Source organism: Amblyomma maculatum, chromosome 5, assembly GCF_055883805.1.
Source record: "Amblyomma maculatum isolate TAMU_Amacu chromosome 5, ASM5588380v1, whole genome shotgun sequence".
Taxonomy (NCBI): domain Eukaryota; kingdom Metazoa; phylum Arthropoda; class Arachnida; order Ixodida; family Ixodidae; genus Amblyomma; species Amblyomma maculatum.
Genome location: NC_139348.1, coordinates 87,093,722 through 87,165,492, shown reverse-complemented (window position 1 = coordinate 87,165,492; position 71,771 = coordinate 87,093,722). Strand labels below are relative to the sequence as shown.

At 45.7% G+C, this 71,771-nt stretch overlaps 2 protein-coding genes and 1 long non-coding RNA gene across 6 annotated transcripts; 2 read left to right on the top strand and 1 right to left on the bottom strand.

Moving 5' to 3' along the window:
- The first annotated feature begins 35,781 nt into the window (after positions 1-35,781).
- On the top strand, positions 35,782-38,398 carry LOC146188645 (uncharacterized). Its single transcript, XM_084603160.1, has 3 exons — positions 35,782-36,254; positions 37,433-37,498; positions 37,704-38,398. Exons 1-3 carry the CDS (start codon positions 35,973-35,975, stop codon positions 37,800-37,802), a joined length of 447 nt encoding a protein of 148 aa, XP_084459286.1. The 5' UTR covers positions 35,782-35,972; the 3' UTR covers positions 37,803-38,398.
- Positions 38,399-39,342: 944 nt separating this feature from the next.
- LOC146188644 (uncharacterized) lies at positions 39,343-45,320 on the bottom strand. Of its 4 annotated transcripts, none has more exons than XR_014707570.1 (5): positions 44,817-45,320; positions 44,486-44,704; positions 44,231-44,393; positions 41,994-42,422; positions 39,343-39,783 (listed from the first exon to the last, which is right to left on the bottom strand). XR_014707570.1 is itself a non-coding variant. In XM_084603869.1 (4 exons), exons 1-3 carry the CDS (start codon positions 44,990-44,992, stop codon positions 44,237-44,239), a joined length of 552 nt encoding a protein of 183 aa, XP_084459995.1. In that variant the 5' UTR covers positions 44,993-45,320; the 3' UTR covers positions 39,343-39,783; positions 44,231-44,236. The 4 variants fall into 4 exon arrangements, 1 of the variants encoding a protein (XP_084459995.1); XR_014707572.1 differs by having other exon boundaries at positions 42,239-42,422; XR_014707571.1 differs by having other exon boundaries at positions 41,994-42,417.
- An 8,650-nt stretch (positions 45,321-53,970) lies between these two features.
- LOC146188643 (uncharacterized) lies at positions 53,971-59,076 on the top strand. The gene is made up of 3 exons (XR_014707249.1): positions 53,971-54,013; positions 54,124-54,217; positions 56,996-59,076. It is a non-coding gene; the product is annotated as an uncharacterized LOC146188643 (long non-coding RNA).
- Positions 59,077-71,771: the final 12,695 nt, after the last annotated feature.

Here is a 71,771-nt window from a genome sequence, read left to right as displayed (position 1 = left end):
TGTTCGAGGCGAACAGCAAGGCGTTCGTGGACTCTGCAATTTCAGCTCACGTAAAAGAACTTCAGGGGGTCGAAATTTGCGGAGACCTTCACTATGGAATCTCTGTAGCCTCAGTATATACGGGACGTTAAACCACAACATTTAAACAACCCTTCTACATTGTGATTGTAAAAGATGTCATGCCACTCTGAAGTTTTTCGCACAGCAACATTTTCTGGAAAAACGTGCAAGAGGGAAAACATGCACTCTGATGTCATTAAAAAGACTCATTCTGTAGTAGTTCTTCTGTGTAGGATAGAACTAAATAAAAACCGCAGCTGCTAACAACAGGCAGTGGTTCGCTCCGTGTGCATTCGCTGAACTCTCAACAGAACCAGGTTTTAATATTTAACAATGCCAAACAAGCCAAATGCATTGCAGTTCTTGCGCTTTCAGTTTTCTGTGATGGCTAGCTGTCTATTCAGGCCAGAATAAACGCCTCAACAACGAGCTACTTTCTGTCGTAGAGGAAGTATGTGTGCCGGTTACTGAAGACTGTAGGAGAAGTTGTATATCCATCAGCAGAATATGTACATAACGTTTCTTTTGTTTGTGAAAGTGTCCGTCGCCACATTCCCATGAGTGTGGACTAAGGCTGGTCTACCGTTTTTTTTTTTTTTTTTTTTTTTTTTGGTGCTCAGAGAACGTACATCGTGCTTCCATAGAAGAGGCTTCCAAAAGTTGTTGCCGACTAGAAGTCGACTGCATGAACCTGATCACGTGATGAACTTTGGATTTGAGCTTACAAACATCGTCATTGTGTGCACTTTTTCAAGCTCAGAAATAACCAGAACGGGAGAGTTTTCTTGAGTGCTAGCAAGGGTTCTTCGAAAAACTGTAATGCTCTTTTTTTTTTCTTAAGGTACATACACTTTAGGGGTGTGAATGTTTGCAGGCTAATCTTTTTAAACCGCGACGAAAGATGTGATACGGCTGAAAAATTATGAGAGGGCATGGCTGAATTCGGCCTCCATATTTCATTGTTCTTATTTTCCCCGCTTTCCTTCAGGCCCTGCGCTAGCGCTCTGGAAAAGGTCGCCCATATCCCAGCGTTGATCGAGAAGGTCGCCTCAGCGGTGTCAGTCAGCGAGGCCGAGGCCGGTGGCATGATTCGCCTGGCATCGGCCCGCTTGCAGAAAATAGACGAGTTCATGAGACTCTCAGAGGTTGTCCGCGATCAGGTGGTATGCCACCCGAGAGGAGACGGCCGCTTGCAGCTGGACGATTTGAACCACGACTGCTGGTCTTTCGTAAGGCGCTACCTGTCCTTGGATGACATCAAGGACTGCTCAAAACCCGAGGTCAAGCGCGTTGGTGTCAATATTTGTGATTGGCAGCTCCGAGTTAAATAAATATAATCGAGAAATTGTAGGGCGCAGTACGCGTCATTTTAGCGGACATTTAATCCTTATAATGATGGGAAGTGCGAAGAAAGGAGACTAAACAAGTAGGCTGAGAAAGAGTCGCTGAAAAGCTACGCAAGATCCAGTCTACTCTATCTCGACAACTGCTTAAAAACATTGGAAGTTACGAGGTCTACTCAGCCAACCACAAGAATCAGTTCAGTATGACCTATAAAGATATGACTGAAAAAGGGTATATACCACTCTTTCTGCTCATAAACAGACTCCGTCTATGTACCAAATCAGAAAAGAAGCTTCATAAGGTTTGGAATAGCATTTTCAGTGGCTTTATGCTGTTTGTAATATCCGCACGTTTAATTCAACCCTGTGCAAACGAAGACATAGTAGGAACAAGCCTATTGGTGGCATCTGGGTTTTCATGCTGAAACCAATGGTCCGCCACAAATTTCGTTCCTAAAGCCTCGGCAAAATAATCACTTTATTATAAACAATAAACGAAGTCAACACATAATGTTGTTGCTGTAGGTGGGCTGAGGTCAACCGTTTCCCCGGTGCACTCTTTGACTGCGAACGGTTTGATTACCCCATTTACAACGCGATTTTGAAGCGAGACGGACGATTTAAAAGAGCAGCGCCATGTTGGTTACATGATCTCAGCGCGCAAAGAGTCGCGAAAGCAAGACCGGAGAAATGGCGCATGCAACACGAGCACGTGTTAAACCTCTACCCTAATGAGCATTTTGCAAAAGAAATCTCTAAACTGTTATACCGCTGACGGGCTACCATTCTATACTAGCACTACATTCAGCAGCGTTAGAACGTCGTATCTGCATTCATCGCAGCTTTCATAATGCTGCGAGGAACTACGCTCTATCTCAATAGCTCATTGCAGCACTAACAATTTTACAATAAGTGCAGACGCAATGGTCTGTAGCTTCGGAATGTAGCGTCAGTAAAAGTGGTCGTAAAGCGATGGGAGATTATGCTTTAAAGCGCAAATTTGCGAGACGCAATTTCAAATTGAACATTAACGTATATTCGGCTTATATGCACTAGATACCAAGTTTAGCGTTCGCTGCAGTTGCGAATGCTGATATCACGCTTTTAACATGACGGCGCGCTTGCAAGCCTGACAACATTCGTTGATAGGAGACAGTTGGCCCCGCGGAGGCGTCTGCGGTGGTTAAGATGCCCGACTACTGTGCCGGAGTACCCGGGTTCGATCCCGACCGTCGGCGGCTGCCACATCTATACAGACTCCTTAGCCGCCATAAATCAGCTGAAGAAAGTAACAAAGACGCTATATGTAACCCACGAAATCCACACACTCAATAAAAAAACAGATATACGCATCCAGATACATTGGACACAAGACGATGCTGAGAACGCTGAGCCGAGAAAAGTTGACCACCTCACACAAGAACTTCCAAACACTAATACGCCCCCCACCAGGCTCCCTTTTGATGCCCACACCACTGTTCCCATCTTAGCATCCTCGTTAAGGAAAAGTACACGTGCCCTGATTCCGCCGTGTGCATTCTCACTCCCTCGTAACTAAACGAGATTAGAGGAGGTTTCCCTTAGAAAGATAAGAGCTGGGGCGGCCCTTACCCCGTCGGTAGCATGCCGATTGGAATCGCAAGCAGACATCGGACCAACCACATGCCCGAAGTGTTCCGCACCAGCTGAAGAAGTGGATGTTCGCCACCTGCTGTGGACTTGTGCAGGGACAAAGGCATCAAGGACAGAGATTGTACGGGAAGTGGGACTAATCACAAGAGAAGAGGACTTCCCTAAATGGCTCACCGACAACGACAACAGTGGGAGCCTGCTCCGGTTCCTTGCCGAAAATAATTTACACGAGTTTCTATAATATGCTTCATGGCAAGCTTGCGTAAAAAAAAAGACTGTAGTAAGAAGGGGGGAAAATCCAAGGGCCAGCTACTAGCACTGTAGCTGAGGCGCCTCCTCTCCCTCGTGCGGACAGAAGAGAAAATGGAAAAGGAATAAAACGAAGAGGGAGAGACAGACGCGGATCGCAACAACCGTCGCCTACCACCTAAATGGTAGCGGGTACAATGATGGCCTACAACAGATAAATAAATGGTGGCAGGCAAGCCCCCACCGCAAGCGGCGTAGTCCTACCAGTCGGGTGAGGAACAGCCACCGACCCCTCCTCACTGCTCGATGTAAGTGCACATTGGAGATTCCCATGTAGCCGAAAATACTCCTAGCCCTCCGCGGCAGCTTTTGTTTATTGCTTTCTACTTGCGCTCCTAACTTCCAGCCTTCCTTGCGCAGTTCAGATGTCTACGGAGGCAAGCGTGACACATAGTGCGCCTTTTCCTTGCTGTGAAATTACTGTTTAATATTAATAATATTATTATTATTATTAGTCGTAGTAGTAGTAGTAGTAGTAGTAGTAGTAGCAGCAGTAGTAGTAGTAGTAGCTGTTGTTGTAGTAGTAATAGCAGTTGTATTGTAGTTGTAGTAGTATTAGTAGTTGTAATAGTACTAGTAGTTGTAGTTGTAGCAGTTGTAGCTGTAGCAGTAGTAGTAGTTGTAGTAGTAGTAGTTGTTGTTGCAGTAGTATTTGTAGTAGTAGTTGTAGTAGTAGTAGTTATAATTGTAGTAGTAGTAGTTGTAGTAGTAGTATTAGTAGTGGTAGCAGTAGTTGTAGTAGTAGTAGTTGTTGTATTAGTAGTATTAGTAGTGGTAGCAGTAGTTGTAGTAGTAGTAGTTGTTGTATTAGTAGTAGTAGTAGTTGTATGCGAGGAGGAGGATAAGAAGTAAGCCTTTTCTTGCCTTCTGAAGTCGACGAAAACTAGAAAGCATGGAAATCATGGCGGGCAAAACCGCTCGTACTTGAGGAATTTGTGGTACCGGGACAATTACAGGCAAAACAGCGAGAGAAATACTCTTCCGCTCTTCTCGAGCGACAAAGGACCTGCGAGACAAACGTTCTTGAAGAAGCAAGAAGCAAGAAAGATGACGGCGAATTCGGTAGAACGTCAAATCATGCGGGTTCCTGACGGCACTTGCAAACGTTTTCTTAGGCCACGAGGCGGTTTGGTCAGGCTCACTTGACACAGAGCGGCCCACCTTACGGACGCAACAAATAATGGCTGATATCAACCCACGAGACGAGACAGCATCTCATCTTCCTCAACTTGAAACAATACTCAAGCGTTGTCGTAACAGTGTGTTCGGAGAGGAAATTGATGTACGCCACTCCTGAACACATCATGTTTTACGCAAACAGGTGGACACCCTTGGTTACGTGGCCACCCCAGAATACTGACAAAGAGGTGATCAACGGAGTGCCTATGGAATATTCCATCGAAGAATTTTTGCGTCGACTAGACCAGAGAGACAATCTCGAGATCAGACGACAAGGAGAAAAATTGCCTACGATACGTTACTTTCTAATACGAAATTTTATCGCAGCTCATCAACTGTTTCAGCTTTTCGATAGATTGCGGCAAAGAATTTGAGAAAGACAGGTATTTAGAATTACAGACCTCCTAATTTTCACAAATATTCCTTCTTCAAGAAACACTCCACTAACAGTTCTTGACTTTCATGAAGTATAAGTAGTAGTATAAAACTTTATTCCGCAAAATGAAGGAAGCTTTGCTTCTGTAGTAATAGACTGATATATGCTTGGCTTGCTGCATCAAAAACTCGTTCTTAAAACAAGGTCTGCAAGTATTTCACGTGTTTTTCAAAGCCTTGGCAAGCGTAACGAGCGAGAAGAACTGAATGTTCTCCCGCAGAACTGGTGAGAAGTTTCTGTTCGTCTTTATATTGTAGAGTAGTATTTGCACGAACATTTGTCCCTTTTTTTAGAACCAGCTGGCACGCAGTGCACGACGCTCCGAGCAGCAGTCAGCGATGATGATGATGTATCTATACAGATGAAAGGTGAATGTCACTGCGACGCTCCGAGCAGCAGTCAGCGATGATGATGATGATGATGATGATGATGATGGATCTATATAGATGAAAGAGGTGAATGTTCGCACACTGCTCTCACACAAATCCCCCTGCCTTCCCTGAATAAGTCGGTGAAGGCAGGGCGGGTGGTCGTGAAGCAATGTCGGTATAGGTTAGCGATGGAGGTTGGGAGGCGATGGGAGGTGGAGCAGGTGCCACAGTGCAGTTTAAATTGGTCAGTTCATCTTTGATGATGCTGCGCAAATTCACAGTTGCTGGCGGAAGAGTTGAAGATACAGCAGCGGGGTTGGTGAGGCCGTAGAGCTCCTCTCGAAACATGGTGCGTATTAGGGAACGCAAATTTTTATCTATGAGGGAGCCGCCATCACTGGGGTCTTGCATGAGGCGGCACGACTGTAGCTGGTCCAGATGTTGACAGGCAGATGTGATGTCAGACACGAACGATGGATTCTGAATCACGAAGGCGTTGAAAGCAACAGTGTTGATGCCCTTAATTAAGTGGCGAACACAATCAAGTTCAGGCATAGCACCGTTGACACAGCGACAAAGGGCCAGAACGTCCTCGATATACGAAGTATAGGACTCGCCGGACTGCTGAAGACGAGCTTCGAGTTCTTTCTTGGCCTGTTCTAAGCGACCAGTCGGAGTGCCGAACGTTTTCTTTAGCTGGTCTATGAATGTAGGCCAGTCAGCGATGTCATCCTCACGATTGAGGAACCAGATTTTGGCGACGTCGGCTAAGTAAAAGACGACGTTGAGCAGTTTGTGAATGTCATCCCAGCGGGTAAATGTACTGACCCTGTTGTAGTTGTCGAGCCAGTCGTCGACATCTTCACTGCGAAGGCCGGTGAAGATCTGGGAATCGCGCTGGCGGCTGGTTACTGTCCAGGCAGGGGCAGTCGCAGTAGGAGCAGGAGATGCCGAGGGTGAGAGAGCACCGTTGCCCCCTTCCATAGCACAGAGCCATTGACGCAAGCGAAGGCCTGAACGGAGCTCCGGGTAGAGCGATAAGTGGATCTAAAGTAAGATGTAGGGAATACTAATCGCACTTCCGCCACTTGTAAGGTGGCACTCGCACGAACTTCACTTCTGTCCCTTTTTTAGAACCAGCTGGCACACATCGCGTGACGCTCCAAGCAGCAGTCAGCGATGATGATGATGATGATGATGATGGATTTTTACAGATGTAAGAGGTGAAAGTTCGCGCACTGCGCTCACAATATGTATACGAAGTCCGGCGCACTTCCTCTTTCTCGGCTATCTGTCAGCTTAATCGTTACGTCTTTGCCATCTGGCCCCTGCAGAAAAGAGGAGCCATCCTAGCGACTCAAGGAGACGAAATGATAGCAGGATCGCAGTAAGGCGTTAAGCGGTCGGCGTGAACAATCTCACGCCCACGGCGGCGAAGGTCGGTAGAGGCGGCTAGCAGTTCAACTAGGTAATTGACGGGAGAAGTCTGTTGGAGCACTAGACAGGGTCCGTGGTACTTGGCAGTAAGCTTGCTGGTCAGGCCTGGTGGTGTTGGTGGGACCCAGAACCATACGTGAGAACCGGGAGAGAACTGGTGGACAGATTGGCTGTTGGCGCTCTGCGCGTTCTTTTGGACTTTCTCGTCCGAAGTAAGCGAGCGAGCCAGCTTGCGACAGTCTTTAGCGTGCCTCGCAGCTGCTGAAAGTGATGTACACTCTGAGACATCAGGACGGTAAAGGAGGATGGTGTCGAGTGGAGACGATAGTTCACGCCCGTACAGCAGAAAAAATGGTGAGAAGCTGGTAGTTGCTTGAACGACGGTGTTGTAGTAATAGGTTATAAATGGGAGAATTTTGTCCCAATAGGAGCTGTCGGAGGCGATGTACTTTGACATCATGTCACCCAGTGTGCGGTTGAAGCGCTCTGTGAGGCCGGTGGTTTGAGGGTGGTACACGCTGGCTGTCCAGTGGATGGTCTGACATTTACGTAGGAGTGCTTCGACAACCTCGGATAGAAAAGATTTGCCTCGATCACTTAGAACTTCACGAGGGGCCCTGTGCTGCAGAAGGAAATGATGAAGAAGAAAGGACGCGATATTGGGTCCGGTAGTATCCTGAAGTGCGGCTGTCTCCGCATAGCGAATAAGGTGATCGACGGCCACGATGATCGAACGATTCCCTCCAGATGTATATGGCAGAGGTCCATACAAATCGATGCCAACACGACCGAATGGTCGGTATAGGCACGGAAGATGTTGGAGTGGAGCCGGCTAATGAAGAAGAAGAGGCTTGCTATGCTGGCAATTAATCGATGCATGAACGCACATACTTACTGACGAAGGTATACATACCGCGCCAGTAGAAGCATTGTCGCAACCGTTCATAAGTCTTAAATACACCCACATGGCCACGCTGCGGATCGTTATGATAAGATGCGCAGATATCACTACGGAGATGGCGAGGTACTACGAGCAGCCACTTACGGCCATCTGGCATATAATTGCGTTGATAGAGGAGACGGTCACGAAGGGCGAAATGCTGCGCATGAGGACGAAGGGTGCGTGGAACCGGTTAAAGTGACGAGTTCATAAGAAGATCGATTAGCGATGTAAGCCACGGATCCTTGCTCTGTTCTGATGGCATGTCGTCGATCGACAGGGAAGAAAAGGCAGAGCTGGCGGTAGAGGACAACGGAGCGTCAGAAGGCACCGGCGAGCGAGATAAAGCGTCTGCGTCGGAGTGCTTGCGCCCTGTACGATGGATACCTCGTATATCATACCCTTGCAGTCTAAGCGACCAGCAGGCGAGACGGCCGGTGGGGACTTTTCATGAAGACAACCAGCACAAAGCGTGGCGGTCCGTAACATGGAAAGGGAACCCATACAAGTATGGCCGAAATTTCTGAAGCACCCAAACAATAGCCAAGCATTCCTTTTCTGTCACCGAGTAGTTGGTCTCGGCCTTGGTCAACATTCGACTTGCGTACGCAACAACGTATTCATCAACACCGGGTATTCATTGGTCAAGAATAGCGCCGAGGCCGGCGTCGCTGGCATCGGTGAGCACGTGGGTAGGAGCAGCCGGGTCAAAATGGTGCAATACAGGGGGTGAGGTAAGTATCATGCACAATTTCGTGAAAGCAGTACCGCAAGCCGGCGGCCAGGCAAAAAGATCTTTTTGAGCGCTGAGAAGGTGCATCAGAGGGGCAATTATGGTCGTAAAATTCCGAACGAAACGCCTAAAGTAGGAGCATAAGCCAACAAAGCTGCGCAATTGCTTGATAGATGTCGGCGTCGGGAACTCTGCGACAGCGCGGAAGTTAGACGGATCCGGTAGGATGCCATCTTTGGACACTGAATGCCCTACAATATTGAGATGGCGAGCGGCGAAATGGCACTTTTTCACATTGAGCTGCAGACCGGCATCGCTAAGACATTACAAGACAGTTTCAAGGCGAGTCAGGTGAGTCACAAAGTCTGATGAAAATACGACGATATCATCCAAGTAGCAGAGACATGTGTGCCAGTTCAAACCGCGGATAATATTGTCCATCATGCGTCCAAAGGTGGCGGGCGCGTTACGCCGGCCAAACGGCATAATGTTGAACTCATAGAGCCCGTCGGGGGTGACAAAAGCTGTCTTGGGGCGATCGTCTTCAGCCTTTGGAACTTGTCAGTAGCCAGATCGTAAATCGATAGAAGAGAAAAATTCCGCTCCATGCAAAGTTTCCAGCGCTTCATCTATACATGGTAGCGGATAGACGTCCTTTCGTGTGATCGCATTTAGGCGGCAGTAGTCCACACAGAATCGAATAGACCCGTCTTTCTTCTTGACTAAAACGACTGGGGACGCCCAAGGGCTACTGGAAGGCTGAATGACACACCCTTACTGAGCACCTCGTCGACTTGCTCATCAGTAATGCGCCGCTCTGAGGCTGATACACGATAAGGACGTTGGCGTAATGGGGCGTGCGTACCGGTATAGATGTGGTGGGCGACAGTTTTATTACGACCCAAGGATAGCTGCTGGAGGTCAAAGGAAGCTCGGAATCGGTTTAGCATGTCAAGGAGCTTGGGGCGATGATCTGGGGCGAGAGCACTGTTGATGGATTTGTCGAAGGCAGCCAGAAGCGACGAAGGAGACGAGGAACGAGGTGGGCTAAGGGCACTGACGCTGTCGGAGATTGTGTAGGCACAGGTGGAGAGAAGCGACGGGACGGTCACAAAACTTTCTGATCGAACAGGCTCGGCATGCCCTACGCACTCGCCACGTTGCAAGTGAGTGGATAGAACGAATCATTACTAATGGCGAGTTCGGCGCGGACGGCGCAGGGGAGGGGAAGACAGCGTCGCTAGATGGGGTGAAGAGCAGTGTACAGTCTTGTAGAGAGGCACAGTTTATAGGCGCAATCGCAGTAGATAAAGGCGGGATAATAGTAGCATCCACAACGTGGCATTTGGCTTCCCCAAGAACAACAGCGCTGGTCGGTGCGGTGCACAGCTCTACTTCGGCACGAGCGCAATGAATTACGGCGCGATTGCGACACAAAAAGTCCCATCCTAAAATAATGTCATCAGAGCAGTCACGGAGAACGATAAAACTGATGACATAGAGAACGTCCTGAATGGTGACTCGAGCCGTGCAGGTACCGAGTGGTTCGATGTGCTGAGCAGTGGCGGTACCCAAAGAAATCCCGAAATACGGCAGAACAGCCTTTCGTAACAAGCGTCACAGTCTAACGTCAACAATCGACACAGCAGCACCAGTATTACAAGCGGAAGAGTACAAACATTTTCAATGGTAGGTTCGATTACGATTAAATTGTTCGGTGGCGAAGCAGGACTTTCACTTGTCGACGAAAGCGCAGTTCTTGCCTGCGGAACTGCGTCTAGTAGTTTTCCGGCATTGGCGAGGTAGAGCGACGACGCATCGGTGACGGCGAGCGACAACGCGGAGAGGTTGAGCGGCGGTCGTGTGAGAAGTGGTCAAAGTGAGACGAGGGCTGAGGTGGCGCACGGGGTGGAGACGGCGGCTGTGCGTAGGCAACCGGGCTGTGATCGAAAGCGTACGGGGTCGGGCGACGGCGGCACAGGCGTGCAACATGGCCAGGAAGACCACATGCAAAGCAAATGGGCCGGTTGTCAGATGTGCGCCAAGGGCGTAGAATAGGTGGCGCACGGCGCTCAGTGAAAAATGCGCGCTGAGGCGGACCATACGATGGGAAAGGTGTAGGAGGGGGTGGTCTTGCGGCAACCTCAGCATAAGACAGTGGAGTGGGTCTGGGCGTCGGGACAGCATCGGCATGAATGAGCGGAGCTGTCAGTGGAGCGGCATGAAGATTAGGTTGTCGAGAGGGCGGAAGTGCGTCGGCAACTTGTTCCTAAACAACCTGGCGTATGGTCGGAGCCAGGTGAGAGCTGGAATGCGGAACGTGTGTAATTAGCGATAATTGCCGTGCAACTTCTTCCCGTACGAAGTCTGATTTTTTGGATAAGTGTGGAGCTTACAGTGATATGTGACATAGCCGAGATCGTAGGTTCAGGTTGTCGAGGGACGACGCGCTGGCGACGAAGGTCGTCGTAATTTTGACACATCGTCACAACATCACTTGCAGTGCGGGGCTCTTTGGCCATGAGGATGTAGAATAGACCATTGATTCCCATCATGATGTGATGAATCTTCTCGGCTTCACGCATCGGTGCATTTGGACGGTGGCACAAATCTAAAACGTCTTCGATGTAGCTAGTGAAGGTTTCGCCTGTCTGCTGCATCCGCTAACGCAAACGGTGTTCGGCGCGAAACTTGCGGACCGCAGGGCGGCCGAAGACATCCACAAATCTTGATTTGAACGAGGCAAGTTGGAATGTCAGCCTCGTGATTTGTGAACCCCAACTTTGCTACTTGGATCAGGTAGAAGATGACGTTAAGTTTCAGGACGTCCTCCCACTAATTGTGGGTGCTGACGTGTTCATACGATGAAAGCCAGTCCTCGACGTTCTGATCGTCGGTACCGCTGAAGATCGGCGGGTCGCGTTGTCGAAGCACCCCGGTGCATGGAATAGAAGGGGCCGAGGGAGCGGGGCCGGTGGTGTTGGTGCTGGACTCAGTCATTGAGGTCGGAATTCGGCGGCTGCGGAGCTCCAGAACGAGGAAATGGAAGATAAGTCTTTCGACCTCCAACAAGTGTTAAACGGTGATTCAGGCACTGGTAGCGGGCACTGGTAGCGAGCAGAACTTGAGCGGTGGTGGCTTAACTTTTAGTCAGCTGATTCGCAAAAGCACTTCCTCTTCCTCTTTCTTGGCTATCTGTCCGCTTAATCGGAACTTATTCTTGACATTATAATGTATTATTACTCTAATGGGGCTATATGCCCATAAACAATTTGCTTACTGTCTACGAAAATAAAACCTATACTCCTCCCCTGTTCTGAAGTAAAGTTTCTTCTTTTACTTTCTGCGCAATATAATGTTTCGGTTGTTTCCATGGAGGCAGCAGGCTGTGTGCTGTACGTTGCCAGTCTATGTTAAAGATCCATAGCTTGTCATAATTACCCCGAATTCCTTCACTATAGTAAATCTTTCTCTCTTTGCACTTTCACTCCCACGTTCTTTTCAACTGGGGCGCGGTTGAGGTATCCAATGACAAAGTGTGACAGATACAGTGTAGTGTATTTCCTTTCTCGCAAATTCCATCAGGTGTCACGGAGAAATGTGCACAGAGGGAGTGCCTTTCTTTTCGATAAATTATTCCATTAGGGGTATGACCACAGCGAAACTAACAGATGCTGCACCTATAGGTTCTACAAACCACTACATTAGAGATCATTTCCAAGCCCAGAGCTGAAGGTTAAGCCTGGCTTGAAAATGACCTGCAGCGGGATGGTTTATAGGAAAGAAAGGTGAAGTATTTGTCACACTTTCTCAGTGGACGCTTGATACTCGCCATATAGGCTATTTACGACCTGAGTTGATCGCCGCGGTGCTACCCTGGTTAAGACGCCCGACTACTGTTCCGGAGTACCCTGGTTCGAATCCGGCCGGCGGCGGCTATTTTAAAAGAGGCAAAACGAAGATTAGTCTGTGTGCTCTGCGATGTCAGTGCACGTTAAAGATCCCAGGTGGTTGTAATTACTTCTCAACCCGCCACTATGGCACCCCTTTCTTTCTACAGCCACTCTCGTCTCTCTGCCTTCCCTTGCAGTGAGGGTTTGGTGTCCACAGAACAATTATGACAGATACTGTTTCTTCCCTTGCCCGTGAGCCAATCATTATTATTATTATTATTATTATTATTATTATTATTATTATTATTATTATTATATTATTATTATTATTATTATTATTATTATTATTATTATTATTATTATTATTATTATTATTATTATTATTATTATTATTATTATTATTATTATTATTATTATTATTATAGTTCTTCTCTAGCGTCATGCCAGCATGGTTGCATGGAGGCCGCCGCCGATAGTGGTAGTAGCGGCCTCTAGTGATAGGGGTAGTTAATAATAGTAACAGTGATGATAATGACATAGACGGCTGTGACTATGACTTTATCACCTAGTGACATCAAGACCAGTCGTGACAGCATGACCGGCTGTGACGTCACCAGGTGATTCACGTCTATACCAAGCTGACCCCGACGGCCGTCCAATCCAGGTGTCCGTATGGCACTTTTCATTTGGTACTTCCTCGAACGCCGCACAGCATAGCATACAGGAGCAGACGCAATACATGCAGGAATCAGTGGCGTTTCAAATTGGCTTACAGGAAAGAAAACGAGCAGTATCTGTGACTATTTTCCGCGGACACCTTAACCGATCCGTAAGAAAAAGGAGGACGGCGGGTTTGAAAAAATAGCTGCCGTAGTGAGTGGTATGCTACGGAGCACCGCGCAACAAAGGCTTCAGCTCATCGCACTTTAGTCGTTCAATGTGCACCTAGAAATTTTGTACAAACTCATAACTATGATCTTAGCTTTTAAGAGCGCAGCTCTTTGGCGTCCGTTCCTAGGTTTCGCGTCGGCGTCGGCGTCGGCCTCGTAACCAGCTCCGCCCCCCTTTCATCCCCCCAGCGCTAGCAGCGACCGACTGATACCGCTGGATGCCGCTGACGCCGCTAGAGAGTCAAAATAACGTGACTGCATAGAACACCGTCGCCGCCATGCAGAAAGAGGAGGGGAGGGTCCCCCCCCCCTGTTCCTGTGTGGCGGATAGGGTGCTCTTCAGTTGCCGACGCGCCGGTTATTTCACATAGGCCCCGGCACGTCGACGAATACGTGGCCACCTTCCCACGGCTAGACCTGGTTCTTGGCGCTGCGGAAGCGAGGGTATCATATTGTTTGCGTCGGCATCGGCGGCGTTGTCCCTGAAACCAACTCCGCAGCTTGGGTTGACTCACTATCGGCGTCAGCAGCACCAGTCAGTCGCTGCTATCTCTTCCCTCCTCCCTTTATCGCGTTGTCTGCTTGCTGCGCGCGCTTCTGCCCCCATCGTTTGCCGCTGGGTGTACACGCCGCCCCCCTCTTCCTGCGAGTCTCCGGTTGTCACAGCGCCGGCTCGAACTTAATTCCTTTCTTCGCTCCTCCTCCAATGCAACCCCTGTGCGGTGGCAATCAGAGAGCCAGATCGGTGGCGGCGGATCTGTATATGTACACCGCCCGAGCCGAAATTGCCGCTGCCGTTCGCCACTGCGAAATTATCTGCCAGTTCTTTCTGAGCCATGAGCGAGACGAATGTTGACGTAAAGACAAACAGGAATTCCTTCACACTTATGCGGGAGAACATCCCGTTCCTCTCGCTCGTAACGCGTCCCACGGCTGTGACAACCTCGGGAGGCCCTTGTATAGATCTCGTCTTTGAGAATCAAGCATTGGTGTACCAAGTCGAACATATATCAGTCTATTTCTCCGATCACAAAGCTTCCTTCATGACTGTCAAGAATTGTTAGTGGAGTCTTTGTGAAAGGAATACGTGTGAAAAATAAAAAAAAAATTCTGTGATAGCGCATACATGTGTTGCTCGATTTCTTTGCCTCAATCTATCGAAAAGGTGAAACAGCTTATTTGCTGCGCTCAAATTTCGCTTTAGGAAGTAACGTAATCGTCGGTAATTTTTTTATAACACAAACCTAGGTGGCTTAAACTACAATGACCCACGCGACAATGACGTGACATTTTGTTTATGTACCACATGCATGCCACAAATTCAGACATGTCTACTACTTTTCCTTTCCAGTGAACAAATCAATATTGTTAGTAATTGCACCATGTGATTGCTTGAAATCACGTGTTGCATTTGCCTTCCACATGTTTTACACTCGTTCGTTACTAACATACAACAACTGCAAACTAGACGCCCCTCACCTCATTCTATTGCACCTCATAGTACCGTAACGTAACTCTCATAGTAACGCGGTGTTTGTGAGTCATGACTCAGCACGTTTTGTACCCACATCTCATATATATGACCCATGGCTTTTGTATAACACATACCTTAATCCATATCTTTTTCATGACTTAAATTACAATGACTCACAACCATTACATGAAATTACTTCCATGTACCACATGTCAAAAATTAAGATGTGACATATGTTTGAGCCCCGTCGGGGTGGTGCAGTGGTAAGACGCCCGACTACTGTGCCGGAGTACCCGGGTTCGAAACCGACCTCGGCGGCTGCGTTTCGATGGAGGCGAAACGAAGAGGCCTTCGTGTGCTGTGCGATGTCAGCGTTGTTGTTGTGGCTGTAGGAAGAAGGAAAAGAAAATGCACAGGCCTGCTACTGGCTCTGTAGCTGAGCCACCTCCGCTGCCTGATTGATTGATTTATAGGAAGGGAAAGGCGCGGTAACTGTCTCGCTTGTTTTCTTGCGGACACCGCAACCGCGCCGTAAGGGAAGGGAGGAGGGTGGGAGTGAAAGTGGAAAGAGAGAAAGAGGAGCCATAGTGGAGGGCTACGGAGTAATTTCGACCACCTGGGGATCTTTAACGTGCGCTGACACCGCACAGCACACGGACGCCTCTTTGTGTGGTCACCTTAACCGCGCAGTAAGGGAAGGGAGGAAGGTGAAAGTGAAAGTGGAAAGAGAAAAAGGGGAGTCGAAGTGGAGGGCTGAGGAGTACTTTCGACCACCTGGGAATCTTTACCGTGCGCTGACGTCGAAAAGCAGACCAACACCACTACATTTCGCCTAAATCGAAACGCAGCCGCCGTGGTCGAAATAGAAGCCGGGAACTCTGGCTAGTGGGCGAACTACGACTGCGCCACCGCAAGCAGGCTGCGTCCGCTGGCCGCGTCTAGCCACACCGAAACGCAGTGACCATTCGAGAGCCGTTCCGAGTGCCCTGAGGGGGAGGTGCTGAAGGGTGGCTATTGCTGGCTCTACAGGGCTGGGACTGGTAGGCAAGGGTAGGGCTAGGGCTAGCCTGCCACCGAAGTTTTATCTGTTGTAGGCCGTCATTGCACCCGCCACAGCTTAGGTGGTTTTTCTCTCCCTCTTCTTTTTCTTTCTTTATTTTCTCTTCTGTCCGCACAAGTCAGCGGAGATGGCTCAGCTACAGAGCCAGTAGCAGGTCCATGCATTTTCACTTCTTCCTCCTACAGCCACAACAACGACTTCCCTCACCAGCACGGAGACAGCAGTGCGGGGCCAGTAAAAGGCGCGGCAGCGCTTCTTGCGGGAAGCGCGCCGTTTTTCTTCAGCCGTCCCGCTGGCGCGCGCCTCCATTCGCGCCACTAGATGAATATTCTATAATCGGGGACAACTTTCTGTGACAATGGAGCCAAAGCTACTTTGGAGAGGCTTTCCTAACTATGTTACTACGCCATGTAGTTCCGAGTACCTGACATGAAGATGTTCAGGTCGCGACTAATCAACACCTTTTCGACTTTTAGAAGGCCTGCTCACATCTTCCTCTCCCCAGCCGTCTACGTCACGCTAGTTGTCCTTTTCTCCCAACACCGCTGGCGTTTGGACGGTACACCATCGCTTCTGTCGCGTGGCGTTCCATGGCGCGCGTTCAAGTGTGGGATTGCAGATGGCAGGAATGCTAGACAAAGTGAGACTTCTGGTTGGTCGCTTCGATTTTGGTGGCTGGTGATGTCACTTCTCTGCCGACTAATCAGGTGCGCCGCTCGCCCGGAAAGTTTTGTTCGACGACAGTATGAGCAAATAAAGACTTTTTTTGATCGTTCGCGGAAACAGGTTCGAGCGAAAATGTTTGAGCAACTATCAGCTTTTTAGTCGTCGCTGCCTACTCTCTTGGTTAGGTTTGGTGCTGCACAGCTCCGCGTTGGCGTTATTTTTGGGTTGCTTCCCACGCTCAAGTGTGCTTTCAATCGTGAGCGTGCATTTTTGCATGTATCAGTACCTGCAAAATATTGAAATGTGACCAGCATCACCGGTGCTTGAAACGAGGATATGGCATTGCGTAGAAGTCTACACTTGATGTGGCGTAACATGGGGCAGTGTTGTGTTCCTGGGTGTTGCGGGAAACTATGAAACTGGTCCCAAGGCGCGTGTTCTCGCGTTTCCAAAGGATTCCAGTAGGAATGAAGCGTTGGCCTTGTGTTTGTGTGTGCTTATGTTGTTTGTTTGCTGTTACCTGCTGTTACCTGCTCTGCTGCCTTCTTCCAAGAAATGAATCATGGATTAAATTCATCCAGCGGAAATATTTCACACACAGCGTGCATTCAGTGGTGAGAAACTGAAGTTTATGCCTACTCCTCATGTCCCACGTGCTCGACCAGGTCAGGTAGCACTTAATGTTTGACGTGAAAAGACTGGCTGTCTTAGTGAACTTTGACCAGGGCAGGGACAATGAACAGAAGTATGCAGCACTGTGCTGGACTTCTTAATAACACGCAAATTATGTAATAGTGTGTCCATATACCGACAATAAGTGACTACATATTTTTCATACATTGCGCAAGTTTGTGAACTTCACTTCCAAGAGAAAGACCTAATAAAAAAGCTATCACACTTTGATGCAGCAACCGGAAAGAATTTGACAGTTGATAATGACAAGTTTCATCTGGTGTCCAATGCCGTACCACCTATTTACCCGAACTGCTCAGCTTACTTGAACCATGCCCAGCCCCGTAGAGCCATGCCATTGTCGACACCACCGAAGCGGTGGAGGGTGAAATGACGGCCTACAAGATACACATCCGGTGGCAGGCTAGCCCCATAGGCATTTCATTTCTGCGAGATGTCACCTTGGAAACCTGTAAAAATGGTCCCACACCAGAACGTCTATGAGGCATGTAGTGCGTGCCTCAACAATCGTTACTTTGAACTGCTTTCGTAAAATGAGACACGATCATAGTGAAAGCGCAGCGCAAAAAAAAAAAAAAAAAGAAAACGCTACGGACAGAAAAATGAAGACGTTAGGCAAAAACTGAAATTGGCCGCTTTGAACCCTTCCTGTCAATAAAACCATTTGTATAAAAGCATTTGCGACTCTATTTCAGATAGCTGTTTACAGGTCTAAAAGCTGCCTTAGATATTGGCGGTGCATGCCTCGGTGGTGCGAAAAAAAGTATACACGAGTGTTAGTCAAGCTCCCTTAATAATTACAGAACGCAAAACTCGTGCAACAGACGCGCACCTGGGTGTACTTATAACAAGCAGCCGCGACAGATTCAACGCGAACGCCAGGTGGCCGAAAGCAGTCCGAAGTGCCGCGGGCAACTGGCGTCACGTCACGGCCTCCGTGGAAGGGCCTCAGTCGAAAGGGTGTTGCAGGAGCGATGACGCACCATTCAAACGCACACATGCCTGAGAAAGTGGAACAGGTACTGCGACTTTCCTCCAGAAGTCTCACCTTGTCTAGCGCTCCTGTCATTTGCAAACCCACACTTGAACGCGCGCCAAGGAACGGCACGCGACAAGAGCGATGGCGCACAATTCACATGCTGGAGAAAGTGGAACAGGTACTGCGACTTTCCTCCAGAAGTCTCATCTTGTCTAGCGCTCCTATCATTCGCAAACCCACGCTTGAACGCGCGCCAAGGAACGGCACGCGACAAGAGCGATGGCGCACAATTCACATGCTGGAGAAAGTGGAACAGGTACTGCGACTTTTTTCCAGAAGTCTCATCTTGTCTAGCGCTCCTATCATTCGCAAACCCACGCTTGAACGCGCGCCAAGGAACGGCACGCGACAAGAGCGATGGCGCACAATTCACATGCTGGAGAATGTGGAACAGGTACTGCTACTTTTCTCCAGAAGTCTCACCTTGTCTAGCGCTCCTGTCATTCGCAAACCCGCACTTGAACGCGCGCCAAGGAACGGCACGCGACAGGTGCGATGGCGCACAATTCACATCCTGGAGAACGTGGAACAGGTACTGCGACTTTCCTCCAGAAGTCTCATCTTGTCTAGCGCTCCTGCTATTCGCAAACCCGCACTTGAACGCGCGCCAAGGAACGGCACGCGACAAGAGCGATGGCGCACAATTCACATGCCGGAGAAAGTGGACCAGGTACTGGGACTTTCCTCCAGAAGTCTCATCTTTGCTAGCGCTCCTGCCATTCGCAATTCCACACTTAAACGCGCGGTAAGGAACGCCAAGCGATCGGTGCGATGGCGAACCATCCAAACGCACTCGTCGCAGAAAGTGGGACAGGTACAGCGCCTTTCCTCCAGAAGTTTCATCTTGTCTAGCGTTCCTGCCATCTGCAATCCCACACTTGAACGCGCGCCAAGGAACGCCACGTGACAGCCGCCGCAAAAGCGGGACACACTCCGTCCACGACAGTATGAGACATTCAAGGCTTTCGCCTTAATAGACGGAGCATAGCCGCCTAAATGGGGCCTACGGAAGAATTCATTCAACGGGAGCCAGCAAAAGAGGAACTGAAGGCACACAGTATTAGTGATCACTCCTGTCGATTTTCCGAAAGCGCAAGCGTATCTGCTAACCAGAAATTTGAAGCAAACTTTGTGTGCGATCCATTTCGACAGTTGCAGTTGTTGCGAGAGACTGCGGCACCAAATTGGCTTAACACCAGTGAGTAACCCAAAGTATGAGAATTTGGGTTTGGAGACTTTGCCAAAACGAAATACTGTATAAACAAAATTGTGTCCGCTGTATGCTATTTCACAGATCATCGGGCAGCCTTCATCTCAGTCAAGGAAAATGAACGACATATCGTCATCATGATCATCGTCATAAGCCTGACTATACCCACTGCAGGGCGAAGGCCTCTCCCATATTTCTCCAATTAACCTGATTCTGGGCTAGCTGCATCCACTTGACTCCAGCGAACTTCTTCACCTCATCTGCCCACCTAACTTTCTGCAGCCCCCTGCTACGCTTTCCTTCCCTAGGAATCCAGTTTGTTACCCTAAGCGACCAACGGTTCTCCCCTTTTTGCACTACATGTCCTGCCCATGCCCATTTCTTCTTCTTGATTTCCATCACAATGTCAGTAGCATGCGTAATTTCGCTCACCCACTCTGCACGTTTCTATCTCTTAAAGTTACCCCTACCCTTTTTCGTCTAGAGCCCTCTGCATTGTCCTCAACTTAAGTAGACCCCTCTCGGTTAGCCTCCACGTTTCAGCTCCATAGGTTAGTACAGGTAACATGCAACTGCTGTATACTTTCCTCTTGAGCGATATCGGTAAGCTGCTAGTCATAATCTGCGAGTGCTTGCCAAATGCGCTCCATCCCAACCATATTCTTCTTATTTCCTTTTCATGGTCCGGATCTGCGAGTCCTATCTGTCCTAAGTAGACATATTCGCCTACTACCTCCAGCGCTTCGCTACCTAACGTAAACTGCTGTTCCTTCCCGAGGCTGTTGAAGATTACCTTAGTCGTGTACATATTAATTTTTAAGCCTACCTTTGTACTTTTCCTGTGTAGGCCATCAAACATTATTTGCTGTTATCCCCCGAGTTACTTAGCAAGGCAATGTGATCAGCAAATCGCAGATTACTGAGGTATTCTCCATCTACCCTTATCCCTAACTGCTCCCATTCCAAGGCTCTAAATACTGCCTCTAAGCAAGCTTTGAATAGTGCTGGGGAGATCGTGTCTCCTTGCCTAACACCTTTTTTATGAGAATTTTGTTACTGTTTTATACAGAACAATGGTTGCTGTGCTGCCACTATATATTGTCACGTAGTGGTGACAAGGCCGTAGACACCAAAAGACAGAGGCTTGATGGTACTGCAATTAACTCTTTATTGGGCTGACTTGCGCGCGCAAAGTAACTATACAACTAGGCGGCGGCGATAGCAACAAACATGCTCGTCGATCGTCGAACAACAAATGCCCGTCACACTCGTCAACACTTAATTTAAAAGCTGCTCAGAACAATCTAGATAACGCCGCAAACTGCTAGTAGCACAACCTGAACATTGTAGAAATATACGCAAGGAATCGAAATTTTCGAGACAGATCTCGGCGTATCGTTCGCGACAGAGAAAATGATAACGCGTCGTACGGCGACAACAAGCATAACAAACAAGGGACACAGAATTGATAGGCGTGCCAGAATCACAGTGATAAGGCCGCATGCTGGCGGCTGTTAAGCAACAACAAATATAGTTTTGAAGGTCTCGTGGCATTACTCCCCCCTTAAAAAATATCGCCTGGATGTTCGAAAATAAAGAAAGCAACTTAAAAAAATATTACAAAGCTTAAACGCCACGGTTTCTTAAACGCGCGTAATAAGGCTTCAGACGAACAACATGTACGATTTCTGGGCGCGCGCGTCGCTGTTGTGATGCTGTCGTACCGTCGGGAATGACTTCAGAGTCCAGTAGTCCGACGTTGCGAAGGATTTTGTATGGCCCAAAGTATCGACGCAGCAGCTTTTCACTTAGTCCAATGCGGCAAATTTGAATCCACACCCACACTTGGTCTCCTGGATGGCATTCTGCGTGGCGTCGTCGTAAGTTGTATTGTCGGGTGTCGGTACGCTATTGGTCTTTAATACGCAGCCGTGCGAGTCGTCGGGCTTCCTCTGCACGCTGCAGGTAGGCGGCGACGTCAAAGTTGTCCTGGTTGTTTACATGCGGCAGTATTGCGTCGAGCGTCGTCGTGGGCTCCCTGCCGTACACAAGCTCAACGAGGTCGCTCTGGTCGTCTCCTGGACTGCCGTGTTATACGCAAAGATCATGTACGGCAAGATGGCGTCCAGCTCTTGTGCTCAGCGTCGATATGCATGGCAATCATGTCCGCGATCGTTTGTTCAGGCGCTCCGTAAGGCCATTGGTCTGGGGACGGTATGCAGTTGTTCGTCGATGGCTTGGATGACTGTATTCTAGATTGGCTTGCGTCAACTCTGTCGTAAACGCCATAACCCTGTCCGTGATGAACGCTTCTGAAGCGCCGTGTCGCAAAAAAATTTGTTCGACAAACAATTTGCAGCTTTTGCCGTGGTACCATTGGGCAGGGCTTTTGCTTCGGCGTAACGTGTGAAGTAGTCAGTGGCCATGATGATCCACTTGTTACCCATAGACGAAGCTGGAAAGGGGCCGAGGAGATCCATCCCAATTTGTTGAAAGGGCAGGATTGGGGCGGAATCGGCTTTAGCAGTCCTGATGGTCTGATCGGTGGCGTTTTGCGTCGTTGGTACGCACGACACGCCTTCACGTAGTGGGAAACTTCGGCAGGCAGACGCGGCAAGTAGTACTCCTCCTGGATTCGACGCAACGTGCGTGCAAACCCGAGATGGCCTGCTGTGGGCTTATCGTGCAACGCCTGCAGATTTTCCCGTCGGAGGTTTTTAGGCACAACAAGAAGCTGCGCGGTCCTGTTGGGTGCGAAGACCTTCTTAACGAGGAGGCCACTGCTTAACGTGAACGATGAAAAATGTCGCCTGAACACAGCAGGAGGGGAAGCGGTCTTTTCTTCTAAGTAATCAGCTAGTGCTTTCAGCTCAGGGTCTGATCGCTTTTGTCCTCCAAAACTGCTGGCGCTTACGCGTAATTTCGTCTTCTTCTTCTTCTTCTTCTTCTTCTTCTTCTCCCTCGTTATAATGGCACATACCCACAGTGGGGGATTGGCCAGAATTCGTTTTAGGTGACATAATATAATTGATAATGTCGATTTGACTGTATGATAGGTAACCTAATAATTAGGAGTTAGTGTTGCTGAAATAATTTGAAATTTTGAGGCGATAGTAATAGAAAGCAATGAAAAAAGGAATTAATTTGTAATATAATAAAAGTAATAATAAAAAGAAAAAATGTACAATTCAGAGAGATCAGCAATAACACAAAAATCTTCCAGTAGCAATATTATAGTTATGAAGTAAGTCACACACCGGTTTTAGGGCATACCCTTTGACAGTTGCACCAAAGGAGAGGACAGGAACTGTAAAAGGCAATCCTAGGCGAGCAAGAGGTATTTCTAAATAATTTCTTCTCTGAGTAGCATACCTGTGGCAGGAGAGGATGTAATGTTCAATTGTTTCCACGTCATTACATAACGCACAAAGATACGACGGCGTGAATCCAAGGCGACATAAATAAAAATTGAGGGAATGAATTCTACAACGCATGAGCGTCATGGAGACCTCACGTTGCCTCGAGGTACAACATCGGACATTCCAATGGAAATTTAAATGGTTAAAATCCGTAGTCGCAATGAGTGGCTCATGGCTCAAGGAGTTTAGCGCTTGAAACCGTTCAAAAAGGGATATATTTAGCAAGATAATATTGGGTACAACATCGGCAACAGGCCCATTGAGAGCTGAATTTTCTCTAAATAATTCATCATTTTATTAGAAGCAATGCCGCAGTGTCCCGCAACCTACTGAAAACGTACTTTCTGCAAATGTATCGGAAAGAAAAACATCAGGGTTTGTTTCAAAAGACGCATTTTCGTGCTTTCAAATGCTGCTGAGACCGACAGGCAGTCAGAGAGTATGATTACGTGAGTAACATTACCGGAAACGTTTTGAAGGGCCAAACCAATTGCAAGCAATTCAGCAATAAATATTAGTGTGTAATCAGGGATCCGTACTGAAAACTTCCAATCAAGTGCTTGTAAGTAAATCCCTATTGCTGCTTTTGCATTCCGTTGTGAGGCATCTGTGAAAATAGCTACGTGTCGTGGATACTGTAATAGAAAATCTTCAAGGTGCCCATTTATTACAGTGGTAGTGAAGTGTTTTGCATTACATGGCAACGAATGATCAAAGCACAGTGCGGAAGTAGCTTGAACATTGCCAACACATCTTACTGACATAAGCGAAACTGCAATTTTGATCAGCAAGGACTGAGTAAATACAAATTGTGGTTGCTTATAATGCGGCCAATGATAATCTAGAAACTGATATTCGTGTAATAAAAAATTGGGGAAGCCACTCCAGACAGATTCCAGTGCTCGTCTCCTTAACGGTAGGGTCCCGCAACTTCTTTCTCCTCACTGGCTTCCTCTCAGTGGGTTAAACGGCGATAATTACCGAAAGGTGTCTCTGAACGTTACCTAAAGGTAACATACACTCACTTAAGGCAGGAAATGATTACGGTGAAGGTAACTGATTAGTATTATCATTGTCATGCTATCACCTTGTGGCTCTGTTCATGGTTGATTTTGTTTCTATTAAGAAATAAAAAGACTCCATATTGCAACTTAAAGGGAAACACTCCCCAGGCATGATCTTGGTAGCTTAATGTTGCAGTTAAAACAAAAATTTTAAAAAATTCTTTTAAAAAGTTCTTACAGTATTCGAACAGATACTTTATTCTCATTGGTGTATATTCTAAAGGTTGTTGTGTAGGTTTTACTTTTACACTAATTACTTGTTACACAGCTTCCCTTTATTTTTTACATTTCTACCTCACTTGCTTTGTTCTGGGAGGTCCCCCCGACAGTCCTGTGAAACGGGACCTCCTTCTGTACAGCTCTTACTGTATCGATTTTTTGGTATGTATGTATGAAATAAACTTGAAACTTGAAACTTAATAATACGCGCAATTTTATTCAGAGCACATATGGGATCAAGGCGAGTTGTGTGGAACAAAACTCCCGAGCGCTTTTTGCGGAAAGCAGCGTTCACACACGACTCCTTGAAATATTTCGGCTTCCAGCCACAGATCGCGTCCGTAATCCTTGCGTGTTTCTGTGCGTGCTCTTAACCCCATAGATGGTTTTTGCAATCTTTTTCACACCCATTTAGGTGCCGAAAAAAGTGAAACACTCTGCGGTTTTATGTTGCGCGAAGCAAGCTGTAAAACCTGTGATATGCTTTGACTGCAAGCTTTCTGGAAACGTTCTGCCTCCATCTCACTAGCCACGTTCGCTATGCAAACTCTCGCAATGAATATGTTAATATGTTGTTCGTTGCGCCATCTTCTGGCTTGGACGGAAACTAGAAACCTTCTTTCGTACTTCAGCTTTCTTTTTTATATCATTGTGCTGTCTTAGACCCAGTATTTTACATTTGTGAGGAAACGTTAAAGTAACGGGGGATGAGAGTAGTAATAAATGTTCTCAGAAATGTAATTACAGTTTCCCGCTTGTATTGTATGTAATCTTGCTGAAAACATCCGACAGAACTGTTCCGCACACCACGGCATAAAACGACAGGCATCCATTTGAAGCGACCCAGGCACATTAGTGCTGCCTGAATTTTACTTTCTAGAAGACGTTCTCCTTTCCACAGTACATACTAATGTAGGAACGAGTTGTGCATAAAAGACACACACAGAAAAACATAAGGTAGACAGTAAGAGCGAACTCTTTTGCGTTCTGTCTGTCTACATTGTGTTTTTTTTTTCTTTATGTGTCTTTTGTGTGCAACTCGTTTCTTCATCAGTATGGACCAATTCGCCCCATCAAGAAGTTGTTCCACAGTGCATGTTGCTTTTTGCCATAAGGATGGAAGAAAATTAATGGCACACCACTTCAACGTATTTCCTACCCAAAGTTTCTGGGTTTTGCCGTTTGCCGTCTGGTTTCTTAAATGTACAGCATTCTCAATAAGAACCAAGAGCGGTACCTAAAATCTCTGCGAGACTCACAGATTTTCAAAAGCCTGTTAGCTAATTTTGATACGTGGCATAAAAATATGAAATAAGGATTTCGCCTGTAATAAATGCAGTCTCACAAGGAAAGACCGAATACTTTCCTGGAAAGCAATCTCGGTCTTCTCGCTTCTGCAGTATTCTGGCTCGTTAATGATGATCTGCATTATGCACATACACTATAAAGAGAACCATGCTAATCAGCAAAGTTATGATTGCTTGTCCACCGACACTCTCGTAGAGTGGACTTTAAAGCGACTGTTCAGTCAGCTTTGGACGCCCTTTTATGCGTATCCAACTTTTTTCGCTTGCCCACCCAAGTTACAAAACTAAACCGGTCTACCAATATGCTTTGCGTGTAGTCTTCTGGCTGGCATGCTCTCTATAGCTGACTCTCCAAGATTCTTGCACTCGAAAATGGAACCACTTCCTGCCTCTGCAACGCACACAACCGTTCCTTGGAACGGTTATGGCTGGTTGAAACTCGGGAACGGCCCTGCCTTCATCAAGGCAAGTGGCTGATGTTGGTAATATAATTTGTTCTCCTTAGTGGAGCCTGCTTCCTAAAGGAAAGTGACCAGATAACGCTGATTGCCGAAAGATAGTATTCTGGTCAAATGTTTGCGCAGAAACATTTGCAGTTGTATGAAGGTCGCTTTATGTAATTTACAACAAGCAGTGAATGTTAGAGCAACTTGGAAGGAACTTAAATGGCAGCAGATGGAAAAAGGACAACTCTAAATTGATAACGAAAATTTCGCGTTTGGTCTAAAACCTAAGATAATAGTGTAATCTCATTTCTTCTTGATTTTCAGCTAATATAGACATCACAACATAAAAACTAAGTGGATAATCCAGCTATGTGCCTCGCCGCGGTGATGAAGTGGTTGGGGTGCTCATACAAGAATGCGGGATCGAATCCCGGCCTCGGCGGCCGCTTTTCCCTAAAGACGAAAAGCAAGGCGCCCGTGTGCTGTGCGATGGCAGTGCTGATTAAAAACGCCCCAGGTGGTCAACATTTCCGGAGTCCTCCACCACGGCGTCTGGCATAGCCTGAGTCACTTTGGCACGTTAAACCCCACAAACCAACCAAAACGATAAAGCTTTGCTTAATAAGCAGGCGCAATAAGACAATCAACAACGCGTTTTAATGTTTTTTGTTTCTTGAAGTTGTGTTCTTAGGGAAGGAGGGAGCAGTATATACCACACCGCTCGCTGGACACCTGCACTTTAAATTAACAGCATAAACTCTGATGTTATGTATCGTCGGTTCGAATCCCAATCACAAACTAGCCTCTGCAACTCGACAAGCAGAGCAAGGTTAGGTGGGAAGCGAAATGGTATGACGACACCCTGAAAGCTGCGCAAAGAACAGTCACGTCACAAGTTTGATACGAAATCACACTCGTTTGAGCGCGGTCTATTCGTTTTCGGCTCACTTTCGCGTTACCACCACAACGCCGGATTTTCTGCCTAGTGAGGCCCTCAGGTTATTACGTGTAATTATCGAGTTGTGTTAGTTATTTTGCACAAGAAACAGGAGCCATCTTCAAAATGTTTGAGGTTCCCTGCGATTCTATCTTCCTATCCTGCTCTTTCCGCAATGTACATTTACATCTAAAACCGAGCATTTCCAAACAATGCATGTGTAATTCATTCACGAAACTAAGAATACGACAATCGCATTGTTAGGTTTACTATACGGGCCGTTGAAAACGTGTTGGCGTGTGAATTTGTAATCAGATGTTAAAAAACTTTGTCCCCCCCTCCCCCCCCCCCCCCCCCATCTGGCGTCTACAAAACTATATTCTTGCCAGCTCGCAGCCTCTTTTGGCCAAGCGTAAATGTTCTGGAATTCGACTGGGGCTTTCCCATATCCCAGTGGAGGCGAAACGCGTAGTCTGTTGAGAGGGGAACAAAACATGTTGGTTCCAAATGTTCTCGTGGGTGCACAGTGTGGTTGAACGCACGTGTGTGCGCTGTGTGGCTTCTGGCTGTCTCTAATCTCGCGAAACATGAACACTGTGCTAATGATGCCATACTGGCCACTTCTGATTACCTCCGAATCGCACCTGAGGTGAAAGCCTATTCTAATGACTTGCGAGCGATGTCCAAACCACTCCCCAGTACCGAGTTGCACACATTGCACAATGTTCTCACGTTTTGTGCTTCCGAGTTCAACTTTTCCATCCTGACGGGGTTCTTTTCTTCTGTGTCAGTATCTCGGACTGCAATAGTAGCCCTAATGACCCGAAATCGTATCGAGTCTCTCCATGTTTACCCAAGCTTACTCTCGTATAACTAGGCACTTACGGGTTAAACCTCCAGATATTTTCTCAGTACCTTTATTTTAGCCATGATTAGCTGCCTTGCAACTATTGACGAACCCTATGCGGCCTCCTCGGCGATTACCATTTTCGGGCAGTTTTGCTAAAGAACAAATTGGTGGAATTTCCAGTACAAGAAAGGACGTAGACATTTAGGACCAGCTAGGTGTAACAAGGTGAAAACATTACTCTTTATAACCGAAACGTATCTCCACGTTTGTTTCAAATGTGTCACTTTTTTCATGCATAATCTCGTCATCCACTCGTTTTTGGCGTTTGACCTCCACCCACCGTTCACGGTTCACTTCTTCCTCATCTTCCACATGACATGAGGAATGGAATATATGTCTAAATATAGAATAAAGTATTTGAAGAGGCAGCTTGAAGTTACTAAAATGTATTACGCAAATGAAGGAAACCAAGAGTAATTGAAACGAAGAACATGCAATTTATACCGGAATTCCCTGCTGAACTTATCCAATGCGTAGAAAATTAAATACTTAGGCAGGCGATGGACAACAGCATTTATCCATCTTAACAAGTCACGGATGACAGCGCTCTAATCTCGGCGCATACCACTGCCCGAAAATTACTTGGAATCCACAACTACAGTCACGAAGTCTCGAGTCGTTTTGGATCGTTAACGTACTCATAAAGTGAAATCAAAACTGTGGGAATCGAGGCCCGTATTATGCTCTATAGCATCCTCTAATACCCCTGCGCAGATCATGAGTAAACATGAAATAAAAAAGTTGATGGTGAGCTAGTAATAGCATAAAATGAAGTCAAGAGTCATCGAAACGAAAGAAACCACAGAGCAATTTTTTTTCTGTTTTAAAGCGATCTTAACGGCGCTATTTTTCGGAGATTCAGGCAAAGGCAACGTGAGCGAAAAATTTGGAGCATCTCTCTGGCCACTCGTAGTTGTCAATTAATGTGGCTGGGTACTCACTGGTTGGTGGATTGAGTGACGTCACCAGACAACATGACAGTGCCGAGCTGACAGTAGGTCCCTATTATTTCCAACCGGAAGGAAGGTGGGGGCAGGGACTGAGATGCACCCATCACACCATACAGGACTCTTCCTGAATCCCGAGAACGACACGCTACTACCAGATCATGCAGTAACATCTTTCCGACTTGGTTGAAACATCGCATATCTATCTATCTCGGCTGGTCGTTCACATAATGTGTAAGTTTGAGACGGCTTGCTAAATTATTTGTTCATTTATTTGTTCACAATACCTTAGAGGCTCCAGTTCGGAGCATGGCGTAACTGGGCTTACAACCGTTAAATTGTACAGAGCAGAAATAAACATGAAAACTAGCCGCCAATGTAACGCGGAAAGAATAGAATAAATTACCCCATGTCAAAAATAATCTAAAATACAGTTCATAACATAAAACATTAATATGCAAAAATACAGAGCGGGAACTGAAAAGAAACCATTTATATATTTGATATTTTATTGATTTTCCTAATTATTCACCCTAATCATTTCGGGAATTACACGGCGATGGGGGAGTCAACTGAACAGGGTTGACTGTGACGTGCACATTAAGCAAACAAGGCACTTCAAAAATTATACGTGGAGTATCTCGAAAGAAACAAAATGTAGGAACAGGTAAGATAATAAAATAAAAAGGCGTATTTTTATGCAATAGATAGATAATCCTAAATGATTTTACACAGCCGTAAGAATACGTATGAGATATTACATACAGAGGTTGAGGCACCTTCGGGTAAGCGAGTAACATAATACATGTGCGTGAACGAAGATCCACAACGAGGGCCTCAGGAATGAGCCATTAAAGCTGCCCGATCATAAGTCCGAGCTTGGGTGTATTCCATGTGTACCCTCTCTTTTGCTTCTACTTATCATTTTGCTTCTACGCCGTTTTGTTCCTACAATACGTTTTTTTTTACTTGCCTGCTTTTTAATAAAATATATCGTAGCAAAATAAAATGCAAAAGAAGGACAAGTTACCGTATGCTTTTTTTTTATTTAGTAAACTCCAAGTTATAGTTATAGTTCAGTCGTTCAGTCGTGTCCGTCTCTTCGTGACCATATGGACCATGTCACGCCACGCTTCCCGGTTTCTCACTATCTTCCTAACATCACATAACTTCATCTGCAGTGTCTCTGGATGCCATCTAACCATCACGTTCGCTGCCTGCCCCTTCTCCGGCGACCCTCAACCTTTCCCAGCATCAAATCTTTCTCCATCTTTCTTTCTCTCTTGTCATCAGATGACCAAAGTTGCTGAGCTTTAACTTTAGAATTTGACCCTCCAATGAGCAGTCAGGGTTTATGGTCGACAAAATTGACTGATTAGATCTTCTGGCAGTCCAAGGAACTCTCAAGAGTCTTCGCCAGCACCACAATTCAAACGCGTCAATTCTTCGGCGGTCAGCCTTTTTCACAGTCCAACTCTCGCATCCATACATCACAACTGGAAAGACAGCACGAGGTATACGGATCTTGGTTGGCAGACTAATGTCTCTGCTCTTTACTAGGCGGTCAAGGCTAACCATTGCTCTCTTTCCCAGAAGCAGGCGTCTCCTAATTTCATGGCTGCAGTCTCCTTCCGAGATAATCTTGGAGCCCAAGAAGAGAAAATCTGTCACAGCTTCCACTTCTTGTCCATTGATGCTTCAGGACTTGATAGGGCAAGACGCCATGATCTTTGTCTTTTTAATGTTCAGTTTAAGCCCAAACTTCTCACTCTCTTCTTGTACGGGCATCAGAAGTCTCACGAGTTCCACTTCACTTTCTGCCATTAAAGTGGTATCATCCGCATATCTAAGGTTGTTGATACGTTTTCCAGGAATCTTCACTCAAGCTGAAGACTCATCCAGACCGGCCTTGCTCATAATGCACTCTGCATATAGGTTAAATAGGCAGGGCGACAGTATGCAGCCTTGCCTCACTCTTTTCTCAATCGAAAACCAATCAGTAAGACCACGCCCAGTTCTGACTGTGGTCTCTTGTCCTTCATACAGGTTCCCGAGGAGATAGATGAGGTGAATTGGAACTCCCATCTCTTGGAGAGCTTGCCACAATCTGCTGTGATCTACGCAGTCAAACGCTTTCGCATAATCAATAAAGCAAAAGTAAATGGGTTTCTGGAACTCTCTTGCTTTTTCCATGATCTAGCGAAGGTTGGCAATTTGGTCTCTAGTTTCTCTGCCTTGAGAAACCCAGCTTGCACGTTCGGAAGCTCCCGATCCACACACTGCTGCAGCCTTCCTTGGAGGATTTTCAACATCACCTTGCTAGCATGCGAAATAAGCGCGATCGTGCGGTAGTTGGAACAATCTTTGGCCCTGCCTTTCTTTGGAATGGGGCTGTAAACTGACCTCCTCCAATCCTGTGGCCACTGCAGGGTTGTCCAAATCTTCTGACATAATGTATGCAGAATGTTAACAGCGTCATGGTTGAGGTTTTGAAGCAACTCAGCTGGAATGCCATCAATTCCGCTAGCTTTGTTCTTAGCAAGGCTGGCTAAGGAACATTCAACTTCACTCTTCAGGATGCCTGTCTCGAGATCAGTAATCACAACCGTCTTATGTTGGGTTTGCACATTCGGGTCCTTCTTGTACAGTTCTTCTGTTATTCCTGCCACCATTTCTTTATCTGTGAGGCTTCAGTGAGGTCCTTGCCTCGTTTGTCCTTTATCACGCCCAGCTTAGCACAGAAGCTTCCTTTGATATCTTTGAATGTCTTATACAGAGCTCTTGTGTTCCTTCTTGCTCTTGTGTTCTTGGCTGTTTTCCTCAACTGCTTGGCGCTGTAAGTTCAGGAAGGCATTCTTATCTCTCCTTGCTATTTTCTGAAAATCCGCATTGAGAACCTTGTATCTTTCTCTTTCCCTCATAACTTTTGGCATCCTCCTTTCCTCAGCTTTTTGCAAAGCCTCTTCAGATAACAAGTTTGCTTTCTTGCCTTTCTTCTGCTTTGGAACTACCTTAGTAGCAACTTGTATTATACCACGAACATCAGTCCACATCTCTTCGGGCTCTCTGTCTTCTAGATCTAGTTTCTGAAATCGATTCCTCACTTCCACAGCATATTCTAATGTAATTTGATCCAGATCATACCTTAAAGGCCTTCTAGTTTTCTGCGTTTTCCTCAGTCGAAGCTTAATTTTGGCAACAAGAAGCTGATGATCGGTGCCACAATCGGCCCCAGGCCTTGTTTTTACTGCTTGTATAGCGCTTCTCCATCTCTGCCGGCAAAGAATATAATCGATCTGATTCCTGTACAGACCGTCCGGTAAAGTCCATGTGTACAGGCGCCTCTTGTGCTGTTGAAAATTAGTATTCGCAATGGGCAGGTTGTTTTCTTGACAAAACTCTATTAGCCTCTGCCCAGCTTCATTTGGCTCGCCAAGACCGAACTTGCCTATAATTCCGGATATTTCTTCCCTCCCGACCTTAGCATTCCAGTCTCCTATGAGGAAAACAACGTCTGATGATGGGGTGCGTTCTAAAAGGCACGGTAGGTCAGCATAAAATCTCTCAACGTCAGCTCCTTCAGCAGTCGTGGTTGGTGCATTGGCTTGGATAACTGTTACGTTGAAAGGGTGACCTTGGATCCGAAGTGAAATAATTCGGTCATTTTTGGGGTTGTACTCTAACACTGCTTTGCCCGTTCTTCAGTTTACTATGAGAGCGACCCCATTCCTTCTCTTGCATTCGTGCCCACAATAAAAGACATAATGGTCGCCGGAGTTAAATTCTCCCATTCCGGTCCACTTGAGCTCGCTGATACCCAAGATATCAATGTTCAATCTGTTCATTTATCGCTTGACGACATCCAGTTTACCTTGCGTTATAGATCTTACATTCCATGTTGCTATGTGATATATCTCCTTGCAACATCGGACTTTCCGGCCGCTTCCCGACACGTCCACAACTGAGCGTCCTATTGGCTTTAGCCCAGCCGCTTCATTCGTCCTGGAGCTACTAGGAATCGCCCTTTGTTCATCCCCAGTAAATGTGGGACGCCTTCCAACGTGGGGGGCTCATCTTCCGGCGCCATATCTTTAATGGTATTGTGACTGGCCGTGATCCCCTTAATGGATCACTGCCTTGTCGCGGCGGAGGGGCTTGCGAAACTCGATGAAGTCGTGAGCTCTGCTGTGTAGGGCCACCCAAGATAGACAGGTCACGGCAGAGAGTTCTGACAAAATGTGATTCACTGGAAAAGGTAATGGCAACCCATTCCAGTATTTGCTGCCAAGAAAACCCTATAGCCAGTCACAAACTCCAAGTTACTCATGTAGCAAAACAAACAAGCGTTCGTAGTGTAGATCCTAGAAAAACGAGCAAGCGTTCAGACTGGCAAACCTTAGTTCGCCAGTCTACGTTTTGACAAGGGAAATTGTGATTGTCTGAGAACAGTGTTCAATGTATTAATGAATTAGTCATTATAACTGTATTTATGTTTTATTCCACAGCTACCACTCCGAGAGCAAAGCCATCGCAAGTTTAGGGGAATACGACGTCAAAAAAGGCGATGGGATAGGAAAATATTACCCAACGATGTGTGCGGCGGTGACAGGTGGCAGTGGAGTCGGAGGGGACGTGTGTAGAGATAGGCTACACTTATTTTCGTAGTGTGCGTCCAGGCAGTTACTGTGACAGGAGGCACAGTAGCTGATAGTTGAGGTGGCCTGTATAGAGTTAAAAAAATGTTTAACTGCACCTCAGAGAGATATGTCGGATAAAAGTAATAAAACTGTAAAAGCGCAGCCACGCTGCAAAAAGTTGGAAAGATAAGTTAAAGGCATTTTAGAAAGTATAAAAACAGTTATTGAGGCACTTAAGACCCTAAAGAGCGATAAGGCGAAAGCCTTTGGGCTGGTTCTACTGTAAAGTTTATTAGAACCCCTGCGATGACACAGTGCAGGACAGCGGTTTCTTCCGTGCAGGATTCGTGGTAAGTATCCCCACTCAGCGGCGATGGCGTACGCTTGTTGCGGCGCTTGGTCTTCATTGTTAGCGGCAGGTGGCGACACACTCCTTATTGGAGACCGAAGTGAAGGCGGGCGTCGTCATAGCGCCCCTACGTTGCCATGGGAGCGGCAGGAACACTAGACATTTAGAACTAAGTTATGTTACTTACGTGCCCGGCGTGGCGGACTCAGTTAACAGTCCGGTCGGAACAGGGAAAGCGACCTCAAAGACAAAGCCCCAGTTCCCGGCTAGAGAACTGGGGATTGCGGAAGCTATAATAATCCGTGGGACTCTATCCACGAACAGCTCTCTTCTCGTCCGAATTCCTCGTTTTGACTCGACATGTGAAAGATGTACATAAACTCCTTTCTTTGCCAACTCTCCCTGCTTCTCTACGTCCAATGTCTCGTCCGCCTAATCCCGCTACCACGAATTCTTGGCCTCCGAGCCCGATTACATCAGTACCTATACCTTCGACGAATGGTTGTATTACTTAAATAGAACCACCGTTTGAAAACATTTTTCTTTTTAACCTGCTCTGGTTTCACAGGAATAGACAAGACTTTGTGCATTTTTTCTCCCCATTTCATCTCTAAACAACGTGATCACGAGCTGAAAGTTGTTGAAACACGATTCGAATTGATATCGACGGTAGTACACTTATTGCATATTTCCAGACACGGGAACATGCTTCCCAAGAGCATAGTAAATGTAAAACTTCTTCCGAGTGTCGGTCGGCGTCGTGATACAGTGTTCCGTAGACGCAAACCAACCTATTTCGCTCATTTTATTTTCTTTTTGGCCGGCATTCCGCTTCCTGCAGTAGCATACCCCTTCTATTTACTGACTCGTGAAGCTTTGCACCACGGCGCATTGAAGATCTTACCGTAGAGATAACCAATTGGCATTGCGTAGTTTGATACTTTATAGCATTTAACGACTGGGCTTTGCTGCGTTGGTTTGTTCTGCCGCATGCTAATTTAAGGCCCGTGTTTTCTAACAGTATATATAAAATAAATCTGTTTTACTCCCGTGACTTCAGCGTGATAATTAATTTCTCTATACCCGTATATCTGCGGCGTCCGGAAATTATGTACCAACTAACTTACGACAATGTTCTCGCGTAATTTATAGTAGAGGGATAGATTGCCCCATCTACAGCCTTTCTTGAAAATATACAGTTCACAACGCCTGGTGGCGGAGAGGCCGCAGAGACGATTGGTGGCGCACCCGTCTTCGGAGCACATTTGTTGTGAGGGTGGAAAGTGGGGGTGAAATTATCCCTTGCACTAGATTCCGCAATGGAGACGGATTCAGGCTGAGTACGCGATAGCGAGCGTGTCATTCACGTTATTTCGTGGTGCCTGCTTCGAGAAAACCCGCGATCGCCTTCATCAAGTATTACGCGCTGTTTGAGCGGTGATAATCGCTGGCGGGGGAAGATAAATTACGGCAAAGGTTTCGCGTTAGCGATCACTGGAAAGAAAAATGCGATGGTCAAGAATGAAAACAAAAGACAAAAAAAAAGTACAGCGAAGTAGAAAAGTATCAAGCCCGTGTTGCTATTCACTGAACTAAATTCTGTATGCTAGTTTCAATCGATTCCTGTCTCTTAGTGGCTTTTTAACCAAATTTAGAGTTCATTCCTTAGTTTCTCAAAGCATTCTTTACCACGTAGTAGAGCTGCATATTTTGTTGCAATGCAAACATTAAAATGAGTTCTAGTAAGAATAGCTCGATCAATCCGACATGTATGGACCACCGTGATTTCCCTACACAATTTGTTGAGCTTAGTGTGATGTGTGATGAAACGGCTCTCGCTCCAAACCATTGCAAAGAAAGCCTTCCTGCGCTACAAAAAGCTCCAGTGGTGTTTAAAGGGCCCCTGAAACGCCATTTACGGCCGCATTTTGATGCTACATGTGTTTAGAGGTGGTCTTAGTGAGCATCGAGATCACATTCAAAAAGCTCTGCGTGTTAGCTGTAATTTACAAATAATTTTGGAAAATTGCCGCTCGCAGCCGATTTGGGCGACACACCACCGTGCGTTTTCAGCCGCCCAGCCCATGCGACGTCATTGGGGTTAGCGTTATCATTGGCCATGGCCATATGACGTCACGTGTACTTTTTGCAATTATATATTTTAAAATTAGCACTATTCTTCCTGAAAGTACTATGTTATTCGTTAGTTATTATTGTACATTAAAGAACGGTAAGAATTCTGCGCGCATCTTGATAGAAGCGGAACACTTCCGGCCGAGAGAGATCCGTCTGCTCGCAAAAGCACGTGTTGCCCGGTTGTCAGTCTTGAAATCTCGCGATCCCAACTGCTGCTGCGTTTTTTCTGGTCTGCAATGGACCACCATTGCTGTGTAATTGGCTGTAAAGCCGAGGACAGGAAAGATGTTATAATGCGACATCGTGTCCCTGCAAAGCAAGGTGTCACGCGGGAAAGCTGGCTCCAACGCGTCGGGCTGTCATCGTCGGACAAGCGCCAGGAGCTCAGAGTTTGTGGCCGCCACTTTTCCCGTGACGCATACCAGTATAATCCCAGTTTGGCGCAGCAAACTGGCCTCAACGTGAGACGTCAACGCCTCAAGTCCGACGCTTTGCCGACGCAGTTTCTCCCTGGAATGGTAAGTTTTCTGGGTTGCGAGTTATTGTGGAAACACGCGTAGCATGGCTCGGAGTCTCGCATGAAAGTGCATGAAGCCTAGCGCAAGTTTTGCAGGCGCAGAATCCTTGCGCGCAAACCGCTCTTGCGAGAGGACCACAACAAGTTAAGGCGCTGAAAATGTATGAAAGGGAGCTCTCGCCCTGCGGCGCGCGGATAAAGCAAAAAAAAAAAAAAAAAAAAAAAAGATAAGGCGACCTGCGCACATGGAACCATGAATTAACATACACTAACGTGTACGCGATCTCGCAGTATAATTTGCCTGGGTGGTGCAGTGAGTTAGGGTGGTCGACTGCTGTGCCCAAGGCACAGCGGCCGCTTTTCGACGGAAGCGCAAGCAAGGTGCCCGCGTACCGGTGCGGACAAAAGTAAACGGAGCACGCTTTTTCTTCATTTTTCACTCGGTGCATATTTGAAACTGGTAGTCGTGGTATGCGTGGACCGGTAGTAGACGCAAGTGCCCTTTCACGGACAAATATTTCCTGATCTCCAGTGAGGAAGGCGTTCTTTTAATTTGACTGAAAAAGCCTAGCTGCTCTGTTTACTTACGTGCGCACCTGTACATGTGCTGTGCGATGTCACTCAGTGCTGTGCGGCGCCTCGTCTGAGTCGAATTTGGGGCGTTGAACCCCATAAACCAAGCCTGACTTGTAATAAAAAAATACCAGCACACTAATAACAATACAGGCCAACTGCATCCCCCCCTCCCCCAACCCCCATCCACCTAAAGATATGCTTATTTTACAGTGCGTTTAGTCTACTCTTGATCTTTGCCTTTTAACACCTGTATATGCATGTCTTTCTCATTCATGAAGCGGAAAATTGAAGGGGAAATTGGCTCGTTATGATACAATTAATGAAAGGAGCCAACAGTCGAGTCCAAGGTAAATGTAGGTTTTTTTTAAATACTTTTGTGGTTGATATTGATCAGAATTAGTCCTGTAACGATTTTAGGCAGAAAGATAATTAAATACCAAGTGGAAGGAAAAATAACATGTGGTATATAGATAAAAAAAAAGGTATCCCCTATGACCTTGCACTTGCAGACTGTTGTCTCCTTTCATTCTCATTCATGTGCAGAATAATAAAACTGCCATTATCACAATGTTGATTACGCACAAATTTCCTTTCTTTTCCTAGCATGGCAAACCATCATCGCCAGGAAGGCCGAAAGACCTCAGCACTACACAGGTTTCCTCTGGACAGGTTAGTACTGTTATCATGGTATTAATAACAATGTATATATACTTTTATATTTATATTTATGTATATTTAGGCCACATATATAACTTTGGAATATGTTGCACACATATATGATGGCTCTATTGCTAGAAGCTATATAAACTAGCACAACTGTTGCTATGTCATTATGCTTTCATTCAGTTAGTTACGTGTTCAACCATTGCTTCAGACACATACCGGAGGTGATCCAAATACCACAGCTCTTCCTGTAGAGGTGAGAATATTTTGGATAGTTCATTTTGTCCAGTGGATGATGCAAATCTTTTGACATATGTACATGCTTAATTTTCAACTATACTGAACAGCTTTGTATTATATTGCATATGATGGCTCTATTGCCCAAGTAAGTAAGCTATGCAAATTAGTGCAAATGTTATGTCTGCTTCCATGCACAAGCTCGGTCATCGCTTGAGGCACCTTCTGGAAGCAATTAAAATGTAGCTCTTCCTGTATAGATGAGATTATTTTGGAGTTCAAATAGTTAATTTTGTTTAGTGGATGATGCAAGGCTTTAGTGTGCACTGGCACGCCAAAAAAAGAAACTCGGAGCACATATATTAACTGGATTAACATGGGAGACCCGACGTTCAAAAATAATGAGCTTCTGGATTGGTTCATGGAACAGTGTATTAGTCGACTGTCCTGCACTGTGTCTTTTGTTTGTGCTGCTAACATGCCTCCAAATTTTTCAGGGCTCTTGAAACTCCACAAACTACAGCTTGTCTGTGCAAATTTTTTAGTCATATCAGTTCTCCACTTTCAGAATATTTGTGTATGTGTAGCAAGTTGACAATGTTTGCATTTTGTAACGGGCAGTTCACTCTATACAGCACCTGAAAATGAAAGCATGAAAAATTTCAAATCTGCAACCATCATTATAATTATGAATATCTGTCTGCAGGAAGCATCACCAGCTACTCGCACGCATACTGTGGCAACACAATGTGGGAGTGCCATTCTGTTGGTAAGTCATTATTGATAAAGATGTTGTAGTGTTGTGAAAATGTATTAAAGAGCTATATGATTGATTACATTAAACATAGATGGGGTGCTTGCAAATAATTTTAAATATATGAAATTTTTCCAGGCACACAGGTCTCTATTGGACTTAAATCTCTAGTCAGCACCAAGGTTCAAACAGAGAAGCCTGCCACCAGAGAAGTCGGTGGCAGGCTGCTATCACTGGCCGCTCGTTAGAACAGAACTTCTTTCATCCACTTTTGTGCATTTGCTGGCTATGGCAGGCAAGAAAATTTGTCATTTAAGCACAGTTCATTAGGCAAAAAAAATAAAAAAGAAAACTTGACGAAATACGTCACCTATGTGTCACATATTCACTCATTCAAACCTGCAAATATACCCTCGCTGTGACACAGTCCATTCGAATGATAGCGTTCATAACTCTTAAGGATGTGGTAATATTCACAATGGGTCAACAAATATTGCCTTGATGAGTCTATAGAGACCATGCCTCATACATACCTTGCACACCACTAATCTCGGACATGGTGTTAGGATATTCACAGTTGCGTCAGGTAGCAAAAGGGCAATTTTTCCTTACATAATATGGTCATGCTGTGTCTGCCTAGTGTACATTAGTGCTGTCTTTAGAGCTACTACGGAGCCATCACATGCACTTTGAAGTTTAATTTTGCACAAATATTTGAACAAGTCACTAAGATGCACAAGGATATTTGATTCTGTTGTGAAAAAAATATAAGTTGCGTAGCCCTAAAGTGTACCTAATTTTCCATGGCATTTTTCTGTTCCCTGTTGATAGAATGAAAAAAAAAAATGCATACCTACTATAAACTTTGACAGCAGCTTTATTTAGCACATTTTACAGCCAAGACATTCCGAGATGAACATCCACGGCTGCTACGTATTAGTTCATAATATTAACAATCACATGGCACCAATCGCTGACATCACTGCACTTCTTTTTCAGCGACCATCAGGATGAAACGGCCCAGTCAGCGATTGAGGAACCCCTCTACAAAGAGCGAAAATTCCTTGTGTTCGAGGGTTGCCTGCGGCAGCTTCTTGAGACCTGAACAATGTGCGGGCAAACAAGAACCCTTTACTTTAGCATAGCGGGAAGCCTTGTGACTGTGAAGGGGACATGCTCACTGCAGCATTCTTTCCTCTGGAAAAGCCTACCACTGGTTGAAGGAAAAGCAGCAAGAAATGTCCTCCTGGCTGCAGGCATCTTGTTCTCTGGCTGCGGTATAGCTTCAGTTCTTCGGTTCCTGCAATCCATTGGGGTGCAAGGCATCACAGAGAGGACCTACTACAACTACTAACGGGCATACTTGCTACCTGCCAGAAGTGAGGTTTGACAATAAGGATATCTTTCATACAACATTCAAGTCACAGTATATGTCATTAACTCGATAACTAGATGTCGCATCCTTTCATGACAACTTGAAGCTACAATGCAACATATAAAACATATAAAATGCAGCATATATGCAAAAGCGGAGGCATTGCAGTGCAATGCACCTGCTACTGCACATCTCTGTTGCCTTTGGCTACATGTTTAATAGACCAGCTGCATGCTCTAGTACTGAAGGCATAATTTTTGCAATATTTTTTTTTTAGTAAATGTGCTGTGAGAAAAGTGAAAAGCAATGCAGCATTTGAAACCTGCCCCCCTCATCCTAATATGCATTAAGGCAACCACATGACTGCAAGTTTGTAGCCTCTAAATTGAACATCTCCTTCTTTGCAGCTTTTTCAGCAAAGGCAAGCAGAACTTGCTAGTGAGCTTGTAGGGACAACAACAGACCTGGCAGGGGATGGTCGCTGTGACTCGCCAGGCTACAGCGCAAAGTGTACTAGCTGTGCAGAATGGAGCCATTTTGCACACTGCACAAGTTCAAGTCGGTGAGGTAATGCGACTCATCCTTTCCGACAACTGAGGTTCCTCCTAACATCACATCCTATCTTACGGCATTTCAACCCTTCTGCTCCAACTTCAGTGCACACGGACGCAAGTAGCATAGGCCTCAGTGCTGTCCTCGTTTAGCGTTATGACGACTGTGAACATGTGATTGCTTACGCCAGTCGGACTCTAAGCAAGACTGAGCCCAACTACACCATCACCGAGCAGGAATGTCTCGCGGTTGTTTTCGCCGTGCAGCGGTTTCGCTGCTACTTGTACGGAGAGCCTTTCGTAGTAGTAACCGATCACCATTCCCTATGCTGGCTACTCAATCTCTGTGATCCGTCTAGTCACCTAGCCCGCTGGGCACTTCGCTTGCAAGAATACAACAGCATTGGCCGACGGCACGCAGATGGAGACTGCCTCTCCTGGTTACCACCTGCCACAACGGAATGCGATGCGGACAACTTTGATCATTACGTCACTGCTTTATCTCAGAGATTTCCAAATACTCTTACCTTTTGAACCGAGGAACACACCGATCAGCATCTGTAGTCGTTCTTAGCTACTGCTCAAGACCCAACCTCGAACAGCCAGTTTTGCCTATGCCTATGTGATGGCCTGCTATACAAGAACGTTTACTCTCGTGGCTGCTTGCTCCAGGAAAGTGTCTTGTTTTTTTCACCGAGCCCACGACCAACTTGTCCCCACTCCCTGTACGGCCGCCGCTACCGGCCAACTCTGCGATTACGATACCTCATTAGATAAGAAGGCTGTGAGAATCGGCTTTGCTACGGACTGTCGGTTAATTGAATATTCTTTTTGCCTTTGTTTAAACCTTGACCTGGCTTAGTATTTTACGCTGTGTTTTTGTGTAACTCTCGCCCTTACTTACTATCTCTGGAATACTTGCTTTGTTATTTTATAATCTTCTTTATCGCAGCGTTTGTTCATTGTCGGTTTTTTCTCTCGTCATTTTTTGAGTAGTTTTTTATTACTATCATGTACTGGTGTTTTATTAATTTTTTTTATGCAGTGTAATTTGGACTACTACCTATATATGTTCCCATTGTGTGTTAAAAAAGTGACGCATAAATTTATTCCTTGATCACACACCAACACACGCACTTCACTGGTTGACCGGCCTAACTTTTAACTGTGTTCTCAAACCTCATAGAGGGACGACGGGTAACCGTAAAGTGGATCCCGCGCCTCTGTTAATCGTTAAGGCGGGGTTTGTGACAATATAAAACAGACCAGAACTGCAGGAAAGGTATTACATATGCTAAAAAATTACAAAAATTACAAAAAGGTCAATGAGCTGCAAGAATTCATGGGATTTGCCAACTTTGAGAAAAATTTGTGGCACAACCTGCATACTCTAGTGCAGTGAAAAGAACTGCTCCTCCCCCCCCCCCCCCTCCAAAAGAAATTGCACGAGTGCACTCAATTCTGCTTAGGTGCAGTAATGTGAAAGCACTGCGAATTATGTCACACTGCTTAAATTAGTCCGACATTACGCTAGCAAACCTCGGCCGCACTCATCCAGATGGCGCACGTGTATGCCATATTTACCCAGGTTAAATGAAGGAGTGGTGCAGATGGTACTTCATGAAGATCGCAATGTTTGCCGCACAGCTGAACAGTATGTTGTAGTTTGAACTTGATGAAGAGACTGATGCTTACTGCACAGCATGAGAGTGTGTTGCAAAGTGCATTGCTCGTACCGTAGATGGCGAATGCCTCAGCCCACATAACCAAAGCAGAAGCCAGTGGAGGCCGCATGGAACCGTCAAAGCCGACAGCCCACCATCACACACCCATGTAACTGGTCGGAATGCTCTGCCCCAAGGCAGGTGACCTCTTCCCCTTGGATAAGTGCTCCCTTCTTCTCTCCTTGCAAATTTCATCGTGGTCTTTTTCTTCAAAGCTGTAAATTCTTCAGTTCTGCTCCTTCTATCTGGTGCTCTGTTCTATATTGCCTTTCGTTTTCCTTTGACTATCCTGCACAGATGAATAAAATGTAAACACCAACACTGGAAAAAGCGACCATGAAAAGAAGCCACAGAAGAGGAGATATGCGGATAGAAAAGCGACAGTAAAAACTAGAAACACATTCACAGATCTCAAGGAAGCAAGATAACAAGCCAGCTGTCGACAAAGTTCAGGCCCCAGAAATTGCAAGAGAACAAGTTAAAAACAGCCTTATCAACAGTGCCAAATGAATGAATTATGAAAGAAGCTCCTCGCTCTATAAAATGCCAGAGGGATAAATATTAGAATAGGCAATGACAAGGTCTCCCAGCCCAACTAAGTGATTCCTGCGGTACAGGCCACAAAATGAGAAGCAGTGGCTACCTTAGCTGGCAGAATTTGTGTACATATATTCACTGTGAAAGGAGAGCGATGTAATGCACAGTTAGATACAGCTGATAATCAAGAAATAGGGGATTATGTCCAGGCATGACAGCTGGTGATAGCCGAGAAAGCTAAAATAAGGCTTTTAGAGCATTCGCTCTACTTCTCCCGTGCACAAACCTCAAAGTGAATGCAATGTTGACTTTGAACTCTCACGCTGTGCAGCAAACAATGTCATCTTTATAGCTTAGACATGAGAGCACTATGCTATTGCCACAACCTATCACACCTCGTATTAAAACTACAACACACTCTCGCACTGTACAGTAAACATCGCCTCCATCAATTTCTAATTGCAAGACATTTTCATGCGCTACAATGATCATCGTCTTAATGTTTCATCTACTCCTTCTCCTTCATTAAACTTACGGAAATACACCATGCACATACGCCACCTCACTATAGACGGAGGTTGCAACCGTGCCAGACAGCCTGCCGAGACCATTGAACAAAGAGAAGCCAGACTAGCCCATTGCCAAAAAGCTGAGCAAGAGTGCAAGCGAGCCAAGATCGAAGTGGCAGCAGCAACTGTGACTGCGGCCAATGCCTAACGCTCATGAAATTTGGTTCAAGGACGGTTGAACCTGCACAACGTTTTGAAAATATGCAGTGCTGCTCCTACACTTTGGCAAACACACCTGAAAGGGACCAGCTATTACTGCAGCTTGGAGATAAGAAATGTAACACTCTGCAAGCGTATTAGACTAAATAAATTCAAATTAATAATTCAGATCAGCAAATGCAGGAACAAGAGTTGTAGTTTGATCTGTGGTTCACCTGTATTACTCCACTGCTGGAATGGATGCATTCTGCGATCTGTTGTCATGTATTCACGGCTAGGAGTATCAATAAACAAACCTTCAAGCACTCATTTCATTGTGTCAGTATTGAGCACTCACACACTCGGTATCAATCAAAACACAGAATGCTTGTGCTGCCTCGGCACAAGCATTCTGTGTTTCGATTTTAATTTTTTTTTCTATAAAATTCCATTCCAAATAAATGAATGTTTATGGTAGATGCTTGGAAGCATGTGCTCAAGCAGACTTGGCGATGCTCAGCATTGTCCTCCATTCTGGATTGTTCTTGGATGTGTATTTTTTTTTTTTTTACTAGGATTTGAATTTTCTTCCCAGGCTTTATTTTTCACTAATAGTTCTACACCTTTCTTGCTTAGATATCTACAAGTTCTGGCACTTTAGAGGAATGAGATGTCTGTTCTTAAACAGTGCCACAAAACAGACACTTGACGCAGTGCATAACTTGGCGTTCATAAAATAGCATTCTCTATTTTTCCACCTTAAAAATAAACGCACTTCCATGCACCACTCGAAGCAGTGCGCCTGCACACGTGATAAAGTTTAGAATACAGCATGCAGTGAAGCGACAATCACCTGAGATTAAAGGGGAGGGTGCCTGAATCCCACGTAGCTCGCCGACGGAAATTCACGCCGAACCCGGCAAACGACGCAGGCTGGCAGGACCACCCTGTTGCTTTCGCCCAGCCTGCCCCAAATCCACTTGGTAAACAAGCGATAGGCTATGAAGCGGTGCTGCCTGAAAATACCACGCTTTACAGTAAACGGATCATACACACAAAAAAAAAATAATAATGCGAATCTGTCACCTGACGCTTCCGCACTACCTACTTGTTTACATCTCCGTCTCCATCGATGTTCGCTCCCTCCTCCTCTAGTGCAATGTGCACAGCCCGAAGGACTTCGGGCGTTAGGCGCACGCTTTGGAACGCTGGGTGGATCGTAATGCAGCCGCCGTCCTGCTGGCACACCACCAGCACCTCCGGCACGCTGCGGCAGCACACATCTTCTTCAGGTGTGGGCATGCTTTCGCAGCGGCCGCAGCGGCACCTGCGCATAAGTAAAATGTGAAAAGGCCGCGAAGCAAACACGAAACGGCATTTCGTGAAATAAGAAAGTTGTAATAACTTATGTGCAGTGGCGCGTGCGCCACGGAACGCACCATGGTAGGCCGTCGTCTCCGTTGCCAGCGGGTGGTTCAGAAGGGCCAGTCGATGGCGTGCTGCTGTCGTCGCTGTCTAGCGGATCACGAAACGGAGTATAATCGTATGGATCAAAGTCCAGCTCGGCAGCGGCTTCACGCAGCCTCGCTACGAGCTCGGGATCCATGCGATCCATGGCGACCGACACGCGAAGCCGGTCGTGCGCGAACCGCCGAAAACACGAAGGGGAAGAAACGAAGAAATCGGAGCACTACCGGAAGTAAACAAACCGAGAGACGGTGGCGTCACGGTATGGGCGGGGCGTCGGCCCGGACATTTTCTTTTTTTTTGGCCGGCGCATCGGCGTGTATGAGTTGAGGGCTACAGTGACGGGAGAGGAGGAGCGTCATTTTTAACATGGAATATCTGCGCTATTAAAGATGTTAGCCTAAATTTTTTTTGCGCTTTGCTGACTAGCGAAGGCACGCCGACCGCTCGTGCGCCTTTCTTAAGCACGGCTTCAAGCTTTTCATGGGCCCTTTAAGAAAGATTTGCTTATCAGCATGCTTCCACGGACACTACTTACTGCAAAACAGGCAAAATACGCAATTATTTTTCCCCATTATGAAGCCGGTTGTCACGAGCTCGTGCCCATTCATGATAAGTCGAGGAAATATGGGGCTTGTGTTCTTTTTTTTTTTTTTGAAGAGTTACTATTAGCTGTTATTGTTCTCCTAATGACCTGATCTGCAGTTCAAAAGTATTTGTGTTGTTTTTCTCGAAATCTAGAAGAGCTATCCCTTCAAGCAGTTCTGTTTTCTGAGCTATCAATTCTGCTGAAAGTAAGATGTTGCACCACATTTGGCTTTCCCTAACTCCATCATGCTTCGAAAGCTTAAGTTGATGGTAGTGTTAAGATTAAAGTGTGAAAAATTTCATATATAAGAGGAAGCTTTGGGTCAAGCCTTTTGTTATGCATACTGTGTTCGGAAATATTTCTATTGAAGTTGCAGCTCTTCGTCGCTTATAAGACTGTCAAAACTCTCCTATCATCACTGTGAAATACAGAAAGCGTTCTAAAAAACATGTGCTAAACGTTTTCCGCATAACGCGCGACCAACAGAGTATATAGACAAACTTCTGCGCAAGCATAAAGAGCGTCATAAGGCAGATATCATAGGACACATAGCATTTCATCCAACTAGCATACGTAACGAATCTAGTGGGATGGAATGCCCACAATAATGGATAATGTGCAGGAGCATCTTATCCAACTTTGTGGTAGTTTCAAGTCGATGACAAAGCTGAAAGGCGTGTGGCCAGATATTTTCTGCACAACGGCATTATATTTAAACGAGGGGTAGGGTATGTCACAGGATGCCAGTTTTTGTGGTCGGCGTCCGCGTAAGTTGAGATCACATCAGTCAGTGCTTTTGTTCCGCGTGTACGCTCATCTGGGGATGATAGGCAATAACCATCCGGTTAAGGGTGCAGCTGAGCTGCATTTCTTACCGCAGTAGCTGCGCATTAAATGTTGTGTCACGGGCCGTAATGAAACCAGCTGGAGCACAACTGCGGAGCACGATGTCGTGGACCAAATGTGCGGCTATTTCAGAAGCCTTGGCTTGTTGAAGGGCCATAATCAATTAATGCGCACGAAATTTAGTATTCCGAAGTAGTTGGTAATTCCTCCCTAAATCATCTTTAATGTCTAGCAAGTTGACCGCTTGCCACTGCTATTGTATACATTCGTAAGGGAGCCAAATAAATTCTTTACTTTGAATAACATAGCGCAACTGTTTCGCTTCTACACGTCCCGGTTTCGTACCGGTTGTTACACCTATCACAGGGCCGGATGACTGGAGAGATATAGCAGAGGCCTCAGAAGGAAGAAGTTACGGCTAGACTGACTCCTATAGCTACCAATATTTAAATGTTATTTGATTAACTTGTCTCCCAGAGCCAACAACCGGCAGAGAAATGTTTTCAGCGCTTATGGGCGAAGAACAAGGGGGCATAAGAAGAACTAATGCCCTCTTCGTTTTGTAATTTGCCGCTTCGCTTGAGTACCAGAAATACCTTCAATCAGAGCTTGAAGAAAATATTCTGCCACAGCAATAGATTTATTCTCAAAGTGCAAGCTAAAAATGCATTCTGCCTGGAAAGAAAATGGCAGCATTACTTGCTGCGTACCCTCCAGCTGTTTAGTATCTCACGACGCCTTATGTCGTTATAATAAAAGCCGGCCGTCGCAGCATCATTATAAGGAAGTGCGTGGCAGAGAAATTCTTCCTAGTAAATATGAGGTCGTTGCTGTGCTTCAAACCTATTCTTGCCTAACGTACTTCATTTCTTGGAAACAAGCCAGAACGTTTCTCCACATAGGAAGCAAATTTTCCCAGACGCTCAAAACGCCACATCAGTTTCATCAGAAGGAATCCAGACGCTTTCAACTTTTCTTGTCTTTGTGACCTTACAGACGCCTAAGTTGAACTTCCTTGCGTATATTCTACGCTTCCCTGACCAAGGAATATTTTACGATGGTCTAGGTCAGTTATTATTTAATTTTAAGGTGTCTGCGTTCTTTCGTTTGCGTCCAATGCTCTATATATAATGAATGGGAAATGGCTTACAAAAACGCTCTAAGGATATGGTTGTGAAATAAGGTAAAGTAATTATTTGTACGGAATATTAGATTTGGCTTCTCACCACCAAAACCTGAAAGCGGTTTAAAATATATATCAGAAGCATCCAACTAAAGCTGCCCGAAAAACTTGTTGCATGAGTCTCGTTAACTTTTATCAGCTGGACACTTTCGCTAAGGTTACAGGCGGAATCCAACATGTTTTTTCCTGGAAATTATTCAAAGGTAAACCTTAAGTAAGGAACAAAAATCCACGGATTTCCTGGTTCAACAATCTCACATCACTTTTTGCCAACCAACGAATGTTATATACTTGCCTTTCTTCGTAATCTGTTTCGTTAAGCTGAAGAAACAAGTATTTTAGTTTCTCGTTAAATACACGCACTCTCCGTGCAATTTGTTCCTCTTTTCAATGCAGGTTGCTGTTTGCTTACATTTGTGCCCCGACCCAATCGTCTCTGCTGAAGTCAGATTGAAGTTACACCAATTATTCTGCTTTCTAAACCTGGTTCCATTCTTTTCAACTTTAATCCAAACTTTCTCGTAATCAATACAAAATGAAAGATAGCATAAATAATTTCATCAACCGGTCTTCACGACCATGCACTGATATCGTTCAGCACCTCGGCGAGTAATCAGCCAACAACTGTAATAGCGGGTATCGTTTTGCTATACATAGAAAGGGAACGGGCAGTAAGCCACTGGCACAAAGGAAAGCACAGAGGTTTCTGGAGGGGGGGGGGGGGGGGGATAGGGAGGAGGGTGAGGTCAATCTCAAATAATGCGATGGTTGCGATGATAACTGATGGCATAGAAGAAGAAGCCACATATTGCCTGTGGTACCCGAGCCCACGACCACCAAATTCGCGTCCGACGCCCTACCGACTGAGCTACGGTCTCAATCTGCTACTTTCTGGGTCATTTATACCGAGCGTGACCTATAAATGAGTGTGTTCCTCAGCACCGCCCTTCTTATTTTTACAGAACGGGAACCGCCAAGTGAACAGTAAATGCTATGTAGAACGAGATCGAATATGCGTGGGGGAGTCAAAGTGCGTGACAACCCTGTCATATTCAATGTCGTCTTCAGGCTAATCAGCAAACAAACTCAAGGATTGCGAGTTGCTTCTTTGTAACACACACAGGAAGGAAGCCGGAAAAACCATGATACAAACTTGTCATCTGTATGCTTTCCTTAGTGTCAGTCGCTGTTGGTTGCCCTCTGTGGTGGCATTGTAAACACGATAGGTGCTCAACGCCGACTTTCTCTCATTTTATTATTCATCCCGTATAAAGCAGCCCTCCAGAAATGTTTCCTGTCATAGCCCTTCACATTGTTTCTAAGCAATTTTTAAACACTGGCCTTCTGAATAAGGAAGCAAAACATTCCGATCAATGTTACACTCAAATTTTTCATTCCTGACTTTACAAAGCGGTCTTCTTTTCTAGCCTGCAGAAGATATATTACGATGCCAAATTTCTGTAGTCATGATTACGAATACTGGTATGACAGGTCATGGAGGAACTGTAACAAATCATGCACGGAGAGAGAAGCCTGCGTTTTACCACATATGTTCCCGACTCAGGTGACCGAAATTAACATATAATAGATTACTCATACAGAGCCCCTGTTCACAGCGTCTCTTTTAACGATTTGTATCCTATTATCCTTTGTTTCACGCGAGAAAAAAAAAAGATATTTTTCTCAGGTATGCACCACGACGCTGTCATTATTGCGCTTTACAGCGGCTACACCGCATGTCACGCAGTTTACAGTTCCAAAGAGGCATATGCTAAACTTGTTGATCAACTTCTACTTCTGACGCGCGTGTTTAGAGCTCCACTGAGCAATTCAAAGTGCGAGCTACTCAGAATTGAGAACTGAAGTAGCTGTATGGTCATCCACGGTCGTGATTTCTAAGCGTAACTCACTTAGAGCACGACGATGTTTGCCTTATAAAGCCGCGCTTTGCACGTAAAAGAGCCCGTTGCTCTAACTTAAAACCTGTCAGAGTATTCTTGGGCTTGTCCTTCGGCAAGAGGGCTGCTCCTCGTGCCACTAACGCGGGTATTAGTGCACCTTCAGTGGTCGTTATTGTGTGGATTTAGAAAGAACACTAGTATAGCTGAAGCCAGAAAGGAGGCAGATGGTCGGATGAGGTCAGAAAGTTTGCTTGGAGAAAGTGGAGACCTATGGTGTAATAGATGGTTATATTGAGAGAAGTGGGATCTGCCCTTGTCCTGCAATGGGCGTAGTTAGGCTCGTGATCACGTCGGAGGCGCTCACTGGTTACGTACTAGAATGTCACTGCACTATGTGATAGAGCAAATTCGAACGTGGGAGTATGTGCACGAGATGTATTCCGTAACCAGGGAAACGACCATTAGCATTTTTGAACGCTTCTTCGGAAAGAGCGCGGAGCTTACTCTGCAAGTACGAGGGCACGCCCTGTAATGCGTGTGTGACGCGCCAAAGAAAGACGAATGATTAGGCGGTGTCCGTGGTTTTCACCCAAAACATAGGTGCCGTAGTGAGGCTGCAACCATGATAAACAATCATAGGTTGTGCAGTGTCGTATACACTCGGGACGGACACGCGAAGAGGTGGTCGCTCTCTTCTAAGGCCCACGGAGCGTCCTACGCTGCCGTATACTGAAGCAACATGTAGCAGGCAGGAACGTCTTTACGCTATATGAACACACTCTACATGACACAAAAAACAGGCGTTTATGCAATAGAGATGGCGCCAACTACTCTCTACGATGAGAGCACGAACAGATGAGCACATGAGATTTATGAAAAGCCAACAGAAGCGTTGAGTAGTGCACCCCCATTATGGTAAGTCAAACAAACCGTCTACGAATCAGTGTGCGGCCATGTTAACTACCAGCTGCCAGAGCCATGTGCGCAAGAATCAGCTCCGAACACCAACAAGGACAGATTTTATGGGAAACCTGGCATTTAAAAACTTCTATTGGTTTATTTTTATGGAGACGTGGTTTCCCGCATGTCTGAAAAATGTTGTGCTGGTCATGCATACCGATAGGTTTCGTAATACATTGTTGTAGGAAACGGGTGCGAGTTAGTATAGGAAGTAATTGTGAAGAAGAGGTGAGAAAAATCTTCTTGGTGCGATTGGTGTAGTGTACTGTGAAAAACTGCGCCGAACGTAACACACCACAAGAAAGAAGACGAGACAAAGGCGCTGGAGTAAGAACCAACTAGCCCAAGAAACGGTATTAATGGTATACTGTGGACCATAATACTTGTAAACAAGGTTAGCCAGGCACATCGTGCTTCAGATTTAAGCTCAGTGCAAGTATGTAATAGTCCGTATCAGGCAGTGACTGTCGATGCGATGGTCTTTTCTGCTGTGATGAAGCTGTTGCGTGCGGCATTTTGTCTCTCATTGGCGCCAGAAAGTTCGTAAGAACAGCAATGTCGCTCTAATATCCAAATCAAAGCAGCCCTATTTACTTCAGCTTCGCCACGCAAAACAGGCGCTCAACACTCACTGTCGTCAATTTGCATCCTCACTTTGTCGAATTGATTTAAGACTATATAGAGCCAAATATAACGCAGCGTGATAAGTAATGAAATTTTGAAGATCGTAATAATATAAGAACATGACCTCCTTTAAGTCTACAGCTCAAGTACTCATGTCCGCTCCATGATACAAGAAATGTGCAACTCCATCATCGTTCCTTTCAGCTTGATTGCGGGTGCAGTGGAGTCATGTAGGGCCAACGTATCACGAACTGTAACTGCATAAATAGCTTTCGCGTGCTGCTCATTGGCCAGCTTTATTAATCGTGAGAGTTAAATTTACAACAGCTCCTATACTTCCACTGAGCCTCGGTCGTTATCTGAACTGCCCTAACCATATTATGCTGAGCACATTTAGTTTACGTAATGCCACGATGCGGTAAGCAGCATATTATTCGGGGGGGGGGGGGGGGGGGGGGCATTAAATTTTTACGCATCGGCGTTTATTATTTATGACGAGTAGTTGAAGCTGCTTAGTTCATGTCATTGCTACTATAACGCGGATGCTCATATCAATCTTTCAGATGTTGCACTGCGGAATGCTGATCTTTCTGCGTGTTCCTCTGGCGTCTGCTGTGCACTAAGTTATATGTTCGACAACAAGCTACTATGCAGCTTGCAGACGTCTGCAGCGACCCAGGAACATACAGAATCAAGACTGAGAGTTGGTAACGTGGTATATGCCTTTAACGACGTCAATGCAAGGTTCCTTCAACAGAATATCGTCAAGATGTTCCAGGAAGATGCAAATCGTGAACGGATGTTAGAAGTATTATTGCAGAAGGTAAAGGCGGTAAGAAACGCTGACCAAACACCAGTTTACTGCTTATTAAATCAGTCAGTTCAGTCAAAACAAAGAGCGACTGAAGTCTTCTATTCATTTTGCGTTTTGCATGTCGAGTGCGTCATCAGCATCATCAGCCTGACTATACCCACTGCAGGGCGAAGGCCTCTCCCATATTTCTCCAATTAACCCAGTTCTGTGCTAGCTGCATCCACTTGACCACTGCGAACTTCTTAACCTCATCCGTCCACCTAACTTTCTGCCGCCCCGTGCTACGCTTTCCTTCCCTTGGAATCCAGTTTGTTACCCTAAGCGACCATCGGTTATCCTCTCTTCACACTACATGTCCTGCCCATGCCCATTTCTTTTTCTTGATTTAGACTAGAATGTCAGTAACTTGAGTTATTTCTCTGACCCAATCTGCACGCTTCCTATCTCTTATGTTACCCCTACCATTTTTCGTTCCATAGCCCTCTGAGTTGTCCTCAACTTAAGTAGAACCCTCTTGGTTAGCCTCCACGTTTCAGCCCCATAGGTGAGTATAGGTAAAATGCAACTCTCTCATACTTTCCTCTTGAGCGATACCGGTAAGCTGCTTGTCATAATCTGCGAATGCTTGCCAAATGCGCTCCATCCCAATCTTATTCTTCTTGTTATTTCCTTTTCAGTGCGCAACCTTTGGCAATCCATAGAGAAATCAATGAAAAAAACCCGATGGATCGAACTCCACGAGCATCCCGTTTTGCTCATAGTGCATTCTTCCATAGGTAAAAATGAGTAAGGGCATCTGGAAAGGCCGGCGAACGCTTGCTCCGGTAAAGTCCGGTACTATAAAGTCGCGTGTGCAATTTGCGTGTGAACTTGGTGATTTCGCGCAGCCTATTTGGGTGGCATCGTTTGTTCCTTCCCCTCAAAGGCATCAAGGAAATTAGCTTGCTATGCCCTAGACTCCAAATACTGTCCCATTACACGCAGCCTCGTCACACAAATATCTATATGTACGGAGGCGGTAATACCAGGTTTTTAATTCAAAGTCCCCGCTATATGAGCGGAGAACATGCATCTGAACCAGCCTTGCTTGGCAGTAGGGCACTAAGTCGTTCAGTTTAATGAGTCATGTATGAAATAGGCCCCAGTTATCACTAAACGTGCAGGCGGTAGTGACTTAATAGCACACAAAACACTCAGAGGGTCTCAAGAAATAATTGCCAGCTTCAGACTTTGTTTAGATTTCAAATATTTATCATGTATTAATGTATTATATCTGCATACCTTTCCCTCGCATGATTGAATCATTTTAGTGGTTGCCAGTAGGGAGCGGAACTATACTGAAGTATTTGTACTAAGAACAATGACTACCCCTCTACCGGTCAAACGCCGACTTGATTTGCTGGTATTGTGGAAGAGTACGATTTGGTGGGGCGAGGGATAGAGAATTTTGAAGCGCCGGGTTATGGATATCAGAGTGCGAGTTGAGGCTGGAACTGTATACGGCAAAGCAATACGGTACATAGCGGATGATTTACGTCTTAAAGACCAGTCATACCTTAAACGTATCTGCGTATACGTAAGGCCACCTTGACAGTAAAACGTTATGGAGGCTGTGTTGCTGTGAAAGTACCGGGATGATTATGGGTCTGATGGGTAGAAAAATAATGGACATCGTCATAATAGTGCCAACTATGTAATGGCGACAACTGCTTGGTAGACAAAATACGCGTTTCCAGTGGTATCACGAAAACGAATGTTTCAGGGCGGTGGCATAAAATTAGCGCTGCCCTATAATTTGTACATAAGAGAGGAAAGGAAGCTATGCGCGAACGACATAGTTCGCGATTAATCATGAATTTGTAGCGCCATTCTTACACGTGTATCGTTATCGACACGTAAAATGGAAATTAAAGCACCAAACTATGCAGAACACCTCTAACCAGAATGGTGTGTTGGTCCCAGTCGCGAAGAACCCGAACGCCGCATTTGCAGACGCCTTTGCTTGCACCTCTACGCGCTAGCTCGCGCCTGGGAACACACTGCTGTCGGTGTACGCACGGTCGTCGTCTGTCGCTTCGCATTCCTCCCCGTACACAGTCGCGCTACACGATACGACAGAACGCCTGCATCGGGGAGGAGGGAAGCGGCAGAACCGCGGACGAAAACGAGGAGTCTCATTTCCGCTGCCGGTGTCTGCCAGAGCCCGCCAAGGTGAGCGATCTGTACTCTTCTGTAGATCTGCAGACGACCAGGTGAGCCTTTTGTCGCCGCTTTGCATCTAAGCAACTGAGCTTTTGAACGAGAAAAGAGCGATTGCAAGCTAATATTAGCGAGGGTGCATATCTGACGCCATCGTCTCCAGGTCTCCCCCTCCGCTGGCTTGGTCCCGGGTGACGGCAAAACAGCGTAGCCGCTTGGATCGTCTGCCAAAGTTTTCCGTGATTGCCTCAACAGCGGTGAGTTCCCCAATTTCGCTTTATTACTCTATAGGTAGGTTCCGGCTACTCGGCGGTACTTAGATACGCTACAGGAAACAAATTCATGCAGTGTTCCACCGAAAGTCGCAGTGAGACGCAAAATGTCACTGGACCTGTTCATTGTGCCCTTTTACGCGCGTGTGGGTGGGACAACTCCTATATACATGGTGAATTCCACACCAGAAGAACACTATCACAAGCGACCACAACACGCCTATATATATATATATATATATATATATATATATATATATATATATATATATATATATATACATATACGTGTCTGTGCATTGGTTTTGGTTTTGTGGAGTTTAACGTCCCAAAGCGACTCGGGCTGTGAGAGACGCCGTAGTGGAGGACTCCGGAAATTTCGACCACCTGGGGTTCTTTAACGTGCACTGACATCGCACAGCAGGCGGGCGCCTTGCTTTTTGCCTCCATCGAAGAGCGGCCCCCCAGGCCGGGATTCGATCCCGCGCCCTTGGGAACAGTAGTCGAACGCCGTAACCACTGTGCCACCCCGGCGGGGTACGTGTGTGTGTGTGTGTGTGTGTGTGTGTGTGTGTGTGTGTGTGTGTGTGTGTGTGTGTGTGTGTGTGTGTGTGTGTGTGTGTGTGTGTGTGTGTGTGTGTGTGTGTGTGTGTGTGTGTGTGTGTGTGTGTGTGTGTGTGTGTGTGTGTGTGTGTGTGTGTGTGTGTGTGTGTTTGTGTGTGTGTGTGTATTTATGTACGTACGCACGTACGTACGTACGTACGTATGTATGTATGTATGTATGTATGTATGTATGTATGTATGTATGTATGTATGTATGTATGTATGTATGTATGTATGTATGTATGTACGCACGTACGTACGTACGTACGTACGTATGTATGTATGTATGTATGTATGTATGTATGTATGTATGTATGTATGTATGTATGTATGTATGTATGTATGTATGTATGTATGTATGTATGTACGTACGTACGTACGTACGTACGGACCAGCAGCAAAGCGAGGTCTTGTTCATATGCTAGTATTAGTTTTGGCACAAGAAGAAAACTACTGCTATGGGACTGGAAGCAGTTTAGCAAATATGAGGTCAAATACCATGAATATTGACGCAGTTTTGGAGCCGCCTTTAAGTATATTCATTTGTGATATGTGAAATCCCCAGTGTTGAGTGTCCCTTTTGGCATTGGAAACATTTCACTTCTCGGCTATTTTCTCCAGTGGAATTTACAATGGCTGAGCACAGGTGTGAAATAGACAGAAATGAAACAGGTGGAATCGCGCTGACATCAATTGGTGTTCGCGATGCGAACTGCTGAAAAAAAAAAGAGAGCACGTTGATAAGAGGTGGATAAAAGCCGCAGTTACCTTTACAACCAATCATATTAAGTTATAACGCGCTGAATTCCAAGGTCTGGAAAAATGATATACGCTTCGCTTATTTCAATGGATACCTAATCTGAGAAACGTACACAACTTGAATTCTCATTCATAGCCTGTATCGAAAGCTTAGGTGGCATGTACTGCACGGTAGGCGCAAATAGTGTCGCCTTCATGTTGTAATGAAAAAAAAAGCGATCTTTACCTATCGGCCAACTCAGTTTTTGCTATTCCTTTTAGTAAAAATGAATTCTGCAGCTCCTCTGATTTATTTTACTTTTGGTTCCATAGAAAAGGGGCTATTCAGTGCACACCGTTATATCTGGCCACGTAATGTTTTCTTGTACGTCACTCAGATCAGACTTTCCTCATCACGAACGACTGACATGCAAAACTTTGTGATGAAACATCTAAACAGAAAAAATGTCATGGCAGGGTGTTACAAATTTTGTACCGACTCGGAGACTTGAGGGATAGAGGAGGTCGTACATGTATGTCACATGAATTTCCCCCCCCCCCCAAAATGTCGTTTTATAAATGGGCTTTAGACATATTTTCGTTTTGAATTTTTCCAATACTTACAAGTTCACGCACTTCACTGCGAATGCCGTGCACGCTCCCGTGATCAGTTTCAACACTGAAATTGCACAGCGACAAACTAATGGCTGGTAATGCTCTTTCAAGCTTTGTACACAAAGAAGAATATTTTGCTGATTTCCTCATCTACCGAACGGATACTATGGCCGTCTGTCAGAGTGCCACAGGTTCAACCTGACCCCATACGTCGGGACATATAGCATTCCCTTCAGGTTGGGCGAGAAATGGCCGCTGAAACTCGCTAACGGATTACCTGAAGAGGCACAGCTCCTTACTTTCAACAACTACCCAAACACCAATAAATAAATTTTGCGGGCGTTGGATGCGGCTTTTCATAAGTTATTTCATGCTTCGATACCCCTGGTGACACTTTGCCGGAACGGACCAGGATTTCTAAATGTGTGAGCGCTTTGTCGCATCGCACTGGTGAAAACGTGTGCTAGGTTATATTTGTGCTTGCCTGTCGCTCTGCGCCGCTCCGCTCATCCCAAACCCTAGCTCATCCGTGACGCTTGCCTACCACGTAGCTCTTAACAGCAACTTGTGTTAACCTGACTGCGCTTGCATGGCGTCAGCAAAACTATTGTGGTACAGCAGAATTCGAGATCCTTAGCACAAATTGCGTTTGTATACCGCACAGTACAGAAATATACAGAAAATATTCCGAAATATCGAGTGAGAGGGAACGAAAGGAAGAAAGGTATCCTGAAGTAGAGTATGGGGCTGAGACAAAAGTAATAACTTCGCAATTTACACAACAGCTGCTTTCTTTTTTACTTCCAGCGCTGCGTCAGTGACAATCTACTCAACCTGCCATGGGTAAGGCACCAGTTACAAGGACACAAGTGGATGCAATGCTGTCTGAGGAACAGCGTGATGCAATATTCGTCCCAGCAACGTATTTACTGCAATTTGCACCAGACATTGCAGCACACTTTGCAGCAGATTTTGCAGCACTTGCAGGACAGCCTCAAGCGCCACTTGCTGTTGCACATCAGGCACGTTCTCTGGCACTCCAGTCTCCGGGCACCAGTGGGCAAGGCCGGCAGGATGGACAACATATCAGTGGCATTGGGACCATGAGCGCTGGGATAACGCAACCAGTCCGCATTCGGCTTTACTGATCTCCCACAATGGATCTTGTCGCTGCGTCGATGCCTCGTCTGGGCTATAATGCCGCTTTCAGCAGTCTCCTATAGTTCGCCGCAGTCGCGGGATTAAGAAGCTGCGTGTTTGCTACAACAATGGTTCTGGCATCCATCGCGAAATTCACACGCTAAGCTTGTCGGCGGGAAAGAAAGAAGAACCTCATTTCTTATGCTTAAGAGAAGCACATCATGTAAAGTAAAATTGGAGACGTTTGCACGAACAGGGGGCTACAGACTCGCAACGCCCGACATGGGAAAGCTTAAAATGCGCAATAAGCATCTAGGAGCTTAGTAATTCTGTTTATCAAGAACCAAATCCTATATAAAACACAAATTTTTGCACATGTGTTCATGCTGCAGATGCTTTCGTCGGGTACATGACAGAATACATCAACGATGGAAATATAGGCTTTATGACCATATCTTTTCGGTATAACATATCTGTACTACGGTGAGCGTTATTCGTTTCGTGACGGTGCTAATGTAGCATACCAAAAATGTAAGACGCGAAGTAGTGGTAGATAATGCCATTCTATACGAATTATTACACTTGAACAAGGTGCCACAGACACTATGCTTGCTACTATCAAAGTTACCTGTTAGAGACCCAACTTCAACCGTCTGAGAAAGGAGGATTGAGAAGTGGGAAGAACTGATAGTCTTGCTGGCCGTCTTCGCAGAAAATGGTGTCCGCTGCTGTATGACTGACAATTTCTTTGATTTTACAATGTAGACTTCGAAGCATCCTTCCGTGGCTAGGTGAACTGAAGGGACTAAATTCTGTTATTGTTTTGCGAAACCTTTTGCTCATATTTTCTGGTTGTTGAAGCGGAGTGTAATGCATACAGCTCTGAATATCACCTTGTTCTCCGTCAATATATGTCTGTCAAATTATACATGTACGTAATGCTCGCACCTCAGCTAGGTTCCATTACTTATTTTTGCAGGGCTCTTTTGCGGGTCGCTCGTCTTGAAAGATAAATAATTTATTAGTCGGCACAGCTGTTTTTACTGCTTCGTTTAGTGAGCAGTGTATATGTTTTCTTCAGGTCGGCTATCAGATATGCAGACAAGAATTTGACTCAAAATAGGTGACCAGAAAGATGATAAAGACAGAAAAACAAAAACTAAGACATTATATACCTCAAATGTCCGTCAAAATAGCATTCTGAGATTTTAGCAGCGAAATGGTACATTTTCTCTGCACTTTTTTTTCCATGCAATATTATGAATTGTCACATGAGTTTAAATCGCCAAATCTTATATACAGCATCAGAGTGAATTTCGTGGTGTCGTGCTTGCCATTGAACTAATTTAGCCTTTATGTTCTGTCTATGTATGTGTACGTCACATTACTATGTATTGTTGTAGTGCTGTAGTGATGTTTAAAATACCGTATCTTTACGCCTGCGTTATCTCAGGGGGGTTCCTCCGCCGCTTCTGTTATGAGTGAACACGAATGGCGCACGCTCCCCGGTGATCTGATTATTATCACTATAGTGTTTAGAATATATTGGCCAGTTTATTTCTAGGCATATCATATCGCTGTCTGAATATTCCTTGATCGGCAAAGATGGAGACTTTCTTAAATTCTTAATTGTTCGGTTTGCGAATGTGTTTTCAGTACCAATATGTTGTGTGTTCGTTTATGCTAATATTATACTCATAGCTTGTCTTCCTTTATTTTGTTTGCAAATTAGATATGTGCTTAAGCAACTCCGTTGAGTTATGAAAGACGGCTGATGTTTTAATAAAAACAATAATGATAATATTACTCGTTTGCATTTTGATTCCATCACTGACATCATTCTTCAAGATTTTGAAATGTGCTACTCGCTGGAAAAGGATAATAAGCACTATGAAATGGATTTTACCTGCTATTACTGCAGCAAACACAAGTTCATGTCAACCACTTAAGTAGGTGAAATAACCTTGCAGTACGCGGGAACTTTCTAGATTTCTTCAAAAGGCATTTAGAAAAAATCAGAGCGCTTCAACGCTGCTGAAGTGAATATGGAGCGAAAGCATTAGCTGCGGGAGACCGAGCGCTCATTTTCTTTTTTTTTTCTTATCTTTCTTCTCTTTTTTTCTTCTTCTTCTGTTAGGCGCAGCACCGGCTCTGGGTAAACGGGAACATCCAGTCCGATCTCATAGCTCGAGGTTAAGCAAACCGAGGGAAGTCAGAGGCCGAAGAGACCGGGACAGTGACTCTTACCTACGCAGACATTTTGGTGCACTACCGGGGGACCACAAGACGGTATACTCCGCCCCACAAGTCGTTAAACAGGGAGCGGGGGGTGTCGTGGCGGCAGCTACAAACAAATTCTTATCCATGCCTGTCTTCATACAGCAAGATACATCCGACCGTACACAGAGACACGTGTCCCTGGTGTGGACAGAAACCGACAATTCATCATATCACATGGGCCTGCCAGAAGGTACATGCAGTGCTGATATTTCACAACGCCACGCCGGAGCAGTGGGAGGATGCGCTGTCCAGTTCGGAGTCAAAAGACCAGTTTTGTGGGATTGAACGGGCCAGCAGGGCAGCAAAGGCCGCGGGAGTCCTGGACTGAGGACCCAACGACCGCAGCTCTAGATTATTTTTCTTTTTTGCATTTTATAATGTTTTCTCTCCCTCTCTCTCTGGGTACACGGACCGGCAAACCGCGACGAGCGGTTAGACCTGGCGTAGTATTGCTTTCCAATAAGACTTTTCGCCCCTCATTCGAAGCCCGCTTGGCTCGACATACTGGGCGATTCGTTGTTGGGCGCTGCAGCGTGGCAAGATTTACACGCCGGCACACCTATCTCAATCGCGCAGCCCCTAAAGTTAAGATCGATGGCTCTGCGCTTTCTGGAGCCTCCTCGAGGCACAGAGCGCGCTATAATCTTGCTGTACTTCTCAGGTGCCGTATTTTGTGTGCACCAAGTTTTCGTTTTCACGGTGGCATCGCAGTGTTTCACTGGCTCGTCATCGACTCCGAAACAGTATGCTAAAAAGCGATATCAACTAGTGTATGCTTGCATCAACGTCCATTCTTCGTTGTTTGTCCCGCTCTTTGTGACCGCAAAAAGAATTCGCCTTTTTCACACAATGCGGCACCCTCTGGGTCTAGTTGAAATTTCGTCCGCTACCGGTTGAAAACGTCCATGAGAGATGCAGTCGCCAGCGAAATCACGGTGCGTGATTTCTTGATAGCTATCGCCATCTATCGCATACACCTCTCACGAATATTACCTACAAATTGCCTCCAAGATCCACTACGACTCACAGATCACGGAGGCCAAGAACTGTGCATGCGCAGCTGGGGTTAGCGGTTAGTTTTCAGCCAGGCGAGAGGCGCGCATGCGCAGAGCGGCCTTGTGAAAAGGTTGGCTAAAGGCTTAGCTTGGTTAAGCCTGGAAGATTGCGAAAGCAATACCCTTGGCTGCGCCTTGTACGGCGGCTGCGCCCCGACTACTGCGAGCAGCCGAGCCACAGCCCCATTTATCCTCCTAGAGTGACGTCAAAAACAGCGAGCGCCCTCTCTCGGCTGCGACACAGCGCCGTGTATGGACTCGCCGCCACCATCCGATGGCTCGAGTTGGGGCCTCGTCTTTCGGTCTGGCGTGACGTCACATGGTCACGTGAAAGGTCATGTGTGGAGGCGCCACGACACGCCAAGGGCTCGAAGTGCTAGCAGTATTGCTTTCGCAATGAAAGGCGGATTATAGATACATGCAATACAGTTAAATGATGCGCGAATAGAAATAGTACCATGACACGCTCGTAGATTTCCTTCGCAAACGCCACCATAGTTAATGACTGAATGGATAAATTTAGAGACACGGAAAACCCTCATGAGGTCTTTAGCAGGAGAGGCGAATGACCGGCATTGTGGCGTTGACTATTGCCTGTATAGTTAGTAAATATGGAGACAAATGCAGCGTAGCTTGTAGCCAGTGATTTGAAAAAAAAAAAAAGAGAAGGCAAAAATCAGGCCTTATGTTTGAGATTCAATTCAGGTTGAAGCAGCCACCCTGGCCCACCTATAAAATCTGCAAATAAGCCATATATTGCGTTATACACGCATGTGCAGTTGTGCACGTGGCAGAGAATGTCAGCTTTCGGTCTTTTACTCCACAGTGCAAAAACCGTCGTTTCTTCAGACAGTTTATTGTCGGCGTTGTTTGTTTTATGATCAAGAAGCCCGGCAATAAATATAAAAAAGAAAAAACCAGCGCCATGCCTCCGGTGCAGTGATTGGTCCTTGGGGTATGGCACAAGTGGCGCGTTGTTTATACTTATACTTTGCATTTCATGATTTTTCTCCCTAAAATAATTTCAGTACTATTTCTGGTCAACAGCAAAACCTAAAAACGTCCCCTGCGCATTCTATGGCCTCCTTGACTGTTGGCTTCTTTCATTTTGGTATTATAAAGAGCCCCTCATTTCAACTCCAGTTGTCTGTCTGCCTACTATCTTGTGGTGGTCTCGGTTCTGGCAATCTCGTAGCCATAGGGGCGTACGAGGGCTCTCGCACACCTTCCGCCCTCCCCGTGGATCATGTTGTGTGTGACACCGTCGGTAACATAGGAAGTTCCAGGTCCTCCACTATAGATTAGGGCGACACTGGTAAACGCTCGCAAGTTTCGGTTACAGGCCATGTTAATACCTAATATGTGGAAGGCTAAAAGTCGTCGCTGCAACAAAGGGTTTCTGCCAGCCCGCTTGAACCCTGGTTGACAAAACGAATCACAACTCGGGATGCACTATTTCCTAAAATTTTCAATGACTTGAAAAGTTTACATGTTTTAAAAAAAATGGGGAATTTTGGTGAAAAAAAAATGAAACGTGTTTTGGTCTGCCTGTATCTATTCGCTAACAAGCGCAAACATTAATAATTACGTTAGCTTTATCACGTCACTGATGAACTTAGGCAATGCAGTCCTATATCCAAAGCATGCGACACGTGCAAATTAGTTCTGACAGTAGCACCAGTTGCTAGTATGTTGCTGGTGTTATTCGTAACTAACGCCGCTACGTTATCGCTTTCTCGCGTTTAAGTCCTTTTGAACATCTCGCCAGCAACATACAGCGCAGGTAACAATTCTTGCATGTCCCTACGTATAAGTAGAATGTTTTATTTCGCGAAGCCAGGTTAAGTTCATGACTGCCTCGCCGGGGGTATTAGTCCATCAGGTTGTGCTAAGAGCCCAACATGACCCATTTTTCAACTTTTCTCTGCAGAGGATGTTTTGCTCGCGCGAACTTCAGCTCGAGCAAAGCTTCATTTGGGAGGTGTCGAGACGATTGAGCACAGGCAGCCTCACTTTTGCTCTGCAGTCCTGGACGGTCTAGAAAAGACGCAATACTCTTGGTTTGATTCGGTAGTGGATGGTGTTCTCTGCGTCTGCAATGTACCCACTCACTTGTTTCTCTTCCTAAAGAAGCCAGATGCTTCTCGTTTGTTGCATGGAATTTAATTTCCTCAATGTCCAGCCCAAATCTCTCACACGACAGCAGATACCTTTCCAAACGCATCTCATTGGGAAATTCAAGCTCAACTTTACAATAGTTAAATATTTCTGACCATTTCACACACAGGAATTCTTTCCAGATGTTAGGCCGAGGGACAATGTTTCTCACTATTGCAATGCTATATCAGGCTAACCGATTATCATACACTAGAAGGACTCTGGTTCTAGTGTTTTCTCGGTGAAAGTTCATATGGCAAGATTGCGCATTGGCATTTGATTTCCTTTCAATTTCCTTTGATGGGAGCACAATTATATTTTGCCTATAATTATTGTACAGCATTCCCGAACACAATGCACAAAACATCCAATGACCCCGCAAGATGGAATTCTGATAAACCTGCATACGTAGGAACAGTCTTTGTCGTCTTCTGCCGCATTCATCGCCCGCCGCACGTTCAGAAACTTCGCTCGACTTGGGCTGTAAGGTAAAGTATTATATCAGGCTTGGTGTTAGCCTCGCATATCCCTGTAACCTACTATCAGTCCACTTTCTCACCGCACGATCGTATGAAAGGCTCTGTGCTAACAGGCGGTGAACAGGTACAGTCTTTGTCCAAAGTTAGAGCCCAGGGGGTCTGCTTCTTGGCCAGTTCCAGCGACTTGTAATGAATTTCCGGTATTCCGACAAGTAGAATCAACAAAGATGAGAGGAACATTTCTTGTCCTACCCCCTTCAGTGGGAAAGGCCTCAAATAATGCTACATCAGCGCCACCATTCGGCTCAGAAGCAGATCCCTCGGGCTCTACACTTTTGACAAAGGCTATACCTACTATTAAGGCGGGGTCCCGAGTTCGATCTGGGGCGCGGCAGGCGCGTTTCTGTTCAGGCGAGACGCCATTAACCAGTCGCCTGTCTTCAGTTCACCTTAAGCATTCCCGTTCAATGGAAATTATTTCGATCCATGCGCTATGGCGTCCCTCATAGCCGATTTAGCTTTGAGATTTAAACCATATGCACATCTAAAAACAGAAAATGACAATTTCCCTCTAGAGTTCATTCATGGCATTGAGCTGGAGTTTGCAAAGCAAAGAATAAACTTGAAGGGAAAGGAAACAGTCGTATGTGATCGAAATTGTATTAGAAAATTTCCGTCTTACTTCACTGTTTCTTCCGCTGAAAAATAAGCTAAAGAAGTGTCGTTTTAGTATTATTTTTTTACAAACTCTCTCTTTTTCTTTCGCCACTCACATCTGTAATCCCGACTGCGGAAACCTGCTCATTGTGTTCGCATTCTGCAATCTGAGCATTCGTGGATTCCAAGTCCTTGTAGTGAAAACTTTATTTTGTGCCCATTTGCATCTCCTAAATCTTGTCCGTTCACTCGCCACAATAGGCAAAATTGTACACACGAATTTTGAGGTCCACTACTAGGGGCAATATAAGAACACAGCAAAACCTCTTCGCTCGCGATTGTTAAAAGTGAATTCAGGGGAAATTGGCTCTCTTATTCCTGATTATTATTTGGGATGCGATTCAAAGAGCAGCGCAGATATCCGTATACCTGACTACCTGACATTAAGTGTTCGCTCACCCGTTAATCTGACCAGAGCCGGTCAGCCGACAATTACGTGAGGGATCTTTCGTCAGCCTTACTGTCCTCCAATCTTGTGTCCCTATGACGATGCGAGGTCATTGGCCCACCCAGTTTATGTACCTATAGGGCAGAAGGATCAGTGTGTGACGGCGTTGGTCGACCAGCCCACCAACCCCGCATTAAAGTCAGCGTCGGTGTCGTCGCATCAAAGTCGGCGACGAAGGGAGGCCGCGGTACTGTGGTACAATGCTTAATTTAAACTTTTAGTTGTATTTATTGTACCAAATTATAACAAACATTTGGGCACCAATAACTCATATGTGGCTCAACAGACTCAGCTGACTGGTTTTAAAAGGCGAAACACAAATTTAATTGGTAAGTACGCAAGACATATGTTAGAAATGCTGAGGTAGTTAATATGTTGGAGTCTCAAACTCAAACACATTTAGATTTTACAAAATAAACATTGTGGGAACCGTAAAATAACTTGTGTAGCGAAGATACACAGCACATTTATAACATGAGGCTGTTACCTCGTTCTTGTCAGGCTCCTTCCGCGATGCTTTTGTGATTTCTTCGGATGGCAACAGCTAGGCCTCTGTAAATACTTGTTATTTAAGTTTGTTTATAGGGCGTAACGGTACAAAAGACTCGGGCTATGAGAGACGCCGTAGTGGATGAATCCGGAACTTTCGGCAACCTGGGGTTCTTTAAAGTCCATTGACGTGGCACAACACATGGATGCCACTTCATTTCGCCTCCATTGAAACGCAGCCGCAGACGGTCGGGTTCGAATCCGGTTACGCCTGCACAGTATTCGGGCGTCTTATCTACTGCGCCATCACGGAGGGACGCTCCTGATTTAATAACCTAAGCATAACATAGTTGTATAACTCCATTTCTAACTATTCGATTTACACTGAAGCGGAGGCAACTACCAATGTACAATTCAAAGAAGTTCATATTTTCATCATCTCAATCATCTTCTTAGGAGAAACATCTACAGTTCAGTCTCGCTTCCATGAATGATTCGACTTACCTACTTGTTCTTAACACCTATTAGGTACTTGGTATGCGCTCACAAGATATGGAGCGTTCTAAACTTGTTCGCACATCTCTTCTTCCGCAATGTTACAAATCCAGCCTCTCGATCTCTCATGTTTAAGGATGGAAACGTGTTCACGAAATCAGCCTGTTGAGTCCATTTTGAAATTTAAGAAATGGTTAAGCTATAGCGACCGCAATTTCAATAGCAAATAATGTCCATTTTTATTATTTCCTTATTATTCATTTCATGTTCTCTATACTACTCACTTCCTGTCTATCAGTTCAAGGCTGTTAACACACTATTCTTCAAACGCAACAATCTAGCCCACCTATCCTGTTATACCCTCTTCCTGGGGAATTTCAGGTGCTGGTGAAAAATATAAAACAATGAAAATGCAGGACATCGCACAAACTTCCCTTCTTCCGTTCCTTCGGGCAGGGTATATCATCCCCATTGATTGTTCCGACGCAATACGTCCCTCCGAATGGTGGAATTTCCTTTATTATACCACCCTTTCTCCGATGCACTATTGTTGGCGGAATAGAAGCCGTCGCTTTCGAGCCATGCTTAACATTTGCTAGCTTGTAATATCAACTTGTGCGCTTATATTTTGATCGAGTAGTAATACCTGTGCATGTGGGTTTGTCGCTGTGCATAGACTTCAGCTGTTTTTCTTTCTCTATTTGTAAAATTTTAATAATCAAATCTCTACCAAAGCCTCCAATGAACTCAGTTCTTTTTCAATGTGCATGAAAAATCTTGGTCCAGCTCAGGAGGAATGTGTTTTCCTAACGTGTAGTAGCAAAGTTGTCGCATCATTTTTTCACCTTCTCTGGCATGTTTCCTCTGTCCTTTTTCCCTCTGTAGCTAAATTGTCCCAGTTCGATTTTCGATTGGCAAAAGAGTTGTCCTCTGTACACCATACTAGCAAATCATTCTGCTACCACGGGATCAAAGCACCCAACACTTGTTGGATATTTCTGATGCACGTTTCCCTACTATGTAAACATGCATGTGAATAGCAATGATAAATGCGCCTTCTTTTCTCTCTATTATTTTCACGTTGTTTTCTGGAATCACATCTCCGTTGCTGTCGATCGCGCGTGCTGAAACTCCAGTTCTCGTCTATCTGTGAAAGTTGTTTTGAACATGTAGAACTTGCGCTCTCTTCTTTTAACAGCTTCCCATTTTGATCTCTGTGTAATTTCTCGCGCATGTAAGAAACCAAACTAGAACAGAGGGGATTCATGTCTTTACTTTCTCGTTTAAGACTGTCAAAGACGAAAGGGAAAATTAAGAAAGCCCATCCGCGAAAATGAAGCTACGCTTGGATCACTGCTCAATTAATAAAGAAACTAACGAAGATAAAATTAAGGCAGCCTAACGAAAATATGCAGCTTAATTAGCACTGGTTAGGTCGTGAACTTCTAACTTCTTAGTTACTTAGCCTGTTGAAATTGTTAATTGAACTGGCGGCGTGAGAAGGATGTTTGAACGCTTTAGCTGCCGTATTTGGGCGTGTAGCGCCATCTTGTGCGCTGCTGAAGGAATACTATTAAGTTTCTGTTCAACCTTTCTCCAAGAGGGCATTTGCTTCGCCCCTGCGCAAAACTCTCGTCCTTTTCTGGCACTGCGGCGATAAGGTCAAGAATGGCGTCTTTGTCCTGCGGACACGTAAACCTAAATCAGCGCTTCTCACACTATGCCACTGCATCAGGTGCTGTCCTTTAAGGAACAGGGAGTAGTAGGCCTGCAGAAAGCACCCATTTGCCGAGATCGTTCCCGAAGACATGCAGTCTCGGATGACATGTATGAAAACCTCCTGCCACAACTCTGGAGAAAAAAACCCAAACTGTGGGCAGCAAAACCAATCTAATTTGAATCTTTAGCGAATCTTAACAATTATACAATATTTCGTTTCAATTGAAAATGGTTTGTCGGGCGTAGTCGAAACAGCCTCGACGAATTTAAATGAAATTTTTCTTGGACTGAAATTTCTGTACGAAACATTTTCCAACCTGCTGTGTTATTTTTTTCTTGGCTCATAAGACAAATGCTGCATTACTATTATGCAGTGGAGTCCAACGTGCAGTTTTTTACAACACTTTTGCACTACTACTGGATATATCATTATCTACCGGTAACTGTATATAGTGTAGCGTTCGGTGAAAATTTGATTACATTTCTGCTTCACCTTTAAAGTTTGAATTCATTATAGGCACCCGTCATGAGCTCTTCTTGAGGGTTTCGTTAACGTACATACATTTTTCTACTCCTTTAACTCCTTTACTCCTTTAACATGGTCCATAGGGTCACGAAGAGTCGGACACGACTGAACGCCTGAACTGAACTGAACTCCTTTAACTAATATGCGCCTGATTTGCGTGCCTCTATTGTCCCACAAATATTCATTTTCATGCACATACTAATTCAGTTCAGGCGTTCAGTCGTGTCCGACTCTTCGTGACCCTATGGACCATGTCACGCCACGCTTTCCGGTCTCTCACTATCTTCTTAACATCACATAGCTTCATCTGCAATGCCTCGAGAATGCCATCTAACCATCGCGTTCGCTGCCTACCCCTTCTCCGGCGACCCTCAACCTTTCCCGACATCAAATCTTTCTCCAGCGACTCCTCTCTTCTCATCAGATGACCAAAGTAGCTGAGCTTTAACTTCAGAATTTGACCCTCCAATGAGCAGTCAGGGTTTATGGTCGACAATATCGACTGATTTGATCTTCTGGCAGTCCAAGGAACTCTTAAGAGTCTTCGCCAGCAACACAATTCAAACGCGTCAATTCTTCGGCGGTCAGCCTTTTTCACAGTCCAACTCTCGCATCCATACATCACAACTGGAAAGACCATAGCACGGGTTATACGGATCTTGGTTGGCAGACTAATGTCTCTGCTCTTTACTAGGCGGTCAAGGCTAACCGTTGCTCTCTTTCCCAGAAGCAGGCGTCTCCTAATTTCATGGCTGCAGTCTCCTTCCGAGGTAATCTTGGCGCCCAAGAACAGAAAATCTGTCACAGCTTCCACTTCTTGTCCATTGATGCTCCAGGACTTGATCGGGCAAGACGCCATGATCTTCGTCTTTTTAGTGTTCAGTTTAAGCCCAAACTTCTCACTCTCTTCTTGTACGCGCATCAGAAGTCTCTTGAGTTCCACTTCACTTTCTGCCATTAAAGTGGTATCATCCGCATATCTAAGGTTGTTGATACGTTTTCCAGCAATCTTCACTCCAGCTGAAGACTCGTCCAGACCGGCATTCCTCATGATGCACTCTGCATATAGGTTAAATAGGCAGGGCGACAGTATGCAGCCTTGCCTCACCCCTTTCTCAATCGGAAACCAATCAGTAAGACCATGCCCAGGTCTGACTGTGGCCTCATAAAGGTTCCTGAGGAGACAGATGAGGTGGATTGAAACTCCCATCTCTTGGAGAGCTTGCCACAATCTGCTGTGATCTACGCAGTCAAACGCTTTCGCATAATCAATAAAGCAGAAGTAAATGGGTTTCTGGAACTCTCTTGCTTTTTCCATGATCCAGCGAAGGTTGGCAATTTGGTCTCTAGTTCCTCTGCCCTTGCGAAACCCAGCTTGCACGTCCGGAAGCTCCCGATCCACATACTGCTGCAGCCTGCCTTGCAGGATTTTTAACATCACCTTGCTAGCATGCGAAATAAGCGCGATCGTGCGGTAGTTGAAACAATCTTTGGCACTGCCTTTCTTTGGAATGGGGATGTAAACTGACCTCCTCCAATCCTGTGGCCACTGCAGGGTTGTCCAAATCTTTTGACATAATGTATGCAGTGTGTTAACAGCGTCGTGGTTGAGGTTTTGAAGCAACTCAGCTGGAATACCATCAATTCCGCTAGCTTTGTTCTTAGCAAGGCTGGCTAAGGCCCATTCAACTTCACTCTTCAGGATGCCCGGCTCGAGATCAGTAATCACAACCGTCCTATGTTGGGTTTGCACATCCGGGTCCTTCTTGTACAGTTCTTCTGTGTATTCCTGCCACCTCTTGTTTATCTCTGAGGCTTCAGTGAGGTCCTTGCCTCGTTTGTCCTTTATCACGCCCAGCTTAGCACAGAAGCTTCCTTTGATATCTTTGATTGTCTTATACAGAGCTCTTGTGTTCCTTAATTGGCTGTTGTCCTCAACTGCTTGACACTGTATGTTCAGGAAGGCATTCTTATCTCTCCTTGCTATTTTCTGAAAATCCGCATTGAGAACCTTGTATCTTTCTCTTTCCCCCATACCTTTTGCCATCCTCCTTTCCTCAGCTATTTGCAAAGCCTCTTCAGATAACCAGTTTGCTTTTTTGCATTTCTTTTGCTTTGGAACTACCTTAGTAGCAACTTCTTGTATTATATCACGAACATCAGTCCACATCTCTTCGGGCTCTTTGTCTTCTAGATCTAATTCTTGAAATCGATTCCTCACTTCCACAGCATATTCTAATGGAATTTGATCCAGATCATACCTGAAAGGCCTTCTAGTTTTCTGCGTTTTCCTCAATCGAAGCTTAATTTTGGCAACAAGAAGCTGATGATCGGTGCCACAATCGGCCCGAGGCCTTGTTTTTACTGCTTGTATAGCGCTTCTCCATCTCTGCCGGCAAATAATATAATCGATCTGATTCCTGTACAGACCGTCCGGTGAAATCCATGTGTACAGGCGCCTCTTGTGCTGTTGAAAATGAGTATTCGCTATGGTCAGGTTGTTTTCTTGACAGAACTCTACTAGCCTCTCCCCAGCTTCATTTGGCTCACCAAGACCGACCTTGCCTGTAATTCCTGATATTTATTCACTCCCGACCTTAGCATTCCAGTCTCCTAACATAGCCTAAAAAGGACACCCGAACACGTGAAAATTGTCAGATCTACTACAGCAAGCCTTATCGAAAAGCTGCAAAGGATAAATAATATTTGTACACGCGATAACAAGAAATCGAGGTGCAAGACCATAGCCTCCTCTATTTAAGTGTAAAGGAGGCTGTGGCACGGTGCACGGTGCACGGTGCACGGTGCACGAGGCTAAGGCTAACCGACGCCTTAGCCACACACTTGTCCTTGGCAAGTGTGTGGCTAAGGCGTCGGTTAGCCTTCATTGTAAGGAATTGGATCTACTAGAAAAGTCGTTAGTTAGGCCTTGACTTTGAATTGGCTTTGAATTTTCGTCTTCATCTTCCTCCCATTGTCTTGCCATTCCACTGGTTGGGTTGCGCGCGAGCTTTTCGTTTTCTTCCGATCAATAAACATTCAGTTGATAGTCCAACCTTGTCCTGTCCTCCTCTTTGCTGTGTCTCGTCTTTTGGCTGGTTAAGTATGAACCTATACCAACTTGCCCAGTCGTTAACCTTGTAGACAAGCACCTTGTCATGGCCGTCCCTGAATCAAGTGAAAGAAGCGGATCAACAGCGACATCATCTTCTGCTGCCTATATGAAGAGCTGGCAGAACCTTGGCGCCATTAGTGGGCGTGAGAACAGCATCAGGATACGGCTTCCTATTCCGCTCTGCTTCTTCGTCCAGGTTACGGCATGGCCTACCTTCAGCACCGCGCCGCTGTCGTCATATGCTTGTGACATCAGCAAGTTGCCCTGCCACCTAAACAAGACGTTTGGATCCACGTGCCTACTAGACAAGCACCTTGTCATGGCCGTCCCTGAATCAAGTGAAAGAAGCGGATCAACAGCGACATCATCCTCTGCTGCCTATATGAAGAGCTGGCAGAACCTTGGCGCCCTTAGTGGGCGTGAGAACAGCATCAGGATACGGCTTCCTAATCCGCTCTGCTTCTTCGTCAAGGTTACGGCATGGTCTACCTTCAGCACCGCGCCGCTGTCGTCATCTGCTTGTGACATCAGCAAGCTGCCCTGCCACCTAAACAAGACGTTTGGATCCACGTGCCTACTAGACAAGCATCTTGTCATGGCCGCCCCTGAATCAAGTGAAATAAGCGGATCAACAGCGACATCATCTTCTGCTGCCTATATGAAGAGCTGGCAGAACCTTGGCTCCCTTAGTGGGCGTGAGAACAGCATCAGGATACGGCTTCCTAATCCACTCTGCTTCTCCGTCCAGGTTACGGCATGGTCTACCTTCAGCACCGCGCCGCTGTCGTCATCTGCTTGTGACATCAGCAAGTTGCCCTGCCACCTAAACAAGACGTTTGGATCCACGTGCCTACTAGACAAGCATCTTGTCATGGCCGCCCCTGAATCAAGTGAAAGAAGCGGATCAACAGCGACATCATCTTCTGCTGCCTATATGAAGAGCTGGCAGAACATTGGCGCCCT

Coding starts and splice junctions, on each gene's coding strand:
- LOC146188645 (XM_084603160.1), top strand. CDS start 35,973: ATGGACCACCATTGCTGTGTAATTGGCTGTAAAGCCGAGGACAGGAAA. Junction 36,255..37,432: donor CGCAGTTTCTCCCTGGAATG/GTAAGTTTTCTG, acceptor TTCTTTTCCTAG/CATGGCAAACCATCATCGCC. Junction 37,499..37,703: donor CACAGGTTTCCTCTGGACAG/GTTAGTACTGTT, acceptor CCATTGCTTCAG/ACACATACCGGAGGTGATCC.
- LOC146188644 (XM_084603869.1), bottom strand. CDS start 44,992: ATGGATCGCATGGATCCCGAGCTCGTAGCGAGGCTGCGTGAAGCCGCT. Junction 44,705..44,816: donor GGAGACGACGGCCTACCATG/GTGCGTTCCGTG, acceptor ACTTATGCGCAG/GTGCCGCTGCGGCCGCTGCG. Junction 44,394..44,485: donor GGAGACGGAGATGTAAACAA/GTAGGTAGTGCG, acceptor TGGTATTTTCAG/GCAGCACCGCTTCATAGCCT.